Here is a 69682-nt window from a genome sequence, read left to right as displayed (position 1 = left end):
CCCAGGATTAGGCCTGCCTTAAAGCTGGGGTCAAAGCACTGCAGGACATGCCTGAGAGGAGTGTTGGGTGGGTTCTGGAGCAAAACTCTTGCTTTACAGGAGAAAAAAAATCCTGGGTATCTTCCTTGGAGGAGTCTGGGGTTGCAACCCAGGATTAGGCCTGCCTTAAAGCTGGGGTCAAAGCACTGCAGGACATGCCTGAGAGGAGTCTTGGGTGGGTTCTGGAGCAAACCTCTTGCTTTACAGGAGAAAAAAAATCCTGGGTATCTTCCTTGGAGGAGTCTGGGGTTGCAACCCAGGATTAGGCCTGCCTTAAAGCTGGGGTCAAAGCACTGCAGGACATGCCTGAGAGGAGTCTTGGGTGGGTTCTGGAGCAAACCTCTTGCTTTACAGGAGAAAAAAAATCCTGGGTATCTTCCTTGGAGGAGTCTGGGGTTGCAACCCAGGATTAGGCCTGCCTTAAAGCTGGGGTCAAAGCACTGCAGGACATGCCTGAGAGGAGTCTTGGGTGGGTTCTGGAGCAAAGCTCTTGCTTTACAGGAGAAAAAAAATCCTGGGTATCTTCCTTGGAGGAGTCTGGGGTTGCAACCCAGGATTAGGCCTGCCTTAAAGCTGGGGTCAAAGCACTGCAGGACATGCCTGAGAGGAGTCTTGGGTGGGTTCTGGAGCAAAGCTCTTGCTTTACAGGAGAAAAAAAATCCTGGGTATCTTCCTTGGAGGAGTCTGGGGTTGCAACCCAGGATTAGGCCTGCCTTAAAGCTGGGGTCAAAGCACTGCAGGACATGCCTGAGAGGAGTCTTGGGTGGGTTCTGGAGCAAACCTCTTGCTTTACAGGAGAAAAAAAATCCTGGGTATCTTCCTTGGAGGAGTCTGGGGTTGCAACCCAGGATTGGGCCTGCCTTAAAGCTGGGGTCAAAGCACTGCAGGACATGCCTGAGAGGAGTGTTGGGTGGGTTCTGGAGCAAACCTCTTGCTTTACAGGAGAAAAAAAATCCCGGGTATCTTCCTTGGAGGAGTGTGGGGTTGCAACCCAGGATTAGGCCTGCCTTAAAGCTGGGGTCAAAGCACTGCAGGACATGCCTGAGAGGAGTGTTGGGTGGGTTCTGGAGCAAACCTCTTGCTTTACAGGAGAAAAAAAATCCTGGGTATCTTCCTTGGAGGAGTCTGGGGTTGCAACCCAGGATTAGGCCTGCCTTAAAGCTGGGGTCAAAGCACTGCAGGACATGCCTGAGAGGAGTCTTGGGTGGGTTCTGGAGCAAACCTCTTGCTTTACAGGAGAAAAAAAATCCTGGGTATCTTCCTTGGAGGAGTCTGGGGTTGCAACCCAGGATTAGGCCTGCCTTAAAGCTGGGGTCAAAGCACTGCAGGACATGCCTGAGAGGAGTCTTGGGTGGGTTCTGGAGCAAACCTCTTGCTTTACAGGAGAAAAAAAATCCTGGGTATCTTCCTTGGAGGAGTCTGGGGTTGCAACCCAGGATTAGGCCTGCCTTAAAGCTGGGGTCAAAGCACTGCAGGACATGCCTGAGAGGAGTCTTGGGTGGGTTCTGGAGCAAAGCTCTTGCTTTACAGGAGAAAAAAAATCCTGGGTATCTTCCTTGGAGGAGTCTGGGGTTGCAACCCAGGATTAGGCCTGCCTTAAAGCTGGGGTCAAAGCACTGCAGGACATGCCTGAGAGGAGTCTTGGGTGGGTTCTGGAGCAAAGCTCTTGCTTTACAGGAGAAAAAAAATCCTGGGTATCTTCCTTGGAGGAGTCTGGGGTTGCAACCCAGGATTAGGCCTGCCTTAAAGCTGGGGTCAAAGCACTGCAGGACATGCCTGAGAGGAGTGTTGGGTGGGTTCTGGAGCAAACCTCTTGCTTTACAGGAGAAAAAAAATCCTGGGTATCTTCCTTGGAGGAGTCTGGGGTTGCAACCCAGGATTGGGCCTGCCTTAAAGCTGGGGTCAAAGCACTGCAGGACATGCCTGAGAGGAGTGTTGGGTGGGTTCTGGAGCAAACCTCTTGCTTTACAGGAGAAAAAAAATCCCGGGTATCTTCCTTGGAGGAGTGTGGGGTTGCAACCCAGGATTAGGCCTGCCTTAAAGCTGGGGTCAAAGCACTGCAGGACATGCCTGAGAGGAGTCTTGGGTGGGTTCTGGAGCAAAACTCTTGCTTTACAGGAGAAAAAAAATCCTGGGTATCTTCCTTGGAGGAGTCTGGGGTTGCAACCCAGGATTAGGCCTGCCTTAAAGCTGGGGTCAAAGCACTGCAGGACATGCCTGAGAGGAGTCTTGGGTGGGTTCTGGAGCAAACCTCTTGCTTTACAGGAGAAAAAAAATCCTGGGTATCTTCCTTGGAGGAGTCTGGGGTTGCAACCCAGGATTAGGCCTGCCTTAAAGCTGGGGTCAAAGCACTGCAGGACATGCCTGAGAGGAGTCTTGGGTGGGTTCTGGAGCAAACCTCTTGCTTTACAGGAGAAAAAAAATCCTGGGTATCTTCCTTGGAGGAGTCTGGGGTTGCAACCCAGGATTAGGCCTGCCTTAAAGCTGGGGTCAAAGCACTGCAGGACATGCCTGAGAGGTGTCTTGGGTGAGTCCTGGAGCAAACCTTTTCCTTTACAGGAGAAAAGACAACCCAGGAAGCTTCCTTGGGGGAGTCTAGTGCTGCTACCTGAGATCTCAGGTCCCTAAAGCAGAGTCGGAAGATACTGGGAGCTGCCTGGGAGGAGTGTGGTGTGGATCTTGGAGGTAAGAGCTTTCCCCAATACTAAAAAATATTCCATGTGTCTTCCTTGGAGGAGTCTAAGAGTTTTACCTGGGATCTCAGGTCCCTGAAGCAGGGCTCAAGACAGTGTGGGACATGTCTGTGAGGAATCTTGGGCAGATGCCAGAGAAGAGAGCGTCCTTTGAGGGAAAAAATCCTTTTGGGCATCTTCCTTGGAGGAGTCTGGGGTTGCAACCCAGGATTAGGCCTGCCTTAAAGCTGGGGTCAAAGCACTGCAGGACATGCCTGAGAGGAGTCTTGGGTGGGTTCTGGAGCAAAACTCTTGCTTTACAGGAGAAAAAAAATCCTGGGTATCTTCCTTGGAGGAGTCTGGGGTTGCAACCCAGGATTAGGCCTGCCTTAAAGATGGGGTCAAAGCACTGCAGGACATGCCTGAGAGGAGTCTTGGGTGGGTTCTGGAGCAAAACTCTTGCTTTACAGGAGAAAAAAAATCCTGGGTATCTTCCTTGGAGGAGTCTGGGGTTGCAACCCAGGATTAGGCCTGCCTTAAAGCTGGGGTCAAAGCACTGCAGGACATGCCTGAGAGGAGTCTTGGGTGGGTTCTGGAGCAAACCTCTTGCTTTACAGGAGAAAAAAAATCCTGGGTATCTTCCTTGGAGGAGTCTGGGGTTGCAACCCAGGATTAGGCCTGCCTTAAAGCTGGGGTCAAAGCACTGCAGGACATGCCTGAGAGGAGTGTTGGGTGGGTTCTGGAGCAAACCTCTTGCTTTACAGGAGAAAAAAAATCCTGGGTATCTTCCTTGGAGGAGTCTGGGGTTGCAACCCAGGATTAGGCCTGCCTTAAAGCTGGGGTCAAAGCACTGCAGGACATGCCTGAGAGGAGTGTTGGGTGGGTTCTGGAGCAAACCTCTTGCTTTACAGGAGAAAAAAAATCCTGGGTATCTTCCTTGGAGGAGTCTGGGGTTGCAACCCAGGATTAGGCCTGCCTTAAAGCTGGGGTCAAAGCACTGCAGGACATGCCTGAGAGGAGTCTTGGGTGGGTTCTGGAGCAAACCTCTTGCTTTACAGGAGAAAAAAAATCCTGGGTATCTTCCTTGGAGGAGTCTGGGGTTGCAACCCAGGATTGGGCCTGCCTTAAAGCTGGGGTCAAAGCACTGCAGGACATGCCTGAGAGGAGTGTTGGGTGGGTTCTGGAGCAAACCTCTTGCTTTACAGGAGAAAAAAAATCCTGGGTATCTTCCTTGGAGGAGTCTGGGGTTGCAACCCAGGATTAGGCCTGCCTTAAAGCTGGGGTCAAAGCACTGCAGGACATGCCTGAGAGGAGTCTTGGGTGGGTTCTGGAGCAAAACTCTTGCTTTACAGGAGAAAAAAAATCCTGGGTATCTTCCTTGGAGGAGTCTGGGGTTGCAACCCAGGATTAGGCCTGCCTTAAAGCTGGGGTCAAAGCACTGCAGGACATGCCTGAGAGGAGTCTTGGGTGGGTTCTGGAGCAAAGCTCTTGCTTTACAGGAGAAAAAAAATCCTGGGTATCTTCCTTGGAGGAGTCTGGGGTTGCAACCCAGGATTAGGCCTGCCTTAAAGCTGGGGTCAAAGCACTGCAGGACATGCCTGAGAGGAGTCTTGGGTGGGTTCTGGAGCAAACCTCTTGCTTTACAGGAGAAAAAAAATCCTGGGTATCTTCCTTGGAGGAGTCTGGGGTTGCAACCCAGGATTAGGCCTGCCTTAAAGCTGGGGTCAAAGCACTGCAGGACATGCCTGAGAGGAGTCTTGGGTGGGTTCTGGAGCAAACCTCTTGCTTTACAGGAGAAAAAAAATCCTGGGTATCTTCCTTGGAGGAGTCTGGGGTTGCAACCCAGGATTAGGCCTGCCTTAAAGCTGGGGTCAAAGCACTGCAGGACATGCCTGAGAGGAGTCTTGGGTGGGTTCTGGAGCAAACCTCTTGCTTTACAGGAGAAAAAAAATCCTGGGTATCTTCCTTGGAGGAGTCTGGGGTTGCAACCCAGGATTAGGCCTGCCTTAAAGCTGGGGTCAAAGCACTGCAGGACATGCCTGAGAGGAGTCTTGGGTGGGTTCTGGAGCAAACCTCTTGCTTTACAGGAGAAAAAAAATCCTGGGTATCTTCCTTGGAGGAGTCTGGGGTTGCAACCCAGGATTAGGCCTGCCTTAAAGCTGGGGTCAAAGCACTGCAGGACATGCCTGAGAGGAGTCTTGGGTGGGTTCTGGAGCAAACCTCTTGCTTTACAGGAGAAAAAAAATCCTGGGTATCTTCCTTGGAGGAGTCTGGGGTTGCAACCCAGGATTAGGCCTGCCTTAAAGCTGGGGTCAAAGCACTGCAGGACATGCCTGAGAGGAGTGTTGGGTGGGTTCTGGAGCAAACCTCTTGCTTTACAGGAGAAAAAAAATCCTGGGTATCTTCCTTGGAGGAGTCTGGGGTTGCAACCCAGGATTAGGCCTGCCTTAAAGCTGGGGTCAAAGCACTGCAGGACATGCCTGAGAGGAGTCTTGGGTGGGTTCTGGAGCAAAGCTCTTGCTTTACAGGAGAAAAAAAATCCTGGGTATCTTCCTTGGAGGAGTCTGGGGTTGCAACCCAGGATTAGGCCTGCCTTAAAGCTGGGGTCAAAGCACTGCAGGACATGCCTGAGAGGAGTCTTGGGTGGGTTCTGGAGCAAACCTCTTGCTTTACAGGAGAAAAAAAATCCTGGGTATCTTCCTTGGAGGAGTCTGGGGTTGCAACCCAGGATTGGGCCTGCCTTAAAGCTGGGGTCAAAGCACTGCAGGACATGCCTGAGAGGAGTGTTGGGTGGGTTCTGGAGCAAACCTCTTGCTTTACAGGAGAAAAAAAATCCTGGGTATCTTCCTTGGAGGAGTCTGGGGTTGCAACCCAGGATTAGGCCTGCCTTAAAGCTGGGGTCAAAGCACTGCAGGACATGCCTGAGAGGAGTCTTGGGTGGGTTCTGGAGCAAACCTCTTGCTTTACAGGAGAAAAAAAATCCTGGGTATCTTCCTTGGAGGAGTCTGGGGTTGCAACCCAGGATTAGGCCTGCCTTAAAGCTGGGGTCAAAGCACTGCAGGACATGCCTGAGAGGAGTCTTGGGTGGGTTCTGGAGCAAACCTCTTGCTTTACAGGAGAAAAAAAATCCTGGGTATCTTCCTTGGAGGAGTCTGGGGTTGCAACCCAGGATTAGGCCTGCCTTAAAGCTGGGGTCAAAGCACTGCAGGACATGCCTGAGAGGAGTCTTGGGTGGGTTCTGGAGCAAAACTCTTGCTTTACAGGAGAAAAAAAATCCTGGGTATCTTCCTTGGAGGAGTCTGGGGTTGCAACCCAGGATTAGGCCTGCCTTAAAGCTGGGGTCAAAGCACTGCAGGACATGCCTGAGAGGAGTCTTGGGTGGGTTCTGGAGCAAACCTCTTGCTTTACAGGAGAAAAAAAATCCTGGGTATCTTCCTTGGAGGAGTCTGGGGTTGCAACCCAGGATTAGGCCTGCCTTAAAGCTGGGGTCAAAGCACTGCAGGACATGCCTGAGAGGAGTCTTGGGTGGGTTCTGGAGCAAAGCTCTTGCTTTACAGGAGAAAAAAAATCCTGGGTATCTTCCTTGGAGGAGTCTGGGGTTGCAACCCAGGATTAGGCCTGCCTTAAAGCTGGGGTCAAAGCACTGCAGGACATGCCTGAGAGGAGTGTTGGGTGGGTTCTGGAGCAAACCTCTTGCTTTACAGGAGAAAAAAAATCCTGGGTATCTTCCTTGGAGGAGTCTGGGGTTGCAACCCAGGATTAGGCCTGCCTTAAAGCTGGGGTCAAAGCACTGCAGGACATGCCTGAGAGGAGTCTTGGGTGGGTTCTGGAGCAAACCTCTTGCTTTACAGGAGAAAAAAAATCCTGGGTATCTTCCTTGGAGGAGTCTGGGGTTGCAACCCAGGATTAGGCCTGCCTTAAAGCTGGGGTCAAAGCACTGCAGGACATGCCTGAGAGGAGTCTTGGGTGGGTTCTGGAGCAAACCTCTTGCTTTACAGGAGAAAAAAAATCCTGGGTATCTTCCTTGGAGGAGTCTGGGGTTGCAACCCAGGATTAGGCCTGCCTTAAAGCTGGGGTCAAAGCACTGCAGGACATGCCTGAGAGGAGTGTTGGGTGGGTTCTGGAGCAAAACTCTTGCTTTACAGGAGAAAAAAAATCCTGGGTATCTTCCTTGGAGGAGTCTGGGGTTGCAACCCAGGATTAGGCCTGCCTTAAAGCTGGGGTCAAAGCACTGCAGGACATGCCTGAGAGGAGTCTTGGGTGGGTTCTGGAGCAAACCTCTTGCTTTACAGGAGAAAAAAAATCCTGGGTATCTTCCTTGGAGGAGTCTGGGGTTGCAACCCAGGATTAGGCCTGCCTTAAAGCTGGGGTCAAAGCACTGCAGGACATGCCTGAGAGGAGTCTTGGGTGGGTTCTGGAGCAAACCTCTTGCTTTACAGGAGAAAAAAAATCCTGGGTATCTTCCTTGGAGGAGTCTGGGGTTGCAACCCAGGATTAGGCCTGCCTTAAAGCTGGGGTCAAAGCACTGCAGGACATGCCTGAGAGGAGTGTTGGGTGGGTTCTGGAGCAAACCTCTTGCTTTACAGGAGAAAAAAAATCCTGGGTATCTTCCTTGGAGGAGTCTGGGGTTGCAACCCAGGATTAGGCCTGCCTTAAAGCTGGGGTCAAAGCACTGCAGGACATGCCTGAGAGGAGTCTTGGGTGGGTTCTGGAGCAAACCTCTTGCTTTACAGGAGAAAAAAAATCCTGGGTATCTTCCTTGGAGGAGTCTGGGGTTGCAACCCAGGATTAGGCCTGCCTTAAAGCTGGGGTCAAAGCACTGCAGGACATGCCTGAGAGGAGTCTTGGGTGGGTTCTGGAGCAAACCTCTTGCTTTACAGGAGAAAAAAAATCCTGGGTATCTTCCTTGGAGGAGTCTGGGCTTGCAACCCAGGATTAGGCCTGCCTTAAAGCTGGGGTCAAAGCACTGCAGGACATGCCTGAGAGGAGTCTTGGGTGGGTTCTGGAGCAAACCTCTTGCTTTACAGGAGAAAAAAAATCCTGGGTATCTTCCTTGGAGGAGTCTGGGGTTGCAACCCAGGATTAGGCCTGCCTTAAAGCTGGGGTCAAAGCACTGCAGGACATGCCTGAGAGGAGTCTTGGGTGGGTTCTGGAGCAAACCTCTTGCTTTACAGGAGAAAAAAAATCCTGGGTATCTTCCTTGGAGGAGTCTGGGCTTGCAACCCAGGATTAGGCCTGCGTTAAAGCTGGGGTCAAAGCACTGCAGGACATGCCTGAGAGGAGTCTTGGGTGGGTTCTGGAGCAAACCTCTTGCTTTACAGGAGAAAAAAAATCCTGGGTATCTTCCTTGGAGGAGTCTGGGGTTGCAACCCAGGATTAGGCCTGCCTTAAAGCTGGGGTCAAAGCACTGGAGGACATGCCTGAGAGGAGTCTTGGGTGGGTTCTGGAGCAAACCTCTTGCTTTACAGGAGAAAAAAAATCCTGGGTATCTTCCTTGGAGGAGTCTGGGGTTGCAACCCAGGATTAGGCCTGCCTTAAAGCTGGGGTCAAAGCACTGCAGGACATGCCTGAGAGGAGTCTTGGGTGGGTTCTGGAGCAAACCTCTTGCTTTACAGGAGAAAAAAAATCCTGGGTATCTTCCTTGGAGGAGTCTGGGGTTGCAACCCAGGATTAGGCCTGCCTTAAAGCTGGGGTCAAAGCACTGCAGGACATGCCTGAGAGGAGTCTTGGGTGGGTTCTGGAGCAAACCTCTTGCTTTACAGGAGAAAAAAAATCCTGGGTATCTTCCTTGGAGGAGTCTGGGGTTGCAACCCAGGATTAGGCCTGCCTTAAAGCTGGGGTCAAAGCACTGCAGGACATGCCTGAGAGGAGTCTTGGGTGGGTTCTGGAGCAAAGCTCTTGCTTTACAGGAGAAAAAAAATCCTGGGTATCTTCCTTGGAGGAGTCTGGGGTTGCAACCCAGGATTAGGCCTGCCTTAAAGCTGGGGTCAAAGCACTGCAGGACATGCCTGAGAGGAGTCTTGGGTGGGTTCTGGAGCAAAGCTCTTGCTTTACAGGAGAAAAAAAATCCTGGGTATCTTCCTTGGAGGAGTCTGGGGTTGCAACCCAGGATTAGGCCTGCCTTAAAGCTGGGGTCAAAGCACTGCAGGACATGCCTGAGAGGAGTCTTGGGTGGGTTCTGGAGCAAAGCTCTTGCTTTACAGGAGAAAAAAAATCCTGGGTATCTTCCTTGGAGGAGTCTGGGGTTGCAACCCAGGATTAGGCCTGCCTTAAAGCTGGGGTCAAAGCACTGCAGGACATGCCTGAGAGGAGTCTTGGGTGGGTTCTGGAGCAAACCTCTTGCTTTACAGGAGAAAAAAAATCCTGGGTATCTTCCTTGGAGGAGTCTGGGGTTGCAACCCAGGATTAGGCCTGCCTTAAAGCTGGGGTCAAAGCACTGCAGGACATGCCTGAGAGGAGTGTTGGGTGGGTTCTGGAGCAAAGCTCTTGCTTTACAGGAGAAAAAAAATCCTGGGTATCTTCCTTGGAGGAGTCTGGGGTTGCAACCCAGGATTAGGCCTGCCTTAAAGCTGGGGTCAAAGCACTGCAGGACATGCCTGAGAGGAGTGTTGGGTGGGTTCTGGAGCAAACCTCTTGCTTTACAGGAGAAAAAAAATCCTGGGTATCTTCCTTGGAGGAGTCTGGGGTTGCAACCCAGGATTAGGCCTGCCTTAAAGCTGGGGTCAAAGCACTGCAGGACATGCCTGAGAGGAGTCTTGGGTGGGTTCTGGAGCAAACCTCTTGCTTTACAGGAGAAAAAAAATCCTGGGTATCTTCCTTGGAGGAGTCTGGGGTTGCAACCCAGGATTAGGCCTGCCTTAAAGCTGGGGTCAAAGCACTGCAGGACATGCCTGAGAGGAGTCTTGGGTGGGTTCTGGAGCAAAGCTCTTGCTTTACAGGAGAAAAAAAATCCTGGGTATCTTCCTTGGAGGAGTCTGGGGTTGCAACCCAGGATTAGGCCTGCCTTAAAGCTGGGGTCAAAGCACTGCAGGACATGCCTGAGAGGAGTGTTGGGTGGGTTCTGGAGCAAACCTCTTGCTTTACAGGAGAAAAAAAATCCTGGGTATCTTCCTTGGAGGAGTCTGGGGTTGCAACCCAGGATTAGGCCTGCCTTAAAGCTGGGGTCAAAGCACTGCAGGACATGCCTGAGAGGAGTCTTGGGTGGGTTCTGGAGCAAACCTCTTGCTTTACAGGAGAAAAAAAATCCTGGGTATCTTCCTTGGAGGAGTCTGGGGTTGCAACCCAGGATTAGGCCTGCCTTAAAGCTGGGGTCAAAGCACTGCAGGACATGCCTGAGAGGAGTCTTGGGTGGGTTCTGGAGCAAACCTCTTGCTTTACAGGAGAAAAAAAATCCTGGGTATCTTCCTTGGAGGAGTCTGGGGTTGCAACCCAGGATTAGGCCTGCCTTAAAGCTGGGGTCAAAGCACTGCAGGACATGCCTGAGAGGAGTGTTGGGTGGGTTCTGGAGCAAACCTCTTGCTTTACAGGAGAAAAAAAATCCTGGGTATCTTCCTTGGAGGAGTCTGGGGTTGCAACCCAGGATTAGGCCTGCCTTAAAGCTGGGGTCAAAGCACTGCAGGACATGCCTGAGAGGAGTGTTGGGTGGGTTCTGGAGCAAACCTCTTGCTTTACAGGAGAAAAAAAATCCTGGGTATCTTCCTTGGAGGAGTCTGGGGTTGCAACCCAGGATTAGGCCTGCCTTAAAGCTGGGGTCAAAGCACTGCAGGACATGCCTGAGAGGAGTCTTGGGTGGGTTCTGGAGCAAACCTCTTGCTTTACAGGAGAAAAAAAATCCTGGGTATCTTCCTTGGAGGAGTCTGGGGTTGCAACCCAGGATTAGGCCTGCCTTAAAGCTGGGGTCAAAGCACTGCAGGACATGCCTGAGAGGAGTCTTGGGTGGGTTCTGGAGCAAACCTCTTGCTTTACAGGAGAAAAAAAATCCTGGGTATCTTCCTTGGAGGAGTCTGGGGTTGCAACCCAGGATTAGGCCTGCGTTAAAGCTGGGGTCAAAGCACTGCAGGACATGCCTGAGAGGAGTCTTGGGTGGGTTCTGGAGCAAACCTCTTGCTTTACAGGAGAAAAAAAATCCTGGGTATCTTCCTTGGAGGAGTCTGGGGTTGCAACCCAGGATTAGGCCTGCCTTAAAGCTGGGGTCAAAGCACTGCAGGACATGCCTGAGAGGAGTCTTGGGTGGGTTCTGGAGCAAAGCTCTTGCTTTACAGGAGAAAAAAAATCCTGGGTATCTTCCTTGGAGGAGTCTGGGGTTGCAACCCAGGATTAGGCCTGCCTTAAAGCTGGGGTCAAAGCACTGCAGGACATGCCTGAGAGGAGTCTTGGGTGGGTTCTGGAGCAAACCTCTTGCTTTACAGGAGAAAAAAAATCCTGGGTATCTTCCTTGGAGGAGTCTGGGGTTGCAACCCAGGATTAGGCCTGCCTTAAAGCTGGGGTCAAAGCACTGCAGGACATGCCTGAGAGGAGTCTTGGGTGGGTTCTGGAGCAAACCTCTTGCTTTACAGGAAAAAAAAAATCCTGGGTATCTTCCTTGGAGGAGTCTGGGGTTGCAACCCAGGATTAGGCCTGCCTTAAAGCTGGGGTCAAAGCACTGCAGGACATGCCTGAGAGGAGTCTTGGGTGGGTTCTGGAGCAAACCTCTTGCTTTACAGGAGAAAAAAAATCCTGGGTATCTTCCTTGGAGGAGTCTGGGGTTGCAACCCAGGATTAGGCCTGCCTTAAAGCTGGGGTCAAAGCACTGCAGGACATGCCTGAGAGGAGTCTTGGGTGGGTTCTGGAGCAAACCTCTTGCTTTACAGGAGAAAAAAAATCCTGGGTATCTTCCTTGGAGGAGTCTGGGGTTGCAACCCAGGATTAGGCCTGCCTTAAAGCTGGGGTCAAAGTACTCCAGGACATGCCTGAGAGGAGCCTTGGTTGCGTCCTGGAGCAAACCTTTTCCTTTACAGGAGAAAAGACAACCCAGGAAACTTCCTTGGGGGAGTCTAGTGCTGCTACCTGAGATCTCAGGTCCCTAAAGCAGAGTCGGAAGATACTGGGAGCTGCCTGGGAGGAGTGTGGTGTGGATCTTGGAGGTAAGAGCTTTCCCCAATACTAAAAAATATTCCATGTGTCTTCCTTGGAGGAGTCTAAGAGTTTTACCTGGGATCTCAGGTCCCTGAAGCAGGGCTCAAGACAGTTTGGGACATGTCTGTGAGGAATCTTGGGCAAATGCCAGAGAAGAGAGCGTCCTTTGAGGGAAAAAAACCTTTTGGGTATCTTCCTTGGAGGAGTCTGGGGTTGCAACCCAGGATTAGGCCTGCCTTAAAGCTGGGGTCAAAGCACTGCAGGACATGCCTGAGAGGAGTCTCGGGTGGGTTCTGGAGCAAAACTCTTGCTTTACAGGAGAAAAAAAATCCTGGGTATCTTCCTTGGAGGAGTCTGGGGTTGCAACCCAGGATTAGGCCTGCCTTAAAGCTGGGGTCAAAGCACTGCAGGACATGCCTGAGAGGAGTGTTGGGTGGGTTCTGGAGCAAACCTCTTGCTTTACAGGAGAAAAAAAATCCTGGGTATCTTCCTTGGAGGAGTCTGGGGTTGCAACCCAGGATTAGGCCTGCCTTAAAGCTGGGGTCAAAGCACTGCAGGACATGCCTGAGAGGAGTCTTGGGTGGGTTCTGGAGCAAACCTCTTGCTTTACAGGAGAAAAAAAATCCTGGGTATCTTCCTTGGAGGAGTCTGGGGTTGCAACCCAGGATTAGGCCTGCGTTAAAGCTGGGGTCAAAGCACTGCAGGACATGCCTGAGAGGAGTCTTGGGTGGGTTCTGGAGCAAACCTCTTGCTTTACAGGAGAAAAAAAATCCTGGGTATCTTCCTTGGAGGAGTCTGGGGTTGCAACCCAGGATTAGGCCTGCCTTAAAGCTGGGGTCAAAGCACTGGAGGACATGCCTGAGAGGAGTCTTGGGTGGGTTCTGGAGCAAAGCTCTTGCTTTACAGGAGAAAAAAAATCCTGGGTATCTTCCTTGGAGGAGTCTGGGGTTGCAACCCAGGATTAGGCCTGCCTTAAAGCTGGGGTCAAAGCACTGCAGGACATGCCTGAGAGGAGTCTTGGGTGGGTTCTGGAGCAAACCTCTTGCTTTACAGGAGAAAAAAAATCCTGGGTATCTTCCTTGGAGGAGTCTGGGGTTGCAACCCAGGATTAGGCCTGCCTTAAAGCTGGGGTCAAAGCACTGCAGGACATGCCTGAGAGGAGTCTTGGGTGGGTTCTGGAGCAAACCTCTTGCTTTACAGGAGAAAAAAAATCCTGGGTATCTTCCTTGGAGGAGTCTGGGGTTGCAACCCAGGATTAGGCCTGCCTTAAAGCTGGGGTCAAAGTACTCCAGGACATGCCTGAGAGGAGCCTTGGTTGCGTCCTGGAGCAAACCTTTTCCTTTACAGGAGAAAAGACAACCCAGGAAGCTTCCTTGGGGGAGTCTAGTGCTGCTACCTGAGATCTCAGGTCCCTAAAGCAGAGTCGGAAGATACTGGGAGCTGCCTGGGAGGAGTGTGGTGTGGATCTTGGAGGTAAGAGCTTTCCCCAATACTAAAAAATATTCCATGTGTCTTCCTTGGAGGAGTCTAAGAGTTTTACCTGGGATCTCAGGTCCCTGAAGCAGGGCTCAAGACAGTGTGGGACATGTCTGTGAGGAATCTTGGGCAAATGCCAGAGAAGAGAGCGTCCTTTGAGGGAAAAAAACCTTTTGGGTATCTTCCTTGGAGGAGTCTGGGGTTGCAACCCAGGATTAGGCCTGCCTTAAACCTGGGGTCAAAGCACTGCAGGACATGCCTGAGAGGAGTCTCGGGTGGGTTCTGGAGCAAAACTCTTGCTTTACAGGAGAAAAAAAATCCTGGGTATCTTCCTTGGAGGAGTCTGGGGTTGCAACCCAGGATTAGGCCTGCCTTAAAGCTGGGGTCAAAGCACTGCAGGACATGCCTGAGAGGAGTGTTAGGTGGGTTCTGGAGCAAACCTCTTGCTTTACAGGAGAAAAAAAATCCTGGGTATCTTCCTTGGAGGAGTCTGGGGTTGCAACCCAGGATTAGGCCTGCCTTAAAGCTGGGGTCAAAGCACTGCAGGACATGCCTGAGAGGAGTCTTGGGTGGGTTCTGGAGCAAACCTCTTGCTTTACAGGAGAAAAAAAATCCTGGGTATCTTCCTTGGAGGAGTCTGGGGTTGCAACCCAGGATTAGGCCTGCCTTAAAGCTGGGGTCAAAGCACTGCAGGACATGCCTGAGAGGAGTGTTGGGTGGGTTCTGGAGCAAACCTCTTGCTTTACAGGAGAAAAAAAATCCTGGGTATCTTCCTTGGAGGAGTCTGGGGTTGCAACCCAGGATTAGGCCTGCCTTAAAGCTGGGGTCAAAGCACTGCAGGACATGCCTGAGAGGAGTCTTGGGTGGGTTCTGGAGCAAACCTCTTGCTTTACAGGAGAAAAAAAATCCTGGGTATCTTCCTTGGAGGAGTCTGGGGTTGCAACCCAGGATTAGGCCTGCCTTAAAGCTGGGGTCAAAGCACTGCAGGACATGCCTGAGAGGAGTCTTGGGTGGGGTTCTGGAGCAAACCTCTTGCTTTACAGGAGAAAAAAAATCCTGGGTATCTTCCTTGGAGGAGTCTGGGGTTGCAACCCAGGATTAGGCCTGCCTTAAAGCTGGGGTCAAAGCACTGCAGGACATGCCTGAGAGGAGTCTTGGGTGGGTTCTGGAGCAAACCTCTTGCTTTACAGGAGAAAAAAAATCCTGGGTATCTTCCTTGGAGGAGTCTGGGGTTGCAACCCAGGATTAGGCCTGCCTTAAAGCTGGGGTCAAAGCACTGCAGGACATGCCTGAGAGGAGTGTTGGGTGGGTTCTGGAGCAAACCTCTTGCTTTACAGGAGAAAAAAAATCCTGGGTATCTTCCTTGGAGGAGTCTGGGGTTGCAACCCAGGATTAGGCCTGCCTTAAAGCTGGGGTCAAAGCACTGCAGGACATGCCTGAGAGGAGTCTTGGGTGGGTTCTGGAGCAAACCTCTTGCTTTACAGGAGAAAAAAAATCCTGGGTATCTTCCTTGGAGGAGTCTGGGGTTGCAACCCAGGATTAGGCCTGCCTTAAAGCTGGGGTCAAAGCACTGCAGGACATGCCTGAGAGGAGTCTTGGGTGGGTTCTGGAGCAAACCTCTTGCTTTACAGGAGAAAAAAAATCCTGGGTATCTTCCTTGGAGGAGTCTGGGGTTGCAACCCAGGATTAGGCCTGCCTTAAAGCTGGGGTCAAAGCACTGCAGGACATGCCTGAGAGGAGTCTTGGGTGGGTTCTGGAGCAAACCTCTTGCTTTACAGGAGAAAAAAAATCCTGGGTATCTTCCTTGGAGGAGTCTGGGGTTGCAACCCAGGATTGGGCCTGCCTTAAAGCTGGGGTCAAAGCACTGCAGGACATGCCTGAGAGGAGTGTTGGGTGGGTTCTGGAGCAAACCTCTTGCTTTACAGGAGAAAAAAATCCTGGGTATCTTCCTTGGAGGAGTCTGGGGTTGCAACCCAGGATTAGGCCTGCCTTAAAGCTGGGTCAAAGCACTGCAGGACATGCCTGAGAGGAGTGTTGGGTGGGTTCTGGAGCAAACCTCTTGCTTTACAGGAGAAAAAAAATCCTGGGTATCTTCCTTGGAGGAGTCTGGGGTTGCAACCCAGGATTAGGCCTGCCTTAAAGCTGGGGTCAAAGCACTGCAGGACATGCCTGAGAGGAGTCTTGGGTGGGTTCTGGAGCAAACCTCTTGCTTTACAGGAGAAAAAAAATCCTGGGTATCTTCCTTGGAGGAGTCTGGGGTTGCAACCCAGGATTAGGCCTGCCTTAAAGCTGGGGTCAAAGCACTGCAGGACATGCCTGAGAGGAGTCTTGGGTGGGTTCTGGAGCAAACCTCTTGCTTTACAGGAAAAAAACAATCCTGGGTATCTTCCTTGGAGGAGTCTGGGGTTGCAACCCAGGATTAGGCCTGCCTTAAAGCTGGGGTCAAAGCACTGCAGGACATGCCTGAGAGGAGTCTTGGGTGGGTTCTGGAGCAAACCTCTTGCTTTACAGGAGAAAAAAAATCCTGGGTATCTTCCTTGGAGGAGTCTGGGGTTGCAACCCAGGATTAGGCCTGCCTTAAAGCTGGGGTCAAAGCACTGCAGGACATGCCTGAGAGGAGTCTTGGGTGGGTTCTGGAGCAAAGCTCTTGCTTTACAGGAGAAAAAAAATCCTGGGTATCTTCCTTGGAGGAGTCTGGGGTTGCAACCCAGGATTAGGCCTGCCTTAAAGCTGGGGTCAAAGCACTGCAGGACATGCCTGAGAGGAGTGTTGGGTGGGTTCTGGAGCAAACCTCTTGCTTTACAGGAGAAAAAAATCCTGGGTATCTTCCTTGGAGGAGTCTGGGGTTGCAACCCAGGATTAGGCCTGCCTTAAAGCTGGGGTCAAAGCACTGCAGGACATGCCTGAGAGGAGTGTTGGGTGGGTTCTGGAGCAAACCTCTTGCTTTACAGGAGAAAAAAAAATCCTGGGTATCTTCCTTGGAGGAGTCTGGGGTTGCAACCCAGGATTAGGCCTGCCTTAAAGCTGGGGTCAAAGCACTGCAGGACATGCCTGAGAGGAGTCTTGGGTGGGTTCTGGAGCAAACCTCTTGCTTTACAGGAGAAAAAAAATCCTGGGTATCTTCCTTGGAGGAGTCTGGGGTTGCAACCCAGGATTAGGCCTGCCTTAAAGCTGGGGTCAAAGCACTGCAGGAGATGCCTGAGAGGAGTCTTGGGTGGGTTCTGGAGCAAACCTCTTGCTTTACAGGAGAAAAAAAATCCTGGGTATCTTCCTTGGAGGAGTCTGGGGTTGCAACCCAGGATTAGGCCTGCCTTAAAGCTGGGGTCAAAGCACTGCAGGACATGCCTGAGAGGAGTCTTGGGTGGGTTCTGGAGCAAACCTCTTGCTTTACAGGAGAAAAAAAATCCTGGGTATCTTCCTTGGAGGAGTCTGGGGTTGCAACCCAGGATTAGGCCTGCCTTAAAGCTGGGGTCAAAGCACTGCAGGACATGCCTGAGAGGAGTCTTGGGTGGGTTCTGGAGCAAACCTCTTGCTTTACAGGAGAAAAAAAATCCTGGGTATCTTCCTTGGAGGAGTCTGGGGTTGCAACCCAGGATTAGGCCTGCCTTAAAGCTGGGGTCAAAGCACTGCAGGACATGCCTGAGAGGAGTGTTGGGTGGGTTCTGGAGCAAAGCTCTTGCTTTACAGGAGAAAAAAAATCCTGGGTATCTTCCTTGGAGGAGTCTGGGGTTGCAACCCAGGATTAGGCCTGCCTTAAAGCTGGGGTCAAAGCACTGCAGGACATGCCTGAGAGGAGTCTTGGGTGGGTTCTGGAGCAAACCTCTTGCTTTACAGGAGAAAAAAAATCCTGGGTATCTTCCTTGGAGGAGTCTGGGGTTGCAACCCAGGATTAGGCCTGCCTTAAAGCTGGGGTCAAAGCACTGCAGGACATGCCTGAGAGGAGTCTTGGGTGGGTTCTGGAGCAAACCTCTTGCTTTACAGGAGAAAAAAAATCCTGGGTATCTTCCTTGGAGGAGTCTGGGGTTGCAACCCAGGATTAGGCCTGCGTTAAAGCTGGGGTCAAAGCACTGCAGGACATGCCTGAGAGGAGTCTTGGGTGGGTTCTGGAGCAAACCTCTTGCTTTACAGGAGAAAAAAAATCCTGGGTATCTTCCTTGGAGGAGTCTGGGGTTGCAACCCAGGATTAGGCCTGCCTTAAAGCTGGGGTCAAAGCACTGCAGGACATGCCTGAGAGGAGTCTTGGGTGGGTTCTGGAGCAAACCTCTTGCTTTACAGGAGAAAAAAAATCCTGGGTATCTTCCTTGGAGGAGTCTGGGGTTGCAACCCAGGATTAGGCCTGCGTTAAAGCTGGGGTCAAAGCACTGCAGGACATGCCTGAGAGGAGTCTTGGGTGGGTTCTGGAGCAAACCTCTTGCTTTACAGGAGAAAAAAATCCTGGGTATCTTCCTTGGAGGAGTCTGGGGTTGCAACCCAGGATTAGGCCTGCCTTAAAGCTGGGGTCAAAGCACTGCAGGACATGCCTGAGAGGAGTGTTGGGTGGGTTCTGGAGCAAACCTCTTGCTTTACAGGAGAAAAAAAATCCTGGGTATCTTCCTTGGAGGAGTCTGGGGTTGCAACCCAGGATTAGGCCTGCCTTAAAGCTGGGGTCAAAGCACTGCAGGACATGCCTGAGAGGAGTGTTGGGTGGGTTCTGGAGCAAACCTCTTGCTTTACAGGAGAAAAAAAATCCTGGGTATCTTCCTTGGAGGAGTCTGGGGTTGCAACCCAGGATTAGGCCTGCCTTAAAGCTGGGGTCAAAGCACTGCAGGACATGCCTGAGAGGAGTCTTGGGTGGGTTCTGGAGCAAACCTCTTGCTTTACAGGAGAAAAAAAATCCTGGGTATCTTCCTTGGAGGAGTCTGGGGTTGCAACCCAGGATTAGGCCTGCCTTAAAGCTGGGGTCAAAGCACTGCAGGACATGCCTGAGAGGAGTCTTGGGTGGGTTCTGGAGCAAACCTCTTGCTTTACAGGAAAAAAACAATCCTGGGTATCTTCCTTGGAGGAGTCTGGGGTTGCAACCCAGGATTAGGCCTGCCTTAAAGCTGGGGTCAAAGCACTGCAGGACATGCCTGAGAGGAGTCTTGGGTGGGTTCTGGAGCAAACCTCTTGCTTTACAGGAGAAAAAAAATCCTGGGTATCTTCCTTGGAGGAGTCTGGGGTTGCAACCCAGGATTAGGCCTGCCTTAAAGCTGGGGTCAAAGCACTGCAGGACATGCCTGAGAGGAGTCTTGGGTGGGTTCTGGAGCAAACCTCTTGCTTTACAGGAGAAAAAAAATCCTGGGTATCTTCCTTGGAGGAGTCTGGGGTTGCAACCCAGGATTAGGCCTGCCTTAAAGCTGGGGTCAAAGCACTGCAGGACATGCCTGAGAGGAGTCTTGGGTGGGTTCTGGAGCAAAACTCTTGCTTTACAGGAGAAAAAAAATCCTGGGTATCTTCCTTGGAGGAGTCTGGGGTTGCAACCCAGGATTAGGCCTGCGTTAAAGCTGGGGTCAAAGCACTGCAGGACATGCCTGAGAGGAGTGTTGGGTGGGTTCTGGAGCAAACCTCTTGCTTTACAGGAGAAAAAAAATCCTGGGTATCTTCCTTGGAGGAGTCTGGGGTTGCAACCCAGGATTAGGCCTGCCTTAAAGCTGGGGTCAAAGCACTGCAGGACATGCCTGAGAGGAGTCTTGGGTGGGTTCTGGAGCAAAACTCTTGCTTTACAGGAGAAAAAAAATCCTGGGTATCTTCCTTGGAGGAGTCTGGGGTTGCAACCCAGGATTAGGCCTGCCTTAAAGCTGGGGTCAAAGCACTGCAGGACATGCCTGAGAGGAGTGTTGGGTGGGTTCTGGAGCAAACCTCTTGCTTTACAGGAGAAAAAAAATCCTGGGTATCTTCCTTGGAGGAGTCTGGGGTTGCAACCCAGGATTAGGCCTGCCTTAAAGCTGGGGTCAAAGCACTGCAGGACATGCCTGAGAGGAGTCTTGGGTGGGTTCTGGAGCAAACCTCTTGCTTTACAGGAGAAAAAAAATCCTGGGTATCTTCCTTGGAGGAGTCTGGGGTTGCAACCCAGGATTAGGCCTGCCTTAAAGCTGGGGTCAAAGCACTGCAGGACATGCCTGAGAGGAGTCTTGGGTGGGTTCTGGAGCAAACCTCTTGCTTTACAGGAGAAAAAAAATCCTGGGTATCTTCCTTGGAGGAGTCTGGGGTTGCAACCCAGGATTAGGCCTGCCTTAAAGCTGGGGTCAAAGCACTGCAGGACATGCCTGAGAGGAGTCTTGGGTGGGTTCTGGAGCAAACCTCTTGCTTTACAGGAGAAAAAAAATCCTGGGTATCTTCCTTGGAGGAGTCTGGGGTTGCAACCCAGGATTGGGCCTGCCTTAAAGCTGGGGTCAAAGCACTGCAGGACATGCCTGAGAGGAGTCTTGGGTGGGTTCTGGAGCAAACCTCTTGCTTTACAGGAGAAAAAAAATCCTGGGTATCTTCCTTGGAGGAGTCTGGGGTTGCAACCCAGGATTAGGCCTGCCTTAAAGCTGGGGTCAAAGCACTGCAGGACATGCCTGAGAGGAGTCTTGGGTGGGTTCTGGAGCAAACCTCTTGCTTTACAGGAGAAAAAAAATCCTGGGTATCTTCCTTGGAGGAGTCTGGGGTTGCAACCCAGGATTAGGCCTGCCTTAAAGCTGGGGTCAAAGCACTGCAGGACATGCCTGAGAGGAGTCTTGGGTGGGTTCTGGAGCAAACCTCTTGCTTTACAGGAGAAAAAAAATCCTGGGTATCTTCCTTGGAGGAGTCTGGGGTTGCAACCCAGGATTAGGCCTGCCTTAAAGCTGGGGTCAAAGCACTGCAGGACATGCCTGAGAGGAGTCTTGGGTGGGTTCTGGAGCAAACCTCTTGCTTTACAGGAGAAAAAAAATCCTGGGTATCTTCCTTGGAGGAGTCTGGGGTTGCAACCCAGGATTAGGCCTGCGTTAAAGCTGGGGTCAAAGCACTGCAGGACATGCCTGAGAGGAGTCTTGGGTGGGTTCTGGAGCAAACCTCTTGCTTTACAGGAGAAAAAAAATCCTGGGTATCTTCCTTGGAGGAGTCTGGGGTTGCAACCCAGGATTAGGCCTGCCTTAAAGCTGGGGTCAAAGCACTGCAGGACATGCCTGAGAGGAGTCTTGGGTGGGTTCTGGAGCAAACCTCTTGCTTTACAGGAGAAAAAAAATCCTGGGTATCTTCCTTGGAGGAGTCTGGGGTTGCAACCCAGGATTGGGCCTGCCTTAAAGCTGGGGTCAAAGCACTGCAGGACATGCCTGAGAGGAGTCTTGGGTGGGTTCTGGAGCAAACCTCTTGCTTTACAGGAGAAAAAAAATCCTGGGTATCTTCCTTGGAGGAGTCTGGGGTTGCAACCCAGGATTAGGCCTGCCTTAAAGCTGGGGTCAAAGCACTGCAGGACATGCCTGAGAGGAGTCTTGGGTGGGTTCTGGAGCAAACCTCTTGCTTTACAGGAGAAAAAAAATCCTGGGTATCTTCCTTGGAGGAGTCTGGGGTTGCAACCCAGGATTAGGCCTGCCTTAAAGCTGGGGTCAAAGCACTGCAGGACATGCCTGAGAGGAGTCTTGGGTGGGTTCTGGAGCAAACCTCTTGCTTTACAGGAGAAAAAAAATCCTGGGTATCTTCCTTGGAGGAGTCTGGGGTTGCAACCCAGGATTAGGCCTGCCTTAAAGCTGGGGTCAAAGCACTGCAGGACATGCCTGAGAGGAGTCTTGGGTGGGTTCTGGAGCAAACCTCTTGCTTTACAGGAGAAAAAAAATCCTGGGTATCTTCCTTGGAGGAGTCTGGGGTTGCAACCCAGGATTAGGCCTGCCTTAAAGCTGGGGTCAAAGCACTGCAGGACATGCCTGAGAGGAGTCTTGGGTGGGTTCTGGAGCAAACCTCTTGCTTTACAGGAGAAAAAAAATCCTGGGTATCTTCCTTGGAGGAGTCTGGGGTTGCAACCCAGGATTAGGCCTGCCTTAAAGCTGGGGTCAAAGCACTGCAGGACATGCCTGAGAGGAGTCTTGGGTGGGTTCTGGAGCAAACCTCTTGCTTTACAGGAGAAAAAAAATCCTGGGTATCTTCCTTGGAGGAGTCTGGGGTTGCAACCCAGGATTAGGCCTGCCTTAAAGCTGGGGTCAAAGCACTGCAGGACATGCCTGAGAGGAGTCTTGGGTGGGTTCTGGAGCAAACCTCTTGCTTTACAGGAGAAAAAAAATCCTGGGTATCTTCCTTGGAGGAGTCTGGGGTTGCAACCCAGGATTAGGCCTGCCTTAAAGCTGGGGTCAAAGTACTCCAGGACATGCCTGAGAGGAGCCTTGGTTGCGTCCTGGAGCAAACCTTTTCCTTTACAGGAGAAAAGACAACCCAGGAAGCTTCCTTGGAGGAGTCTACTGCTGCTACCTGAGATCTCAGGTCCCTAAAGCAGAGTCGGAAGATACTGGGAGCTGCCTGGGAGGAGTGTGGTGTGGATCTTGGAGGTAAGAGCTTTCCCCAATACTAAAAAATATTCCATGTGTCTTCCTTGGAGGAGTCTAAGAGTTTTACCTGGGATCTCAGGTCCCTGAAGCAGGGCTCAAGACAGTGTGGGACATGTCTGTGAGGAATCTTGGGCAAATGCCAGAGAAGAGAGCGTCCTTTGAGGGAAAAAAACCTTTTGGGTATCTTCCTTGGAGGAGTCTGGGGTTGCAACCCAGGATTAGGCCTGCCTTAAAGCTGGGGTCAAAGCACTGCAGGACATGCCTGAGAGGAGTCTTGGGTGGGTTCTGGAGCAAACCTCTTGCTTTACAGGAGAAAAAAAATCCTGGGTATCTTCCTTGGAGGAGTCTGGGGTTGCAACCCAGGATTAGGCCTGCCTTAAAGCTGGGGTCAAAGCACTGCAGGACATGCCTGAGAGGAGTCTTGGGTGGGTTCTGGAGCAAAGCTCTTGCTTTACAGGAGAAAAAAAATCCTGGGTATCTTCCTTGGAGGAGTCTGGGGTTGCAACCCAGGATTGGGCCTGCCTTAAAGCTGGGGTCAAAGCACTGCAGGACATGCCTGAGAGGAGTCTTGGGTGGGTTCTGGAGCAAAGCTCTTGCTTTACAGGAGAAAAAAAATCCTGGGTATCTTCCTTGGAGGAGTCTGGGGTTGCAACCCAGGATTAGGCCTGCCTTAAAGCTGGGGTCAAAGCACTGCAGGACATGCCTGAGAGGAGTCTTGGGTGGGTTCTGGAGCAAAGCTCTTGCTTTACAGGAGAAAAAAAATCCTGGGTATCTTCCTTGGAGGAGTCTGGGGTTGCAACCCAGGATTAGGCCTGCCTTAAAGCTGGGGTCAAAGCACTGCAGGACATGCCTGAGAGGAGTCTTGGGTGGGTTCTGGAGCAAACCTCTTGCTTTACAGGAGAAAAAAAATCCTGGGTATCTTCCTTGGAGGAGTCTGGGGTTGCAACCCAGGATTAGGCCTGCCTTAAAGCTGGGGTCAAAGCACTGCAGGACATGCCTGAGAGGAGTCTTGGGTGGGTTCTGGAGCAAAACTCTTGCTTTACAGGAGAAAAGACAACCCAGGAAGCTTCCTTGGGGGAGTCTACTGCTGCTACCTGAGATCTCAGGTCCCTAAAGCAGAGTCGGAAGATACTGGGAGCTGCCTGGGAGGAGTGTGGTGTGGATCTTGGAGGTAAGAGCTTTCCCCAATACTAAAAAATATTCCATGTGTCTTCCTTGGAGGAGTCTAAGAGTTTTACCTGGGATCTCAGGTCCCTGAAGCAGGGCTCAAGACAGTGTGGGACATGTCTGTGAGGAATCTTGGGCAAATGCCAGAGAAGAGAGCGTCCTTTGAGGGAAAAAAACGTTTTGGGTATCTTCCTTGGAGGAGTCTGGGGTTGCAACCCAGGATTAGGCCTGCCTTAAAGCTGGGGTCAAAGCACTGCAGGACATGCCTGAGAGGAGTCTCGGGTGGGTTCTGGAGCAAACCTCTTGCTTTACAGGAGAAAAAAAATCCTGGGTATCTTCCTTGGAGGAGTCTGGGGTTGCAACCCAGGATTAGGCCTGCCTTAAAGCTGGGGTCAAAGCACTGCAGGACATGCCTGAGAGGAGTCTTGGGTGGGTTCTGGAGCAAAACTCTTGCTTTACAGGAGAAAAAAAATCCTGGGTATCTTCCTTGGAGGAGTCTGGGGTTGCAACCCAGGATTAGGCCTGCCTTAAAGCTGGGGTCAAAGCACTGCAGGACATGCCTGAGAGGAGTCTTGGGTGGGTTCTGGAGCAAACCTCTTGCTTTACAGGAGAAAAAAAATCCTGGGTATCTTCCTTGGAGGAGTCTGGGGTTGCAACCCAGGATTAGGCCTGCCTTAAAGCTGGGGTCAAAGCACTGCAGGACATGCCTGAGAGGAGTCTTGGGTGGGTTCTGGAGCAAACCTCTTGCTTTACAGGAGAAAAAAAATCCTGGGTATCTTCCTTGGAGGAGTCTGGGGTTGCAACCCAGGATTAGGCCTGCCTTAAAGCTGGGGTCAAAGCACTGCAGGACATGCCTGAGAGGAGTGTTGGGTGGGTTCTGGAGCAAAGCTCTTGCTTTACAGGAGAAAAAAAATCCTGGGTATCTTCCTTGGAGGAGTCTGGGGTTGCAACCCAGGATTAGGCCTGCCTTAAAGCTGGGGTCAAAGCACTGCAGGACATGCCTGAGAGGAGTGTTGGGTGGGTTCTGGAGCAAAGCTCTTGCTTTACAGGAGAAAAAAAATCCTGGGTATCTTCCTTGGAGGAGTCTGGGGTTGCAACCCAGGATTAGGCCTGCCTTAAAGCTGGGGTCAAAGCACTGCAGGACATGCCTGAGAGGAGTGTTGGGTGGGTTCTGGAGCAAACCTCTTGCTTTACAGGAGAAAAAAAATCCTGGGTATCTTCCTTGGAGGAGTCTGGGGTTGCAACCCAGGATTAGGCCTGCCTTAAAGCTGGGGTCAAAGCACTGCAGGACATGCCTGAGAGGAGTGTTGGGTGGGTTCTGGAGCAAACCTCTTGCTTTACAGGAGAAAAAAAATCCTGGGTATCTTCCTTGGAGGAGTCTGGGGTTGCAACCCAGGATTAGGCCTGCCTTAAAGCTGGGGTCAAAGCACTGCAGGACATGCCTGAGAGGAGTGTTGGGTGGGTTCTGGAGCAAACCTCTTGCTTTACAGGAGAAAAAAAATCCTGGGTATCTTCCTTGGAGGAGTCTGGGGTTGCAACCCAGGATTAGGCCTGCCTTAAAGCTGGGGTCAAAGCACTGCAGGACATGCCTGAGAGGAGTCTTGGGTGGGTTCTGGAGCAAACCTCTTGCTTTACAGGAGAAAAAAAATCCTGGGTATCTTCCTTGGAGGAGTCTGGGGTTGCAACCCAGGATTGGGCCTGCCTTAAAGCTGGGGTCAAAGCACTGCAGGACATGCCTGAGAGGAGTCTTGGGTGGGTTCTGGAGCAAAACTCTTGCTTTACAGGAGAAAAAAAATCCTGGGTATCTTCCTTGGAGGAGTCTGGGGTTGCAACCCAGGATTAGGCCTGCCTTAAAGCTGGGGTCAAAGCACTGCAGGACATGCCTGAGAGGAGTCTTGGGTGGGTTCTGGAGCAAACCTCTTGCTTTACAGGAGAAAAAAAATCCCGGGTATCTTCCTTGGAGGAGTCTGGGGTTGCAACCCAGGATTAGGCCTGCCTTAAAGCTGGGGTCAAAGCACTGCAGGACATGCCTGAGAGGAGTGTTGGGTGGGTTCTGGAGCAAACCTCTTGCTTTACAGGAGAAAAATATCCTGGGTATCTTCCTTGGAGGAGTCTGGGGTTGCAACCCAGGATTAGGCCTGCCTTAAAGCTGGGGTCAAAGCACTGCAGGACATGCCTGAGAGGAGTCTTGGGTGGGTTCTGGAGCAAACCTCTTGCTTTACAGGAGAAAAAAAATCCTGGGTATCTTCCTTGGAGGAGTCTGGGGTTGCAACCCAGGATTAGGCCTGCCTTAAAGCTGGGGTCAAAGCACTGCAGGACATGCCTGAGAGGAGTCTCGGGTGGGTTCTGGAGCAAAACTCTTGCTTTACAGGAGAAAAAAAATCCTGGGTATCTTCCTTGGAGGAGTCTGGGGTTGCAACCCAGGATTAGGCCTGCCTTAAAGCTGGGGTCAAAGTACTCCAGTACTCCCATTTTACTACATTTGAATTAAACTCTATTGTGGTTTAATTACATTCTGCTCCTTTTAGTATTTTCTGTCCTGTTTGGTTGTATTTTAATTACATTCCAATGCCTCTGAACAGTTTTTTTTCCTGTCTGATTTTACTTAAACTTTGTGCTAACAGCTGTGTTTGAAGCAGGGTAGCATGCTGGATTCTCCATGCTGGACCAGCAGCAGTGCGGTGTCAATCCACATGCCATCCTGTACCCACACCAGTGGGGTTGTGTTCTGTGTTCCCTTTTCTTAGTTGATGATAGACCTGTTGGATGAAGGGGGAGTTTTCTTCTTGAAAGCCAGGCCCGCCACACACTGCATCTACCAAGCTGCAGGCATGGAGGAGGACGCTCCTGGAGAAGGTAAATTCAATAACCATCAAGTGTGGTCAGTCATTGGGAAGATGTGTGCCCTGCTCTTGGCTTGGCCAAGCAGCAGCCAGATGTTAGACACAGTTTCTTTCCTGGGGCTCTCTGTACCCCTAGTTTTTCATGTGGATGCTTTGTAGGGTTTCCTCCTAACAAGTTGTAGGAAGTTTTTCTGTTCTTCTGGACATGGTGGGGTTGAGTTGTGGGGGACTATCACCACTTCAGTGAGGTCTTCGCTGCATTTGGGAAGTTACCAGCCTGAATGGAGGCAGCCCTTGAGCCCACAGCCAGCCAACAGAAATCAAAACCACCCTTTGACTCAGCTTTATGTATAGCAGGAGCTGGCTGGGTGCAGTTTGAGTGAGAGCTGGGTGTTACCCTGAGGTTAAGACACTTTAGCAGTGATATGCACAGTGGTGTCATAGTCTTGTGACCATAGGAGGAGGGTCTGGAACCATCGGTGGGAGAACCTGTGCTTAGAGACAGCTGGGTTTCAACCTCTTATTCCTCCTATACCCCATGGAAATATTTTTCTCTCTACAGCTGTATCACTTTTCTCTGATTTCCATTGTTGTGCAGAGAGGAGGCCTCACACCGCTTCCTTGGTCCTGCATCACGGGGAATCAGCAGAGTTTGATGTGCTTTTCAAACCCACCCTGGCCCAATGTGTGGAAGGGAGGATCCACCTATCAGTGGTGGACAACCCCTACGAAGAAACCAACATTCAGCTGGTGGGTGAAGGCTACGAGGATGACTTCATGCTAGATAACATCCATGAACTAATGGCAAACAGCGAGGAGAACACTGAGGGCAATATGGAGGAAGACATAATTGAGGGTAAGAGAGGAGAGACTGACAAGATGGAGCAAGGAATAGGAAAATCCACATTTCTGCTCACCTTGTGCTGGTGCAGGTGTGGTCCAACCTTAGGAGACAGATCCTGTTGCCTTTTGTAGCCTGGAGAGCAGCCACACTTGAGAACAAAGGGAAGATCCTCTGTCAAGGGAGAAGCTTACAGGCTAGTAGGGTGGGGTCAGAGATACCAGCATTCAGCTGAGTATCTCTAAAAGGAGGTCTGCTCGCCCGTGGGATACTGTGGAGATGAAGACCGTGTATGATAATCTGTGTCCTCTATATGAGCAGGCCTGTGCTGTCACCCAGCGGAGCTGGCGGTCTGTGAGCATGCCAGCCGTGTGCACAGAGGCAGTGCAGGCTGTACTGCATGTCTCTGCACAGCTGCAACCACATGTTTAGGGATGTGTCAGGGCGTTTCCCTGAAAGTGGTAGGATGGGGAGCAGCTGCATCTCCCAGGGGGAGGAAGGTTTGGAGCAAGGAAGAGTTGGACATAACGTGTCTGTAGATGGGGGGGGGCAGATGGACCTCACCACACACTGAGATCCCTTGCTCTCATTGTTAACAGCTGGCAGAGGTGGATCACATCCAGTTCGGGGACTGTCACATCTGGACACCCTACACCGTGAGCTTCACAATCACCAATCGCAGCAGGACGGAGGCGATGTGGTTTGAGTGGCTGGCAGGCGCCCTGTTTCACTTCTCCCCCCAGGTGAGCTTGGACAGCTCTGCCTTTCCCCGCTGCTCAAGCAGTGCCCGGCGGGTTCCCGGGACCTCGCAGGGAGTCCCCACAGACCGGTGAGAGCCCGGCTCAGAGCCATGTAGGAGCTGCGATCCCTGGCTTTGCTGGGGCAGGGCTGTCTGCCCCACAGAAAAGGCTCCATGTTACGGGAGGTGGCATCTTTTGTTTGTACTTTATCAAACTTCAGATAGATACACAGTAAGACGCAGATTCCTGGCACAGCTGCTCAGCACATCAGTCCCTTTGCTGTCAGTCCTGCCCTTGCCAAGGATTCCAGTTTGGTCTTCGGTCTCTGGTTCTGCCTAGGTGGGACACCTCCATGCTGGCTGTGCTAAGAACATCACAGTGACCCTGAGACCGGACATTGCAGTCGCCTTCAAAAAGCACCCTGTGAGGTGTAAGGTGGCTCGGATCGCTTTGCAGCTGCTGCCAGAGCAGGTTCCCGACTGGGACGACTGCCTGCACACCGTCAAGTGGGTGGATGCCATGAGGGGCCCAGCAGCCACATGGCCTGTCAAGAAGAAGGTAAGAAGCACAATAGCAAAAGCTAACTGAGCATCCACAAGAAGAACAGCCAACGGCAGCAGGCTGCCATCTCTGCTGGCTAAGCAGCTCCTGCCTCCTCCTGACATTTAATCCACCTGTGCGGTTAACCAGCAGTGCATTTCAGGAGAGGTGGATGCACGGTGGCCTGATACACCCCCACAAGATGGGGAAGTCTTTTTGACAAGAGACATTTTGCCACTTGCAAACTATTGGTCTCTGCCAAAAGCAGAAGTGTTGCAGCCTGTGTTGAATGCCACATTTTATGATAATACATTTTATGGTGTTAAAATCTCTTCACCTGATTCAGTACCTTTTCACCAACAAGGAGTTAAATCCACTGTGCTCTGTCTCTTGTTCTGAAGTGGAGAGCAACACTAGTGCTCTTCTGTGTGTGCTGGCTAGCCCACCAGCACGCTGTGGGCGAGCTCTGAGCTCTGCCTACACTGGTACCAGAGGTTCTGGTTGTGGTCTCTGTATGGTGTAGGATGTCTCATTATGGAGCAGCCCAGGTACTGTATGGCAGTCACGCAGGAGTCTGGAGAAGTGTCATCTCCAGAAACTCTTGCTTTTACTATTGTTGTTGCCAGACACATTTATCTTGGGTGATGGTTCTTCCCCAGTTTCTGAACCATTTTAAGACCTGTAAACCGAACTTCTTCCCCATCAGAGCATCAGCAGTCGGAGACTTTCCTAGTGAGTTCACTCCCATCCCAAAATGCCCATCCCCAGCCACCACCAGTGTGGCTGTTGCCCCGCACATGACATCTGGAAAGCACTTTCTCCTGAGACAAGAAGGAAAAGGTGCTTTCTAGGTTTGTTCAGTCTTGGGGTTCTCCATCCACAGAGCTCCAGCAGGGGAACTTAATCCTGATTTGGAAGCCTGCTGGACTTGTAGGAGGCCAGGAAAAAGGTCAGACACTACAGGGTTGAAACACAGAGGCTGATACCCGGTCATAGTCCCCATGGGTGTATTCACAGTCGTGGTGACTGCTGTGATCAGTAGGTAGAAACAAATACTATAGCGGAAGGGTCAAATTTGGTTATCTTTCGAGGGAAATAAATGGGAATGGTCCTTTCTAGCCCTTATATGTGGCTGATTTTAGAGGCCAAAAGATTCCCTGCTCAGCCTGGCTTTCTGGGCTCTGGTCAGTGATTCTTCCCTCTCCTGTTTGGAGGTGATCGAGACTGACCCAGAACCAGCTCACACTGTCCTGGAGAAGAGCATCCGTGAGGTGGAACTTCGCCTCAGTGCTGTCGTTGACTATGCCAAGTTCAAGCTGAAGACGGACATGATTGAGTTCAAGGAGACCTTGCTCTTCCAGATGAGGATGTTCACATGAGTGCCAGACAGGGACCTACAAGTGGGGACTGCCTTTGCCCAGGGCTGACCCATGTCTGCTTCCCCAGAGCTGCGCTGTGCTCTCCGGTGGCCACTGCTTTTCCTTCTACTCATGGTCCTGTGCCCGCTAAAGTTACACTGACATGTTTATTGCTCGGCCACTTAATAAACCTCTTCTGATATCTAACAGGCTGATCAGCCTTGGAGGGGGGTGCTCCTGCCTGCTGAGTCTGAGGTTTCAGCTTCCACACATAATCTGGCACATCCCAGGGCCTGGAGATCTCCCACATGTGGACCTGAGTCCCTTCTAGGGCTTTACATTCAGTCTCACCTGCTGTTCATCCTTTTAAACAAATCCTTTATTGTTTCATCCTTTCCAAGTCCTGGCTGGGTGCTGGGGCCCATATATATGCACAGAAAGCCAAGCAGGAGATGGTGGCTGCCATCGCACCAAGGCGTGCCAGCAGAGGTTCAATTCTGCTGTGCCTTTCTGCTGAGAACAGCCGTGGTTTTGCTTTCATTGCATGGTGCTTGTCCTTATCTGCTCAAGGACGGGTTTGCAGTCAAAATAATGTGAAACGGAGACGTAAGACCAGAATAAGTCTCCTGGGCACCATGTCTGCCCTTTCCTCTGTAACTTCCAAACTCGGAAATACTTCTGGGGCAGCCCAGGGCAGCAATCTAGATGTGGCAGAGTTGTCTGGGAAAGAAGATGCTACTCAGCATAAAGAAAGGGGTGTCAGGAGCCCACCACGCAGTGTTACTTCTCTACGCACTTTGTATTTATTAGGCTTTTTCTTTTTTTTCTTTTTTAAACTCCTCCTTGCTTTCCAGTTTCCAGCTGTCCAATACAGGGAATGTGGCCCTGGAATACACCTGGATGGCGGCCGTGGAGGATGAAAGTGCAGTGAGCCATGCTGGGGAGCCGCTCCCACCCAGTCTGGATGGTAAGGGACTGGCTCTGTGTGACAGCTCAGGGTGCCCAGGGCATTTTGGCTGGCAGCTGAGGGCTTGGGGAGATGACCATGCCGCTTCCCCCCAAAACATGAATTTCTTTTTTGTCCCTGTCTGGTTGTCCACTTTCATCAGCATCTTCCCAGCTGCAGCTGGAGACTTTTTCCCTGCCCCTTCTCTACCTTTCAGAGCCTCCTGTGAGTGCTCTGACACTTGTGCTCTGCACGGGAGCTGAGCCTGGCTCGGGGGAGAGCCACGTGGTGGGTCAGGTCTGGGAAGGGGGAGATTCGGGCACCTCTTTGGGAAGTCTCTGAGACTGGGGAAAATTGATGGTGTAATGACGAGTTAGCTGACCTGCAGTCACTGTCCGTGTGCAATTCCCTGATCCAGGGAAAATGCGACGTCACTGTCGAAAACTAACCCTCTTAACTCGGGCAGGGGAGTGTTTGCTGCAGGCAGAGCCCCTGCTCGCAGCAGCCATTGGAGCTCAATGGCGGGGCCGTGACTCACCAACCCGCAGTAACGCGGTTGTGTCTGAGCGCACAGTCTGCTTGGGAGCAGCGTGGTTCTACAGGGAAACAGGGCTGTGTGTCCAAGAGGTCTCATCAGAAACAGGAGTGAGGAGAGCTGGCAACCCATGTGTTTCCTAGCACAGGCAGCTTGCCTGATGGTCAAGATGGGACAACTCAGCCCAAGTCCTTGATGCCCTGAACATGCTTATCTCCCTCCTCTGTGCGTCCTGGCATTGGCTCTTCCCCGGCACAGGGCACACTTGTGCTGAAACCAGTCTGCTGGGCTGTGCCATCAGCTCTCTGGTCATTGGTTATGAAAGCCCGACAAAGAGGAAGGGAGGAAAGGGTGTGAAGGTCAGAGCAGCGCTGTTCCCCAAAGCCTTCTCTCCACCACATGTAACAAACAAAACTCAATTCTGCAGGCGACAGGGGAGCAGGACTTAATGCTGTCCTTAATGAACATATCCTTAATGCTAAGCACTGAGGCTTGTATCGGCAGTAGCGTGGCCAGCAGGGACAGGGAAGTGATCTTCCCCCTGTGCTCGGCACTTGTGAGGCCGCACCTCGATTACTGTGTTCAGTTTTGGGCCCCTCACTACAAAAAGGACATTGAATTACTCAAGCATTGTGGCATTGCTGGAGAACAACGGACATGTTGTGAGCGATCCAGACCAAGGGGCCTCACTGTAACAGCAAGCTGCAGCTGTGTTCAAGGACATAAACAAGGCCGAGATGGCCTGAGAAACTACATTCCTGGCCAAGAGATAAAGATGTTGGAATGTCGAAAACAGGGGGTCTACCTGGGGGGAGAGCAGCGCATGGACACCACACCGGGACCAATCATAGAGGGCAGAAGGGCGAGTGAACAAGTAGCTTTAGCCTATTAACAAGAAGATAGTGCTGCGTGAAGCTTCTGATAGTGTATAAATTGATGTGTATCCTGTAATAAAGTGGCATCAACTTGATCAAATTGGTCGTATAAGTTGTGTCCGGGACTTCCACGTCAGCAGAGTGTGTCCAGAGAAGGGCAACGAAGCTGGTGAAGGGTCTGGAGCACATGTCGTACGAGGAGCGGCTGAGGGAACTGGGGTTGTTTAGTCTGGAGAAGAGGAGGCTGAGGGGAGACCTCATCACCCTCTACAACTCCCTGAAAGAAGGTTGCAGAGAACTGGGGATGAGTCTCTTTAACCAAGTCATAGGCAATAGGACAAGAGGGAATGGCCTCAAGTTGCACCAGGGAAGGTTTAGACTAGATATTAGGAAGTATTTCTTTCCAGAAGGGGTTGTTGGGCGTTGGAATGGGCTGCCAGGGAGGTGGTGGAGTCCCCATCCCTGGAGGTGTTTAAGAGTAGAGTCGACATAGCGCTTAGGAATATGATGTAGTTGGGAACTGTCAGTGCTAGGTTAACGGTTGGACTGGATGATCTTCAAGGTCTTTTCCAATCTAGATGATTCTGTGATTCTGAGGCTGGCTGTACTGGGACATGAAATGATGCCCAGAAATTTATCCAGGTGCTGTAACACACACACATCTCTACTGTTAGTTCCTGGACATGATTTGGGAATGAAAGCTGGCCAGAAACCATTCTGCAGAAGTTTGCATTTAGGTCCCCAGTCCTGGAGATGGAGAGAGTTTAACAGACTGGAGTGAAGCAGTTGGCTTCAGTCCTGGGCCTGTTGAATTTGCTAACATACACATAGTCTCCTGTCCGTCATCTCAGTATCTTTATGGAGTGATGTTCAGTGGTGTGTTTTGATTCAGGCAGCTCTCTGGGTCTCTGCTGGGCCTTGTCATGGCATTTGCTGCCCTGCACCCTGTTCTCCACCTGTCCTCACTTTCCCACCTGTCCCCAGGACTTTCTGGGATTATGATTTAGCGAGCAGTTACACAGAAGCAAAAAGCAAACCGTGCACTTTCCCTTTGCTTCACTGGGAGTCCTGCTGAAAACCCTTGGCCAGAGGTGCTCCAAGTGCATCCCAGCTCCCTTCTGTCCACCTGCAGCAGGAGGCAGAGTTGCTGGGAACAAAGGATTTTCTCCTTGAAAGAAGATGTCATGCTATAACCTCTTCCTTTACTGCAGGGGGTTTCCTCGCCTCCACTTCTGGTGCCTCTGTGAAGCTCCAGTCTAGCCGCTGTTCGAGCCAGCTGGGCCGCACTCTGGAGCAGGTCTCTTCCTCCCTGAGCTCGTCTCTGAACACCGTCAGTGCCTCCTCACTGTTCTCTGTCAAGCCCCGCAGCAGCACCATCCCTGCAGGACAGGAGCAGCTCTTGTAGATGAAGTTCTCTCCGGTGTACGTGGGGGACTTTGAGAGCCGTATGCTCTGCAGGTAGGAAGCATCCAGGCACTTTTCAACTCGTGCTACTGCTGGGTAGTTGTGGTATTGCCTGTGATTGGGGTGGGTGGGAGTGCAGACCTGGGGACAGCCAGCCCCAGTGAGGCAGCAGAAACAACCAACATACAGGAGCAAAGGCAAATTATCATCCAGCCTTGGTAGAAGCAGGTATGGAGACACTGGGACAAGACACTATGAAATACTAAGCTTCCGGAGGGTTCCAAAATCTGGAACGAGAGATCCAGAAAGGCTGTCAAGGGGCCAGCTAGTCCCTAGCTATGCTTTCTTATCAGACAAGCATGGCCACCTTATCTACCTAGAAACCTGTGTGCTGCAGTCAGTCTCTGTGTTTCTGCCATTTCACCTCCACTGCCTCTGGTGGGGAGTGCAGTTCTGTTTGATTTGCTGATCGGTGCTTGCATGGAGAGAGGATGCAACACTGTGCTGCACAAGGAGATAAACAAGCAGCTGGCTGGCTGGAAATGTTAGTCTGGCTAATACTGGTCCCTTTCTTTCTAGTATTCCTAACCTGAGGCCAAATCAGAAGGGCCCAGAGGTGGCTGTGAAGGGGAGAAGCCTGATGTCACTTTGCCACTTTGAGCTGGAAGACTCTGACTACATCACTGCAAAAAGGCGTGTACCAGAGTTGCAGGGACCAAAGGGGGCAACGTTAGATCTCAACACAAGAGTGATTGAGTTTGAGGCAATTGGAGTGCGTGGCAGGCACAGCAGGTAAGTGTGTGGACATGGCTTCTCCTGATGACCGTCTCCTGGTCACCCTTCTTAACCAGAGACCTCTCCAGCTGCTCTTCCAAGCCTCAGGGCACATTTGTGCCTTGTCTCTGATCTGCTGACCCTTGGCCACGAGTCTGTTTTGGACCTGGCACAAGGTGGTCACTGAAGTCCAACTGGCCCATTTTTTGTTCTCTTTGTCCCTTTCTTCAATAAGGTATGGGTCAGTCTGGGACGACCACGTAACCCCAGCTTGTGCAATAGGGCCAGTACAACCTTCGTCCCTTTGAAGAGCATCCTTGGGACATTCTTGCTCTTTTGAGATACCAGTCAGACATGGTCAATGAAGGCTGCAACCACAACCAAGAGTACCATCTTCCAAAGGAGTCTGACTGGACTTGATTTTACCATTTTCGCTTGATCTTATCGTTTTAGCATGCAAGACTTTGGCTATATCCTTGCGAATTTCTTTGTCAATAGACGTTAATCTGTAGCCACCCGGGAAACAGACAGGGCCCTTATAAAGCAGATGAAATGTTTGTGCTCCCAATCTTGTTCCACTGTACCAAATAACTCCTTCCGGGTAGTGTCGAGGACGGGCAGTGCCTGATGTCTGCTGCAGGACAGAGTCACTAATGTCCCAGCACCACCTTAGTAGTCCTTTTTGCTTTGTGTTCCCAGGACCTTCATGGTTATGAACCCATCCAGTTCCACGTATTCCTTCCAGTGGACTTGCCAAGACCCTGAAGCCCCACCAGAACAGGTGGCCGCCTTCTGCCACACAGAGAGAGGTCGCATCCAGCCAGGGAAGCAAGCAGAGGTGGGTGCAGAAATTCAGGCTTTGGATCTTCTAGTTTTGGTGACAAAAGCATGTTTGGGGGTATTACCCCTGTGACCCCTGAGCCAGCAGCTCTAAGTGGGCAAGGTCTCCTCTCTTCCCTGTGTTCCTTTAGCAAGAAAGCCCACCATGCGTGGTCGGTGCAGGGCCAAAAGCAACAAAGCACAGAAGCAGCACTGCAGGCAGCATTTGAGCCCGTCATGGGGGACAGCAACAGGCTTAGGCGACTAGCTGTGTTTTGCAGGATCACCTGTCAGAAAGCAGATGCTCTTTTCTTGTAAACTGCAGCCATGATTTGTGCTCAGACGTGATCGTGAGTTCAAGCGGTATAAGCAGTCACCAACTCATTTGCTGATCCATCATGGATGTCCCTGTGCCCACTCCCAGCCTGCCAGGGTCTAAGGAGAACACATTAGCTCCAGGCAGCTTTGCTGTGTCTTAAAAGATGCTGAATTTTGGCTTGCCACAGAGTGCAAGAAAGCATCCTGCATCAGTTACTGTGGCTCACCTGAGAAGTGGTAATTCCTTAAATCTCTGTAGTTTGTTTGGTTTTGATCACATACCCAGAAATTACCCACAAAAATTACAAAGAGGCAGTTTGGTGGCACCCACGTTGTGCTGCTGTCACGGGAGCTGGACGACTCCTCTTGGCAAAGAGGATGTTACTTACCCTTGTCATATAGATCAGAGAGACTGGGGGTCTCCACGAGTGCCCTCCTTTGTGTCTGGGACAGAAGCGGGGTCTTGACCCGGTGGTGCCCTGTAGCACGTGGACAGGGCAGTAAGGTCAGCGTTAGCTCAGGGTTTGATGCCTTGTTGTTGTATCCTCTGGCATTTCATTGCATGGGATCATCGTACCCTAAGCAGGGCTGACCAGGGCTTGCTCCATAGTGGAAGGCCCTGGAAAGGCAGAGTGCTGCTCCTGCTTTCTCCCAGGCCTGGGGCCTCACCAGGGCCATTGCACAGCTGCTCTCCCATAGAGCAGGCAACGTGTGGCCAGGAAAGCCAAGAGATGGCAAATGGAGCAAAAAGGGTCTTCTCTCGCCAGGTTTCCCATTACAGTCTTCTTCACACCAACACTAGAAGGAGAGGCGGTCTTCAGCCTCAAGTGCGATGTCAAGAGGAAGACCCAGCCCCTCTCCTTGAATATCAAGGCCACCGGCTATAGCGTGCACACGTCTGTCAGGTGTGAGGACAGCGACGGCTGTGTCATGGAGCTCAGTGCACAGGAGATCAACGTCATTGATTTCAAGGAGGTGAGCAGCACTGCTTCCCTGAACCATTTGCCCCACAAAGGCCTGCAATGTTGGGCCTGAACCAGGAGCTTCACAGAGATGTTTGAACACAAGGGAATGTTTTTCTTCATTTATGGGTCTCTGGAGGGAGGGAGATTGATCTTTCATACAGGTCATTAGCTGAATATGAAAAATGCAGGAGCACATTAGGGAGGAGCACTTGCTGGGCCAGCTGACACTTTGCATGTGCTCTAACCCCCAGTCCTCACTGCTTTTCCCTGCAGGTACAGCTGAACAAGAATGTCCAGCATCTCTTTAGCATCCACAATAACAGCAAGTTCAGCTTCACCTTCTCGTGGGAACTGAGTGGCCCCGCAGCCTGTAAGCAGGTCCTTACTGTCACCCCTCAGACAGTCTTGCAGGCGAAGGGGAAAGCAGAGACCCAGCTGGCTTTTCACCCACAGAGGATGTGCTCTTTAAAAGACGTAGAGCTGACGCTTCAGGTGAGGCACCAGGGTTTAATACGGGACCTTCACCTCCTACGCAGCAGCTTGGCAGCAGGAGCCCAGAGCTAGGGGTGAGCTCTGTCACTGAAGAGCCTGAACGAGGCAAAGAGGCTCCTGTTGCAGAAATAAAGAGCCTGACAGCTTCTGAATGGAGTATTTTAATAAGTGCTTACCCAGGATGACTTTGGGAAGCACTTTTGTGGCAGGGCATATCCCCCAGGCCCCCTCTGCCCCTAATCTGGGGGGGTCCTAGATGTGTGTGGAGATGGAGCTGTTTCTCCTTGCCAGGCCTCTGCTGCACTGGTCCCACTGTGCAGAAAGGTCCTGCCAGCATGTGGCCGCACAGCTCAGCATGTGGCTGCACAAAGCAGGGCCACGACTCTCCAAAAACCCATTCCCTCTTGGACCAAGCCTTCTACCTTCTATTGCCATTCTGGAGTCTTTTGGCACTTGCTTTTCCTTATTGTCAGTGCAGCCAGCTGCCCCCCATCCTCTTCCTCGGTGTTTGCAGTTGTAGTTCCCATCTCTTCAGTGGGCTTATGCTGTCTTTCTCCTCGCCAGATCAACAAGGGTTTACCTGCGTGTTCCTGGCCACTGTGGTAGTGCCCACTGTCCACTTCTCCACTACCAGACTCAACTTTGGAACCTGCTTCATCTACTATGCTGGAATGGCACCTTCCCATCAGAGCCTCATCATCACGAACCAGCCAGATAAGGATGTGAGGTAGGCCTTCTCCACACACTCCTTCGGCCCTTGCTTAGCATGTGCCTGCTCCATGTCCTCATGAGCACTGTGGGTGACATCCTGAGGACGCAGGGAGAGGAGACAGGAGAGCCCTAAGTAGCCCTGATGTTGCACACACAGCCTTGTGACACCTCTGCTCCTCTCAGCTGTGCTTTCTGCCAGTCTGAGCTGCTTGTTCACCAGCACCTCACACCTCCATGTGGACTTCCCAGGGTACGTCCTACGCCCAGGAGGGACAGTGGCGGTGCCCATCACTTTCTATCCCAGAGAGATTGCGTCTTACCATGAGCTTATCCCTTTTGAAATCAACGGTCTTTGCCAGCAAACTATTGAGGTCCGAGGAAGGGGCACGGAAATGAAGGTGAGATGAAATCCAAATCTTAAAACCCCAGGTGGCACAGGCCGCGGGCACAGCTTTCTCGCTCATTTTCCTCGTCTCTTCCCCAGCCTACCATGTTTTAGTTTTCTGCCACAAGGGTGTCAGAAAACCTTTTCTCCTTCTTTCCTTTTGCTTTATATTAATTTCTCCTGCCTTAGGTTGACGTTGTGGTGTTTTGCTGATTAGGGATATCAATTAAACTCAGACACCAGAGTGAAAAGAGCAGGCATATTTTACTAGAAATAACTAAATAATATAACAGAATAATACAGAAAACATACAGTAAGAAAAGACAGAATAGTGCACTTAAACAAATAGGAAAATACAGGGTAATGCATGAAATCATTACTACCTGAGAGAGAGAATAGTGATTAAGAAAGATCCATCACCACTTGCACCCGTTCCCACCATCCAGACCTGCAGGCGCTGGGCAGCCCCGGGTGCAGCGAGGATTTGTTGAGCCTGTCCCAGCGAGTGGGAAATCCTACGCAGTGCGTCCACCCATAGGTGAGGGACCCAAAGTCACTGTGAGTGGGTCCAGCCTTATATACCTAAAAATCAGCAAGCCAGAATAGCTGGCACCTTTGTTTTAAGTGGAAATATCTGGTTTAAATTTCACATTAGGTTCCCCCCAGAGCCTGGCCAGGGCTCAAGGAAGAAACTAAGGGAATTTCTCTGCTTATCGGATCGGATTATGCACAAGGTCTCACATCAGGCCTCGAGGACAGGCATCTGCCTCCATGACTCTGTTATTCTATTCATATACAAAGGAAGGGAAAGATACATCCAAGATAGCTCCATCCTCCATGCATATTTCATTAATGATTACATACTGAGTTAACAGTTTTGGTTCAGGGCCTGTTGCTCAGGCTTCAACACTTCCACCCTTTATATCAGAATAGGTGGTTTGTTATAACTTAGTATAATACCTGTTAGCACAATGGTTATAAAATATACAGGATTCATCTATAGGTCAACTCTGGCTTGGGCCTATGGTCCAAGCCTTAGCACTTCATGTGGAACCACAAGGAAAGGTGGTGAAGCTGGGAGCCCTCTCCATCGGACAGACGGTGAAGAAGATTGTCACCATAGCCAACAACAGTGCTGCTCCTCTCACTTTTAAGCTCAGTCTCAAGTCAACCATGCCAGAGCTGCAGGAAGGCCCCTTCCTTCACTGGAGAGCGCTTTGCTGTGCCTCCAGGGATGCCTGCAGGTAGCTGTGAGCTGCTCTGGGGGGAGCTAGTAGCTAATTACAGTTGTGTGCTGTCCTGTCCTCCCTGCTGGGCAGTGTGAGTGCCTCATCTGAGCCAGGTGTCAGGACTCCCCTCATAGCCAGAAGTGAGAAGAAGGTACCATTCCTCACCTGTTTCAGACACATATGTTAGGATGTATTAGGTATGGAAATGTAATCTTTAAAGACCAAGAGTTATGGCTCTCCTGGAGCTCAAGTGAAATTACTTTGGAAGACGTAGTCCAGCTCACCGTGGCTGGATGCACACATCACAGGAAAATTCCTTTGGTAGCTGAGGATGTGTACCTGGGAATGAGTAGGACTGGGGCAATGTTGATGGGAACAGAACAGGAATGGGAAGACTCTATGGAGGATTCACAGCTCGGTTGCCCGATGAAGTAGTCTCCACTCATTTCTTTGGGCAGGTTCTCTGCTTGAAGCCCACCAATGAACTAAGCCTGAAGCCCAAAGGAGAGACCTGTAAAGTGGAAGTGATCTTCTCCCCAAAGTGCTGCATCCAGCCGTTCACCGAAGAAGTGATGTTGGAGTGCAGTGGCCTGGTGCGTTCCCTCTTCATGGTGCGGGGCTCCTGCCAGGGCACCCACGTGAGCTTGGACCAGGAACACCTCAGCTTCGGAGTGGTGGTGCAGCAGAGCTACACATCCTGGCACCTCACCATGCAGAACACGGGCGACATAGGAGTCAAGTAATGCAAAACCCTGTCCTCTCTGGTGGCCGAGAGCTTGGGTGAGGGTTGGATGGAGCTGTAGCTTGCCCAGAGAGTTGTCATCTGCTTTTCCATTCCAGTGGGGAGTTGTGCAGCCAAAGCTGTGCAGTCAGGCCCTGGAACTTAGCAAGGGGTACAACCAAAAGCTTGTTTACGGATGGGTGCAGCTGAGTCCTGCCCAACCTGAAGCCTTAGTGCCAGGTGGCTCAGCACCCTGCCTGAGATGCTGTGGAAAAGCCCACAAGAGAATTAGAAATGGCACGTTGTGTTCGCAGCCTCCCGGTTGTTAATCGTTCCTTTCTGTCCTTGTGCTTTCCTTGGCAAGGTTTAAGTGGGACATCAAGAGCTTCAAGCCAGATTTCTGCATCAGCGCCACAAAGGGTTACATCTTCCCAGGAATGGACGTTCCCTTCGTTGTGACCTTCTGCCCCTCTAAGCTGAGCTGTGCTATCCAGTGCGAGGGCCTGCAGTGCTTCATCGAGGGCAGTGAGCCGCTCCAGCTTACGCTGGCAGGATGCTGCATGGAGACCCCTGTGTCCAAAGAGGTAACTGGAACAGAGACAGGACAGGTGCCCCCTTACCCCACCATTTGCACCACATCTCTCCCAGGGCAGGAACTAGAGGAATCTTACAGGCATAGAGTCACTCCTGCCTGTCATCCTGCCTGGGTGTCCCAGAGAGCTGAGAAAACCCCTGGGCAGGGTTCCCAAAATCTGTGAGCCCTGTAGTTGCCTTCCTCCCCTATTAAAGGTGCTGTTCCTCCAGCGAGTACCTCAGCTGTCCTGGCTCTGCCCTGCAGCACCTTTGCCGTGGGGACACCCTGCAGGGCTTTTCTGAGACCCCCCCCACGTCCCCCAGAGCCACCCATCTATAGCCACAATATGGCACCGGCACCCACATTTTTCCTCCCTGTCGGGGCGGGGGAGGGCATTCAGCACTAGGAGCGGACAAGGCATCTGCATCCAGCTCCTGGGGAACAGGGATGCCACGTGAAGGACTCCTGGCCCTTACAGGCCTTGCAGGAGCATGCAGCTGGGAGGTGTTGGCTCTTGCTCCCAAGAGAGAATCAGGAACTGCTCGTCAGCCTGCCCACGAAGGGACTGCGCGGCTGCAGGACTTGTCCTTGCACAGGAGAGAGATCCTTCCAGGGCTTTCAGTTTTCTTTCTCCCCTCCTAGGGAGGCAGCAGCCCCCTTCACCCAGCATGCAAAAGACTCATTCCTCTTCCTTCTCTAAGAACCAACAATTTGATTTACGCCAAGATCTATGCTCAAATGGAAATTTGGTATACGACAAGGAAAAGCCTCTCCCTGTGCATAAAGCTAGTCAGAGTGGAAAGGGTTCCTCGCTGTGACCAAGCAGCCTCTGTGCTCCTCTGTTGCAGACGCTGACTTTCACGTGTGCCGTGCGCGAGAAGCACAGTCAGACCATCCTCCTGTCCAACCCGAACAATAAGGACTTGCACTGTGCAAGGCGTCATTGAGGGGCAACACTGGAAGGGGCCTGAATTTTTCCACAAGCCCTACACGATCACTTACAAACCCCTAACCATGAGCTCTGAGAACAAGAAGCATCAGGTATGTGAGCTGTGCCACCACGCTGACCCTCAGAGCATGACCCTCATTGCTTTGGGCAGGAGGTTGGACGAGATGACCTTCAGAGGTCCCCTATGAACAGAAATTATCCTGCGATCCTATGTTGGAAACTGGGTTTCTTGGTGGCTAGAGGCCAGGTGTAAGGGAAGTTCAGGTGGGAGGTCTGGACTGACCACTAAACGTACTGGAGCAGCTAACCTAAAAAGCCAGGCTGTCTGATGGTCCAGGAAATGAAGTTTGTTTTGTGCAGCTCCTGGTCGTTGCCTGTGCAGCCCAGGGGGGCTCAGAGACCCCTGTGCTCAGCCCTATGGGCTGCACAGGCTCCCCACGCCCTGGGCGTGACCACTTCTGCCTGCACTGCCCTGCTGGGGCCCTTTTGCAGCACACAGGGAACTAGAGGGGAGAAGCTGCCTTGCCATTTCTCAGTGCCCCCCCCGGCCATGAGCAGCCAGGTGGGAAATGACACTGAGATCTCTCTTGACATCTCCTTCAGGAGCTTTGGAAAGAGCCCTTCCTGCAGGTCTGGGACTGGGCAGATGGGGGTGACTGGCCCCTCTGGTCGCATGGGCAGACCAGGGGCAAGCTCTTAAATCAAGGGGGTCAGTGCAGAAGGGCTCTGGGGTGCTGGAGCTGCTGGGGTCCTTGTCCCACTCCAGCTGACCTTCTCCCACACCAGAATTTAGGCCTGAGTGGAGGCTGGAGACTTGTGGGCACAATCTCCAGGGTGCTCAGCAGATCCGTGCCCTGTGGGGTTGGACATGCTCAGCATCTCTTTAACATACAGCCCTGCATGAAGAGTCCCGCAGTTTTCAGCTGCTCTGGAGGCAGAGGAGATGCCCCAGGGTAGGTGGCTGTGATCCACTGGCACCCCAGATGAGGACTGGATATGAACTTTCCATGGCTCACCCTGGCTGGTGGGACCCTGCCGTGCCAGCTGACAGGCAGTAATGCTGGGGCAGTTGAGCTTAGCAGGGACTGCCACCCCCTTAGCACAGCTGTCCCTGCACGAGCACAGGGCTGGCAGCTGATGTGCCCAGGGAAAGGGGTGTTAGGATGGTCAGAGCAGCTCTGCTGCAGGGCCGCTGTGAGCTTGCTCTGCCCAGACATGCTGCCCGTGTCCTGTCACTGCGCCAGCCCCAGTGGGTACGACGATGCCATCTCCACCGGCGCAAGACACGGGGCTGCGGTCACAGCTCTGCCAGCTGGACCTGCCCAAAGCTGCTCAGGTGGCAGCCTGAGACATGGGACTGTCCAGGTGTGCTGAAGAGCCAGTAACTGGTCCAGGCAGAGAGCAGGCGAGCTCACTTACCCTATTTCTTGTCTCTAGGGCTCCCTCTATTTCCCATTGCCAGATGGGACAGGCTTGTACTATCTCCTTCAAGGGACTGCTGAGACCCCAAAGTGTTCAGAGACCATTTCCAGCAGGTGCCATGTAGGACTTCCTACACTGAGCTCATCCCTGTCTCCAACTGGCCGAACAGGCCACACAGTGGTGACTCTAGCCCAGGAAGTCTCATCCCATCAGCAATCCCTGCAGCGGTGCAAGGAAGAGCTTCCCACTGCCTGGAAGCTCCTTCCTGCAAGCTTTTCACTCTCCTTGGCTATTTCTGCCTGTAGGTGTCTGGGATCACACTGGCCATGTTCTGCCTACGCAGACCCGTCCCGGAGGGCTTTCCTCCCAGGCGGATGAGAGCTGGCTCCCTCGGGGGCATTGAGGAAGAGAGGGGCTGGGTTGTACCCCACCATGAGGGGTGTCCTGTGGGAGTCCTTCCTGTTGACCTTCACTGCATTCTTCTCACCCACAGGTTCCTCGTGGTGGTAGACATGCTCAAACCAGAAAACCTGGAAAGCAGTTCTGTGCTGCAGGGGCTGGAATACATTGATGTGCCAGGCTCTGCCAAGAAGGACTACAAGCTCACCTTCCTCTCCTACAAGGAAGCAGTCTTTAACGCAATGGTAAGTGTGGACATGGGGCTGTGGGGCCTTCCAAGGAGCTGTTGACTTCCTGAGAAGCTACACGCCTGCTCTCATACCTCCCCGTGCCCACTGGTGGGACTGTAGGTGTCCTGGGTGGGTACTGAACAGCAGGCATCTCTCCACACCCCCCACTCACCTGTCAGTCTCTGTGAGGGTCCCACCGGGGGCTGCTAAGCACAGGTGGACCAGGACACTGGTGAGCTGGAATCAATGGGCAGTCGGGAGAGTATCAAGTAGAAATACCTCACACGCTTTCCCCAGCCTCGCACTCTTCCTCGGTGGCTGCTTACAGCCGTTCTTGGAAGCAGGGTGCTGAGCTTGGTGCTCTTGAGGCTGGCTTCAGCACAGCTGGTATATTTTTATGTGCAGAATGACCAGCGCTGCCCTTTTTCTCCGATTCAGGTGACCTTCCTCAACAAGGTGACCAAGGAGTACTTGTTCTACATGGTGACTTTCAAGGCCACTGCTTCAGGACCCATCAGCACTCTTGAAGTGACCGGTGCTGTTGGGCAGAGAGTGTCTGCCACCGTCAAGGTGGACAACCCTCTGCCTGTCCCGGTGACGTTTGCTGTACGTTGCAAAGTGCCCGACATCAGTGTTCCCCCACATTTCACTGTTCCTGCGCAGTCGGAGGTAGGAGCAAAGCTCATGCAGTGTGCTCTCCTCTCCTGCAGCCTTTCTGGGAGTGGGTGGTCCTGAGGGGTGACGCCCTGCATGAACCATCTGGGGCTTCTTCCCAAGGGTGACAGCTCCCACCTACTAATAATCTGGAGGGGAAGCAGAGTGTAAGAAGATGCCTAGTGGGAATCGCCCTGCGCTGGTGGAGTCTGCCATGCTACCCCTTCTGAGATGTTTCCATCAGGCCTCACAGGGCGGGTCCTTGTGCCACAGGCTCTGTATTTAGTGTGGGTATTTTCAGTTTAGAGTGGCTGCAGGGCATGCCTCACCCCACTGGCAGGGAGTTTGCAGCCTCAATCGATAGGTGTTTTGTGCCCTGGGGGAGTAGAGGGGCATTTTAGGGTGGGAAGCTTCTGGGATAGTGCTGGAGGGCTCTGAGCTGTTGGGGACGGTCCCCCGAGTGAACTGTCCCCCAGATGTAGCAAGGCTCTGCCCCAGAGAGAGGGACCTGGAGCAAGGGAGGGTGCTGGGCTGCCTTCCAGCACTGCTGGAGCACACCAGGGACCGATTTCCCCTGTTGCAGGCCCTGCTTTCCCCATCTCTGCCTGACTCAGTGGCTTTTCCTTTGGTTCCTCCCAGGATGATCTTGTCTTTGAGTATCAGCCTGTGAAAGTGGGCGAGAGCACCGGGTGCCTGGTGCTCCGGAGCAGCAGCTTGGGCTCTTTCTATTACAATCTGCACCTGAAAGCCACCATGAGTGGGCCGGAGAAGCCCCTCTACTTCTGCACCACACTGGGCTCTAGTCAGACCATGACCACCAAAATGATGAATTACGCCCAGCAGAAGACCAACTACCACTCCAGGTGACCCCAGCCTGCCCTGGGCCCTTGCTGGGAGGCAGCTTGTCTGGCCAGCATCAGCCCTCTCTGTCAAGGGATCCTACCCCTCTAGCTTGGCCTGGCTGAGCTGGGGTGGCCACATGAGCCTGCGGGTCTCCCCACCAATGCTGGGCTTGTCCCCAGCCGGCCTGTCTTCACTTGCAGATGTTCTCTGCTGCCCTTTCTGGAGCTGCTCTTGCAGGTTCCGTGGCCCATGCAAGACTTCCCCGTTACTGCCAGGGCTGGGGTTTAAGGTCCTCCAGAACTTGGGTGCAGGGTTGTCCCTGCTGGGCACGTTTGGACACTCCTGATGGCCATTCCTCACTGGCAAGTGGTGGGGGGGACAGGCGCAGTGACAGGCAAGGGACAGGGACCCTAGACAATGTGACGGTGGGGACCTTCTGTTTCTTCCTGAGGTGCTGGATCTGCTTTTGTGACCCGCCCCCTCCATGGTCTCTTCTCTCCCCTGTGCAGACCAACTGCGCCGGCTTCCTGACGGAGAAAACCATCGGCGTGTCCCCTGCCAACCCGGGAGGCTCGGAGGTGAGCATGGATGTGACCTTTGAGCCCTGCCAGCTGGGTGAAGCCAGGGCCACACTGCAGCTCTCCTCCCTGCTTGGTGGGGAATACAGCATCCCCCTCTTGGGCCTGGCCCTCCCCCCAAGTCCCAGGGCCCCTCCCCCATCCAGGCTGATGACAGCACCTCCATCCCCTTCAAGAACATCTTCCTGCAGCCCATGGCCTTCCAGTACCGGGTGGAGCACCTGGCCTTCACCCTCAGGGCCCCCGAGAGCTTGCGCTCCAAGCAGACCACCTCCCTCTCCATCTCCTTCGAGGGTGGCCTGACCCCTGGCACAGCCCCCGTCACCCGCAAGATGGTGGTGTCCTGCACTGGGGCGGGGGGTGTCTCCTGGGTCTACTACCTCCGGGGCCTTCCCCCTCACAGGTGAGCTGTGCCCCCCCAGGAGCCCCTTGGGCTCAAGGCCGCAGCCGTTGGGGCGTGACCTGAGGGCGCAGTTACTGCTACAGCGGTTGCTCTGGACTAACCCCCTTCCCTTTGCAATAACCACGCTAGTTTTGGACTAAACCGTTGGTTTTGGACTAAACCTGCTTGCTTTGGAGTAAACCCAGAGCAGACCAGGGTGCGGGGCCGGTGGCGCCGGGGCTGGGGCAAGTGCAGGAGTCCTCCACACTGCGCAGGGGTGCTCTGCAGCATGGCGGAGGGGTCCAGTGGTGGCTGAGCGGGAGGCAGCGGTCGGGTGCTGAAATATGAGCTCTGCAGGGGGTGGAAGGCGGTGGCCTACAAGGCTGAGGAGATGGATGGGGGTGGCGGGAGCCGGCCCGTGCTGCTCGGCTCACACTGCTGGCTCACACTGAGCCTGCTGTCAGCCAGCGCCCCTGCATCCCTTTCTGCAGGGATGCTCTCCAGCCACTCCTCTCCCCATTATGCTTGTGCCTGCCATAGTGCCCTCCCAAGTGCAGAAGCCGGTATTTTCATTTCTTAAATTTCATCCCATTAATGATTGCCCAGTGCTCCAATCTATCTAGATCCCTCTGCAAGGCCTCCTGTCCTTCAAGAGAGTCATCAGCACCTCCCAGTTTGGTATCACTGGCAAACTTGCCAGTGGTACATTCAACTCCTCCAGTGAGATCATTGATAAAATACTGAACAGAGCTGGCCCTAGGACTGAATCCTGAGGAACGCCAATGGTGGCTTGTCTCCAACCAGATGTAGCCTCAGTCACTACAAGGCTTTGAGCTCTGCCCTTCAGCCAGTTCTTCACCCAGTGCACCATCAACCTGCTCATCCCACAGTCGGACAACTTGTCCAGAAGGATGCTATGAGGGACACTATCAAAAACCTTTACTAGAATCCAGAAGAACTACATCCACTGCCATCCCTTCACCACTAGGTGGGTGAAATGTCAAAACTTAGAAACTTTCTCAAGTCTCAAAAACATCTAAGAAGGAAATACAAAAAAAATTCTGAGATAAGAATCCACATTAGTATATTTGTGATAAGCTTTCTTCCCAGTCCTCCTGAGTTCAGTGTAACACAGTGAAGCCGATAATATAGAAGGGGTTTTTTAACATGATGGCTAAGGATTTCAAAGTAAAACATATTTTTAACACATACAGTTAAATTAGAGAACATTTGCCAAATGACTTGTATGTGATCCTTTAAAGCGACTCGAGTTGCTGGATGATGCTGGCATCACCCCTGTGAAATCAGAGTTTCTGCTGTCACAAGCGTGATTTAACATTACCATGTCACCAATCCCTTCTTCAAAAACACTGATAATATTGTGCATGCTGACATCATTCACTGAACGAAACCCATTAATTCTCCTTACTAGAAATTAGGTTTGACCCTGTAAAACATTTCAATAAATAAAGTTATTAAAACGTAGATTTAACTAGGATGGTCTGATGCAGTTTTAAATGGTGACGCATAAATACATTCTTTCGAGTGAAGGAAGGCCTGGAACAACTGCAAAATTCATTTTGAAAAACTCATGGCTAAATGCTTCTGCAAGAATTTGAGAAAATGAGAATGCATCACATCTAGAAAACCACATTCTAGCCCCAAAAGAACGCTTAATGCGTCTAAACTAAGAGTTTAGTAATTCACAGTTTTCAGCATAATTAAAAAGGTCAAATATGTCTTTCTCTAAGTACCAAGTCAGAGAGAGAGAGAGACGGGGCTTTGCGAACAAGGCAGCCTGGCTCCCCGCAGGAGCGTCTGACCTTGTGTCTGCCGAGACGACCTCGTGTGACAGCGGGGAGGGAGTCAGACCTGTGTCACTGCAGGTGGCTTCTGGTTGCGTGGCTTGATCAGCGTCAATCCTAGCGGGGGGGGGGGGGGGGGGGGGCGGGCGGCGCGTGGTGTGATCACCGTCAATCGTATGGGCATCCTCTCTATTCCAAAGACTGACAACTCATTGACACCAACACGCCTCCCGTCAACCAACTCAAGCCCCTGCTGGTAATCACGGCTCACCTCTCAGGAGGGGCAGAAGAAACCTTTCCCACCAGGAAAGCTGCTACTGCGCCAGTGCTCAAAATGCTCTTGCCAGAAATCATTCCCACATACGCAACGCCTGGACCCAGAGGAGCCGGCCAGGATTCTCATTCCGCAGCAGCAATACTAAGCAACATTTGTCAAAGTGGAAGAATACAGCGACAGCTACATCCTCCACATCATCTGCAGTTCTCAGGACAGATGGAAAGAAGGAATAAATGACAAGTGCTAAAAAGATTAAAATAAAAGGTCTTAAAACATGGAGTAAGGTAGGTCTGAAGTTTTATCTGAATTGGAGTTTGAATCTGAAATTTTAGGGATAGCGCTTTGGGATATTCCAAGTACCCCTAGCCAACCTCTGGGCTTCTCACCAGCAGAAAGAGCGTTTGGCAGGCACTGAGCTCCACCTGGGACCTTCGTCCCTGCTAGGACCAGCCTCCTCGATGGAGATGAACGGTTGAGCCAAGACGTCCTGTTATTAGGAAGCATTTGTTTGCCAAGAGGGAGGTCAAACACTGGAACAAAATTCCTGGAGAGGTGGTTGATGCCCCAAGCTTGTCAGTGTTTAAGAGGCATCTGGACAACGCCCTTAACAACAGGTTTTAACTTTTGGTCAGCCCTGAATTGATCAAGCAGTTGGACTGGATGGTCGCTGTACGTCCCTTCCACATGAAACAGTCTATTCTAGTCTGTTCTAAACGATACGACCTGTGTTTTTGGATGTGGCAGTCAGTGCAGTGATCGATTGATACTGAGCACTGTCTGGGAATGCAGTTAGTACTGCCAGAGTTAAATTCTTTCAGGATGTGCTATTTCAGCACCTCCTGGCCTTGCAGGGCCCTTGCAAAGAGGAAAGCATGCTCTTAAGATGCACTGCCTTGGAAACTGGTTCGTTTCCAAGTGTGACTCAAAGTGCAGGTTTTAGCTGATAAAGTAGATGTGGTTTGAAGTCCTGGCTCCTGACAGGCTGTCTTCTTCCTAACAGCCCTCTGCAGAGGGGGCACTCCTGGCAAGGGAACTCATCTCTAGCCTCACTCTGCCTGCTGCTCCATCAGAGCCATGTCTGGACAGGGGCGAGGGCCTGTCTCTTCACACCTGGCTGGCATCAAAATGTTGTGATTCTTTAACTGAGTCAACATAGCCTGGCAGCTTTCCGCCCTCATTTCACTAGTTTTGCAGACTGATTCATTACCAGGCATGTGCTAGAGGATTGGTTTATATCGTTGCTTTTATTAATTTAAAAGAAAACCAAAAAAAGCAGCTCCTTTGCATCTGAATAACCTCATCAGTAACTTCATCCCCCCACCAATCCAGGCAGTTTCAGCTGTGCCCAGCGCATGGCCACCAAGGGCAGGGACAGCCCCTGGGCCTCCTGGGCACAGCGACTGCCTCGAGGTCAGCACCCCAAAGGCTTCCTCTGAAGGGTGCTGGGTGGAGGGGGCGGGCGGGGCTGCGCGTGGGGGGCGCTGTCAGTCACCCCCACGTCACAATGCCGCCCCCACGTCACAATGTCACCCCCGGCAACGCAGCAGTCGCAGTGCCCCAGGGCAGTATAAAAGGGGGCACCTGCCAGTGTCCAGCTGTGCCAGAGCTGCCCCAGGGGCAGCCCAAAGACATCTGAGAGGAAGCCCTTGAGGAGAGGGTGGGATTACTGGGAGGGGGCTGAGGGAGGAAGGCTGGAACCTGCTCGAGGATGCTGGAGGTTCTCTGCTGCAAGGCCAGCTCCTGGCAGGGCCACCTTCAAATCTCATCTGATGGATGGAAATCCTGCTTCAAGCCTTCCGGGAACAGATGCAAACCCCTCAGGAGATGAGAAGAGCCACCAAGCGCTGGATGTGCCCTAGGCTATCAGGCCGTTTCTGCTGGAGAGCCGTGGCCAGCCGAAGGGAATGAATGCCTTCTTGAGGAGCACTGCAGAACTCGCCGTCCTCACCCCTGCGGAGCCAGGGGCAGCAGCCGTAAGAAATGGGATGCAGGGATGTTGTCAGGGGTCCCAGTGCTTTGAAGCACCCGCTAGACAGGCACAGGAAAGATTCTTGCCCCCAAGGTCAATCTGACCAGGGGCATTTGGCCACTCTCGGAAGCCCCTGAGATGGCTCCAAGGTGAGGGAGAACAGGGCTTGGGCATCTCCTGGGAGGCATGACCAGCCTGTGGGATGAGGAGGCAGGTCTTGCTCACCTGCTCAGGGAATAGCCGATCGCCAGCACTCTGGGGTCAGGAAGGAATTTTCCCCCAGGGCACATTGGCACTGGTCCCCGGGGGTTTTTTGCCTTCCTCTGCAGCACTGAGCAGGACCACTTGCCAGGGCTCCTCCGGTCCCTTTTGGCTGGCTTACTGCCTGCTGCTCGTGCACCACGAAGATGGCCTCTCATGACCTTCAGCTGGGGGGAGGAAGGCTTTTTTTCCCCCACGGTGCGCTAGCAGGTGTCCCCTGGGGTTTTTTGCCTTCCTCTGCAGCGCTGAGCACGGCCCCTGGCCAGGGGTCCTTTGGGCCATGCTGGCCAGTTGCCTGCTGCTCTTGCTCCATGAAGGTGGCCCTCGTGCCCCGCATCCGGGGGGAGGAAGCTTTCTAGACTCCCAGGGTGCGCCCCAAGGGTGGCCCCCGGGGGTTGCTGCTTGTCCTCTGTAGCACTGAGCACAGCCCCTTGTCAGGGCTCCTCTGAGTCCTTTTGGCTCCGTCCTTGCCTGCGGCTCTGGCACCACCAAGCCAGAAACACCCCTCGTGCCCTGGCTCTCCTTCCCATGCCTGGCCCAGAAGCACAGCAGAGCAGGTTTTGGAGGGCCGAAAGTACGACTGGCGTTGGCAAGTGTAATACTTTGGAAAATACCACGTACCTCCTTCTCGCTCCTCCTCTTTTCAAAGTGTGTCATTGGTCCTGGTCCTCATTCTGCAGATTCTCGCTCTTGAGGAAACAGGGAATACCTGGCCTGCTTTCTTGCTGCCACTTTATCATCCTAAGTCAAATGTGGCATTGATGATAGCCCTTTCTTACAGTCTGAAACAAAGGATTTAGAAACACGAGAGCAAAACAAAGGATAAAAATAGTAAAAAAAGCCCAATTAAAAGAATAAAAAGAGCAAAATTAATAATAAAAATAGCCATTGAAATAGTTATAAAATAGTTATAGGAATAGCTATAAAAACAAATATAAAAAGCTATAAAATCGAATTATCAAAATGAAACAAAGAATTCAGAAACACGAGAGCAAAACTACGGATAAAAATAATTTAAAAAGACCAATTAAAAGAATAAAAGTAAAGAGCAAAATTAATAAAAAAATAGCCACTCAAATAGTTATAAAATAGTTATAGGAATAGCTATAAAAACAAATCTAAAAAGCTATAAAATCGAAATATCAAAATAGAATTCTAGAAATTATATAAATCAAAGGTAGCATTGATGATAGTCCTTTCTTACAGACTGAAACAAAGAATTTAGAAACACGAGAGCAAAACTAAGGATAAAAATAATAAAAAAAAGCCCAATTAAAGAATAAAAAGTAAAGAGCAAAAATAATAAAAATAGCCATTCAAATAGTTATAAAATAGTTATAGGTATAGCTATAAAAACAAATATAAAAATCTATAAAATCGAATTATCAAAATAGAATTCTAGAAATTATTTAAGTCAAACGTGGCATTGATGATCATCCTTTCTTACAGTCTGAAACAAAGGATTTAGAAACACGAGAGCAAAACTAAGGATAAAAATAATTTTAAAAGCCCAATTAAAAGAATAAAAATTAAAGAGGAAAATTAATAATAAAAATAGCCATTCAAATAGTTATAAAATAGTTATAGGAATAGCTATAAAAACAAATGTAAAAAGCTATAAAATCGAAATATCAAAATAGAATTCTAAAAATTATATAAATCAAACGTGGCATTGATGATCGTCCTTTCTTAAAGTCTGAAACAAAGAATTTAGAAACACGAGAGCAAAACTAAGGATAAAAATAATTAAAAAAAGCCCAATTAAAGAATAAAAAGTAAAGAGCAAAATTAATAATAAAAATAGCCATTCAAATAGTTATAAAATAATTATAGGAATAGCTATAGAAACAAATATAAAAAGATATAAAATCGAATTATCAAAATAGAATTCTAGAAATTATTTAAGTCAAACGTGGCATTGATGATCGTCCTTTCTTACAGTCTGAAACAAAGAATTTAGAAACACGAGAGCAAAACTAAGGATAAAAATAATTAAAAAAGCCCAATTAAAAAAAAATAAAGAGCAAAATTAATAATAAAAATAGCCATTCAAATAGTTATAAAATCGTTATAGGAATACCTATAAAAACAAATATAAACAGTTATGAAATCGAATTATAAATATAGAATTCTAAAAATTATATAAATCAAAGTGGCATTGATGATAGTCCTTTCTTACAGTCTGAAACAAAGGATTTAGAAACACGAGAGCAAAACTAAGGATAAAAATAATTTTAAAAGCCCAATTGAAAGAATAAAAGTAAAGAGGAAAATTAATAATAAAAATAGCCATTCAAATAGTTATAAAATAGTTATAGGAATAGCTATAAAAACAAATATAAAAAGCTATAAAATCGAAATATCAAAATAGAATTCTAGAAATTATTTAAGTCAAACGTGGCATTGATGATTGTCCTTTCTTACAGTCTGAAACAAAGGATTTAGAAACACGAGAGCAAAACTAAGGATAAAAATAATTTTTAAAAGCCCAATTAAAAGAATAAAAAGTAAAGAGCAAAATTAATAATAAAAATAGTCATTCAAATAGTGATAAAATAGTTATGGGAATAGCTATAAAAACAAATATAAACAGTTATGAATTCTAATTATCAGAATTCTAAAAATTATATAAATCATACGTGGCATTGATGATAGACCTTTCTTAGAGTCTGCAACAAAGGATTTAGAAACATGAGAGCAAAACTAAGGATAAAAATAATTTTAAAAGCCCAATTACAAGAATAAAAGTAAAGAGCAAAATTAACAATAAAAATAGCCAGCCAAATAGTTATAAAATAGTTATAGGAAAAGCTATAAAAACAAATGTAAAAAGCTATAAAATCGAAATATCAAAATTATATAAATCAAACGTGGCATTGATGATCGTCCTTTCTTAGAGTCTGAAACAAAGAATTTAGAAACACGAGAGCAAAACTAAGGAAAAAATAATAAAAAAAGCCCAATTAAAAGAATATAAAGTAAAGAGTAAATATAATATTAAAAATAACCATTCAAATAGTTATAAAAATAGTTATAGGGATAGCTATAAAGCAAATATAAAAAGATATAAAATTGAATTTTCAAAATAGAATTCTAGAAATTATTTAAGTCAAAGATGGCATTGATGATAGTCCTTTCTTAGAGTGTGAAACAAAGATTTAGAAACATGAGAGCAAAACTAAGGCTAAAAATTTTAAATGCCCGATTAAAAGAATAAAAGTAAAGAGGAAAATTAATAATAAAAATAGCCATTCAAATAGTTATAAAATAGTTATAGGAATAGCTATAAAAGCAAATCTAAAAAGCTATAAAATCGAATTATCAAAATAGAATTCTAAACATTACATAAATCAAACGTGGCATTGATGATCGTCCTTTCTTACTGACTGAAACAAAGAATTTAGAAACACGAGAGCAAAACTAAGGCTAAAAATAATAAAAAAAAGCCCAATTAAAGAATAAAAGTAAAGAGCAAAATTAATAATAAAAATAGCCATTCAAATAGTTATAAAATAGTTATAGGAAAAGCTATAAAAACAAATGTAAAAAGCTATAAAATCGAATTATCAAAATAGAATTCTAGAAATTATTTAAGTCAAAGATGTCGATGATAGTCCTTTCTTAGAGTGTGAAACAAAGGATTTAGAAACACGAGAGCAAAACTAAGGATAAAAATAATAAAAATAGCCCAATTAAAAGAATATAAAGTAAAGAGTAATAATATTAAAAATAACCATTCAAAGAGTTATAAAAATAGTTATAGGAATAGCTATAGAAACAAATATAAGAAGATATAAAATCGAATTACCTTAATAGAATTCTAAAAAATTATATAAATCAAACGTGGCATTGATGATAGTCCTTTCTTACAGTCTAAAACAAAGAATTTAGAAACATGAGAGCAAAACCAAGCATAAAAATAATTTAAAAAGCCCAATTAAAAGAATAAAAAGTATAGACCAAAATTAATAATAAAAATAGCCATTCAAATAGTTATAAAAATAATTATAGGAATAGCTATAAAAACAAATATAAACAGTTATGAATTCGAATTATCAGAATTCTAAAAATTATATAAATCATACGTGGCATTGATGATAGTCCTTTCTTAGATTCTGAAACAAAGAATTTAGAAACACGAGAGCCAAACTAAGGATAAAAATAATTTTAAAAGCCCAATTAAAAGAATAAAAGTAAAGAGCAAAATTAACAATACAAACAGCCAAATAGTTATAAAATAGTTATAGGAAAAGCTATAAAAACAAATCTAAAAAGCTATAAAATAGAATTACCTTAATAGAATTCTAAAAAATTATGTAAATCAAACGTGGCATTGATGATCATCCTTTCTTAGAGTCTGAAACAGAATTTAGAAACACGAGAGCAAAACAAAGGCTAAAAATAATTTAAAAAGCCCAAATAAAAGAATAAAAAGTAAAGAGCAAAAATGATAATAAAAATAGCCATTCAAATAGTTATAAAATAGTTATAGGAAAAGCTATAAAAACAAATGTAAAAAGCTATAAAATCGAATTACCTTAATAGAATTCTAAAAAATTATGTAAATCAAACGTGGCATTGATGATCAACCTTTCTTAGAGTCTGAAACAAAGAATTTAGAAACACGAGAGCAAAACTAAGGATAAAAATAATTTTAAAAGCCCAATTGAAAGAATAAAAGTAAAGAGGAAAATTAATAATAAAAATAGTCATTCAAATAGTTATAAAATAGTTATAGGAATACCTATAAAAACAAATATAAAAAGCTATAAAATCGAATTATCAAAATAGAATTCTAAAAATTATATAAATCAAACGTGGCATTGATGATCGTCCTTTCTTACAGTCTGAAACAAAGAATTTAGAAACACAAGAGCAAAACTAAGGATAAAAATAATTTTAAAAGCCCAATTAAAAGAATAAAAGTAAAGAGCAAAATTAATAATAAAAATAGCCATTCAAATAGTTATAAACACAATTATAGGAATAGCTATAAAAACAAATATAAACAGTTATAAAATCAAATTATCACAATAGAATTCTAGAAATTATTTAAGTCAAACGTGGCATTGATGATAGTCCTTTCTTACTGACTGAAACAAAGGATTTAGAAACATGAGAGCAAAACTAAGGATAAACATAATTTTAAAAGCCCAATTAAAAGAATAAAAGTAAAGAGCAAAATTAATAATAAAATTAGCCATTCAAATAGTTATAAAATAATTATAGGAATGGCTATAAAAACAAATATAAAAAGCTATAAAAGCAAATTATCACAATAGAATTCTAGAAATTATTTAAGTCAAAGGTGGCATTGATGATCGTCCTTTCTTACAGTCTGAAACAAAGGATTTAGAAACATGAGAGCAAAACTAAGGATAAAAATAATTTTAAAAGCCCAATTAAAAGAATAAAAGTAAAGAGGAAAATTAATAATAAAAATAGCCATTCAAATAGTTATAAAATCGTTATAGGAATACCTATAAAAACAAATATAAACAGTTATGAAATCGAATTATAAAAATAGAATTCTAAAAATTATATAAATCAAACGTGGCATTGATGATCGTCCTTTCTTACAGTCTGAAACAAAGGATTTAGAAACACGAGAGCAAAACTAAGGATAAAAATAATTTAAAAAGCCCAATTAAAAGAATAAAAAGTAAAGAGCAAAAATGATAATAAAAATAGCCATTCAAATAGTTATAAAAATAGTTATAGGAATAGCTATAAAAACAAATATAAAAAGCTATAAAATCGAAATATCAAAATAGAATTCTAGAAATTATTTAAGTCAAATGTGGCATTGATGATCGTCCTTTCTTAGAGTCTGCAACAAAGGATTTAGAAACACGAGAGCAAAACTAAGGATAAAAATAATTTTTAAAAGCCCAATTAAAAGAATAAAAAGTAAAGAGCAAAATTAATAATAAAAATAGCCATTCAAATAGTTATAAAATAGTTTTAGGAATAGCTTTTAAAACAAATATAAACAGTTAAAACATCGAATTATACAAATATAATTCTAAAAATTATATAAATCAAACGTGGCATTGATGATAGTCCTTTCTTAGAGTCTGCAACAAAGGATTTAGAAACATGAGAGCAAAACTAAGGATAAAAATAATTTTAAAAGCCCAATTACAAGAATAAAATTAAAGAGCAAAATTAACAATACAAATAGCCAAATAGTTATAAAATAGTTATAGGAAAAGCTATAAAAACAAATGTAAAAAGCTATAAAATCGAATTACCTTAATAGAATTCTAAAAAATTATATAAATCAAACGTGGCATTGATGATAGTCCTTTCTTAGAGTCTGAAACAAAGAATTTAGAAACATGAGAGCAAAACTAAGGATAAAAATAATTTAAAAAGCCCAATTAAAAGAATAAAAGGTAAAGAGGAAAATTAATAATAAAAATAGCCATTCAAATAGTTATAAAATAGTTATAGGAATAGCTTTTAAAACAAATATAAACAGTTAAAACATCGAATTATACAAATATAATTCTAAAAATTATATAAATCAAATGTGGCATTGATGATCTTACAGATCTTACAGTCTGAAAGAAAGGATGTAGAAACGCGAGAGCAAAACTAAGGATAAAAATAATTTTAAAAGCCCAATCAAAAGAATAAAAAGTAAAGAGCAAAAAAATATAATAATAAAAAATAAAATTATAAAAATATAAATATTATTAAAATGTAATTAAAAAAATATAAAAATAATTATAAACTAGGTGCAGGAATGTTTAGGTGGTTTTTGGATGCCAGGATGGAAATTCATGTGAAAATAGTTCATTCCCAAAAAAAGGGAGAAAGGTCACATTCTTAAAACTTTTCAGTTTGCTCTCAAGAGCACCTTCTCTGTGCATCAGTCAGTTATCTGCTTTCCTTTTTCCGGCAAAGATTAATATTTTCTTAACCATAATATCCACGCATCTGTCCCTCCACACGACGCAGGACATTTGTGACTTTCTGTGGCTCTCACTTGCCTTTGCCAGGCTTCAAGTGATGTTTTTTTCAAGCTAAACCGAGGATTGCATCAGCCTGCTCCTGGCTACGCATCTGCACCATGTTAATGCTTGTGAACATCTGCTCTGAAACAGCTTGAGAAAAAGACAATAAAATCCTGTTAGCCCTTGTAACCTTTGTGATGCGTGTCCTTGAAAGTGGTTTTGGAGCTCAAAAAGCCCTGACATTTCAGGCAAGCGACAGTCTCCTTGCTGTTCGTCTCACTGGGAGGGAAGTGGAAGTGGGGAAGGGAAATGGGAAATGGGGAAGGGAATGTATAGTTCAGCTGGAAGAAACCTACTAGGATTGTCCAGTCCCACTGCGTGACCACTTCAGTGCTGACCAAAAGTTAAAGCCTGTTGTTAAGGGCATTGTCCAGAGCCCTCTTAAACACTGACAGGCTTGGGGCATCAACCACCTCTGCAGGAATTTTGTTCCAGTGTTTGACCTCCCTCTTGGCAAACAAATGCTTCCTAATGTCCGCCCTAAACCTCCCCTGGCGCAGCTTTGAACCTTTCCCACACACCCTCGCCCTGGATACCAGGGAGAAGAGATCAGCACCTCCCCCTCCCCTTCCCCCTCCTCAGGAAGCTCTAGAGAACAATGAGGTCACCCCTCAGCCTCCTTCTCACCAAGCCAGACAAACCCAAAGTCCCCCACTGCTCCTCACAGGATAGTCCTTCCAGCCCTTTCACCAGCTTGCTTGCCCTCCTCGGGACACATTCCAGGACCTTCACAGCCTTCTCAAACGGTGGGGCCCAGAACTACCACAGCACTCAAGGTGAGGCCGCAACAACGCTGAACACAGCAGGATAATCCCCTCTTTTGCCCGGCTGCTTATGCTGTGGTTGATGCACCCCAGGGTGCGGTTTGCGCTCTTGACTGCCAGGGCGCACGCAGCTGGCTCACACTGAGCCTGCTGTCAGCCAGTGCCCCTGCATCCCTTTCTGCAGGGATGCTCTCCAGCCACTCCTCTCCCTATTACGCTTGTGCCTGCCGTAGCGCCCTCCCAAGTGCAGAAGCCGGTATTTTCATTTCTTAAATTTCATCCCATTAACGATTGCCCAGTGCTCCAATCTATCTAGACCCCTCTGCAATGCCTCCTGTCCTTCAAGAGAGTCATCAGCACCTCCCAGTTTGGTATCACTTGCACAAAAGCGATTCTCCAAAGCAATGGGAACACTTCTCCTTCGCAGGCACAGAGAAGGTGCTAGCAGGGAATTCTCTGCCTGCCTTTCCCCAGTGCTCTGCAAGCTCTCCAGGACAACATAAAATCTGGGGCTCTGTGCTTTCTTTCGTTCTGAACAAGTGTTACTGTTTTCTGCACAAAAGCGATTCTGCCAAGCAATGTGAACAGGCACAGAGAAGGTGCTAGCAGGGAATTCTCTGCCTGCCTTTCCCCAGTGCTCTGCAAGCTCTCCAGGACAACAGAAAATCTGGGGCTCTGTGCTTCCTTTCGTTCTGAACAAGTGTTACTGTTTTCAGCACAAAAGCGATTCTGCGAAGCAATGTGAACACATCTGCTTCCCAGGCACAGAGAAGGTGCTAGCAGGGAATTCTCTGCCTGCCTTCCCCCAGTGCTCTGCAAGCTCTCCAGGACAACATAAAATCTGGGGCTCTGTCCTTCTTTCGTTCTGAACAAGTGTTACTGTTTTCTGCACAAAAGCGATTCTGCGAAGCAATGTGAACACTTCTGCTTCCCAGGCACAGAGAAGGTGCTAGCAGGGAATTCTCTGCCTGCCTTTCCCCAGTGCTCTGCAAGCTCTCCAGGACAAAAGCAATTCTGGGGCTCTGTGCTTTCTTTCGTTCTGAACAAGTGTTACTGTTTTCTGCACAAAAGCGATTCTGCGAAGCAATGTGAACACTTCTGCTTCCCAGGCACAGAGAAGGTGCTAGCAGGGAATTCTCTGCCTGCCTTTCCCCAGTGCTCTGCAAGCTCTCCAGGACAACATAAAATCTGGGGCTCTGTGCTTTCTTTCGTTCTGAACAAGTGTTACTGTTTTCTGCACAAAAGCGATTCTGCGAAGCAATGTGAACACTTCTGCTTCCCAGGCACAGAGAAGGTGCTAGCAGGGAATTCTCTGCCTGCCATTCCCCAGTGCTCTGCAAGCTCTCCAGGACAACATAAAATCTGGGGCTCTGTGCTTTCTTTCGTTCTGAACAAGTGTTAATGTTTTCTGCACAAAAGCGATTCTGCCAAGCAATGTGAACAGGCACAGAGAAGGTGCTAGCAGGGAATTCTCTGCCTGCCTTTCCCCAGTGCTCTGCAAGCTCTCCAGGACAACAGAAAATCTGGGGCTCTGTGCTTCCTTTCGTTCTGAACAAGTGTTACTGTTTTCAGCACAAAAGCGATTCTGCGAAGCAATGTGAACACTTCTGCTTCCCAGGCACAGAGAAGGTGCTAGCAGGGAATTCTCTGCCTGCCTTCCCCCAGTGCTCTGCAAGCTCTCCAGGACAACATAAAATCTGGGGCTCTGTCCTTCTTTCGTTCTGAACAAGTGTTACTGTTTTCTGCACAAAAGCGATTCTGCGAAGCAATGTGAACACTTGTGCTTCCCAGGCACAGAGAAGGTGCTAGCAGGGAATTCTCTGCCTGCCTTTCCCCAGTGCTCTGCAAGCTCTCCAGGACAACAGCAATTCTGGGGCTCTGTGCTTTCTTTCGTTCTGAACAAGTGTTACTGTTTTCTGCACAAAAGCGATTCTGCGAAGCAATGTGAACACTTCTGGTTCCCAGGCACAGAGAAGGTGCTAGCAGGGAATTCTCTGCCTGCCTTTCCCCAGTGCTCTGCAAGCTCTCCAGGACAACATAAAATCTGGGGCTCTGTGCTTTCTTTCGTTCTGAACAAGTGTTACTGTTTTCTGCACAAAAGCGATTCTGCGAAGCAATGTGAACACTTCTGCTTCCCAGGCACAGAGAAGGTGCTAGCAGGGAATTCTCTGCCTGCCATTCCCCAGTGCTCTGCAAGCTCTCCAGGACAACATAAAATCTGGGGCTCTGTGCTTTCTTTCGTTCTGAACAAGTGTTAATGTTTTCTGCACAAAAGCGATTCTGCCAAGCAATGTGAACACTTGTGCTTCCCAGGCACAGAGAAGGTGCTAGCAGGGAATTCTCTGCCTGCCTTTCCCCAGTGCTCTGCAAGCTCTCCCGGACAACAGCAAATCTGGGGCTCTGTGCTTTCTTTCGTTCTGAACAAGTGTTACTATTTTCTGCACAAAAGCGATTCTGCGAAGCAATGTGAACACTTCTGCTTCCCAAGCACAGAGAAGGTGCTAGCAGGGAATTCTCTGCCTGCCTTTCCCCAGTGCTCTGCAAGCTCTCCAGGACAACATAAAATCTGGGGCTCTGTGCTTCCTTTCGTTCTGAACAAGTGTTAGTGTTTTCTGCACAAAAGCGATTCTGCGAATCAATGTGAACACTTGTGCTTCCCAGGCACAGAGAAGGTGCTAGCAGGGAATTCTCTGCCTGCCTTTCCCCAGTGCTCTGCAAGCTCTCCAGGACAACATAAAATCTGGGGCTCTGTGCTTTCTTTCGTTCTGAACAAGTGTTAGTGTTTTCTGCACAAAAGCGATTCTGCAAAGCAATGTGAACAGGCACAGAGAAGGTGCTAGCAGGGAATTCTCTGCCTGCCTTTCCCCAGTGCTCTGCAAGCTCTCCAGGACAACAGCAAATCTGGGGCTCTGTGCTTTCTCTCGTTCTGAACAAGTGTTACTGTTTTCTGCACAAAAGCGATTCTGCGAAGCAATGTGAACACTTCTGCTTCCCAGGCACAGAGAAGGTGCTAGCAGGGAATTCTCTGCCTGCCTTTCCCCAGTGCTCTGCAAGCTCTCCAGGACAACATAAAATCTGGGGCTCTGTGCTTCCTTTCGTTCTGAACAAGTGTTAGTGTTTTCTGCACAAAAGCGATTCTGCGAAGCAATGTGAACAGGCACAGAGAAGGTGCTAGCAGGGAATTCTCTGCCTGCCTTTCCCCAGCGCTCTGCAAGCTCTCCAGGACAACATAAAATCTGGGGCTCATGCTTTCTTTCGTTCTGAACAAGTGTTACTGTTTTCTGCACAAAAGCGATTCTGCGAAGCAATGTGAACAGGCACAGAGAAGGTGCTAGCAGGGAATTCTCTGCCTGCCTTTCCCCAGTGCTCTGCAAGCTCTCCAGGACAACATAAAATCTGGGGCTCTGTGCTTTCTTTCGTTCTGAACAAGTGTTACTGTTTTCTGCACAAAAGCGATTCTGCGAAGCAATGTGAACAGGCACAGAGAAGGTGCTAGCAGGGAATTCTCTGCCTGCCTTTCCCCAGTGCTCTGCAAGCTCTCCAGGACAACAGAAAATCTGGGGCTCTGTGCTTTCTTTCGTTCTGAACAAGTGTTACTGTTTTCTGCACAAAAGCGATTCTGCGAAGCAATGTGAACACTTCTGCTTCCCAGGCACAGAGAAGGTGCTAGCAGGGAATTCTCTGCCTGCCTTTCCCCAGTGCTCTGCAAGCTCTCCAGGACAACATAAAATCTGGGACTCATGCTTTCTTTCGTTCTGAACAAGTGTTAGTGATTTCTGCACAAAAGCGATTCTGCGAAGCAATGTGAACAGGCACAGAGAAGGTGCTAGCAGGGAATTCTCTGCCTGCCTTTCCCCAGTGCTCTGCAAGCTCTCCAGGACAACATAAAATCTGGGGCTCTGTGCTTTCTTTCGTTCTGAACAAGTGTTACTGTTTTCTGCACAAAAGCGATTCTGCGAAGCAATGTGAACACTTGTGCTTCCCAGGCACAGAGAAGGTGCTAGCAGGGAATTCTCTGCCTGCCTTTCCCCAGTGCTCTGCAAGCTCTCCAGGACAACATAAAATCTGGGGCTCTGTGCTTTCTTTCGTTCTGAACAAGTGTTACTGTTTTCTGCACAAAAGCGATTCTGCGAAGCAATGTGAACACTTGTGCTTCCCAGGCACAGAGAAGGTGCTAGCAGGGAATTCTCTGCCTGCCTTTCCCCAGTGCTCTGCAAGCTCTCCAGGACAACATAAAATCTGGGGCTCTGTGCTTTCTTTCGTTCTGAACAAGTGTTGCTGTTTTCTGCACAAAAGCGATTCTGCGAAGCAATGTGAACACTTGTGCTTCCCAGGCACAGAGAAGGTGCTAGCAGGGAATTCTCTGCCTGCCTTTCCCCAGTGCTCTGCAAGCTCTCCAGGACAACAGCAAATCTGGGGCTCTGTGCTTTCTTTCATTCTGAACAAGTGTTACTGGATTTCTGCACAAAAGCTATTCTGCGAAGCAATGTGAACAGGCACAGAGAAGGTGCTAGCAGGGAATTCTCTGCCTGCCTTTCCCCAGTGCTCTGCAAGCTCTCCAGGACAACATAAAATCTGGGGTTCTGTGCTTTCTTTCGTTCTGAACAAGTGTTACTGTTTTCTGCACAAAAGCGATTCTGCAAAGCAATGTGAACACTTGTGCTTCCCAGGCACAGAGAAGGTGCTAGCAGGGAATTCTCTGCCTGCCTTTCCCCAGTGCTCTGCAAGCTCTCCAGGACAACATAAAATCTGGGGCTCTGTGCTTTCTTTCGTTCTGAACAAGTGTTACTGTTTTCTGCACAAAAGCGATTCTGCAAAGCAATGTGAACACTTGTGCTTCCCAGGCACAGAGAAGGTGCTAGCAGGGAATTCTCTGCCTGCCTTTCCCCAGTGCTCTGCAAGCTCTCCAGGACAACATAAAATCTGGGGCTCTGTGCTTTCTTTCGTTCTGAACAAGTGTTACTGTTTTCTGCACAAAAGCGATTCTGCAAAGCAATGTGAACACTTGTGCTTCCCAGGCACAGAGAAGGTGCTAGCAGGGAATTCTCTGCCTGCCTTTCCCCAGTGCTCTGCAAGCTCTCCAGGACAACATAAAATCTGGGGCTCTGTGCTTTCTTTCGTTCTGAACAAGTGTTACTGTTTTCTGCACAAAAGCGATTCTGCGAAGCAATGTGAACACTTGTGCTTCCCAGGCACAGAGAAGGTGCTAGCAGGGAATTCTCTGCCTGCCTTTCCCCAGTGCTCTGCAAGCTCTCCAGGACAACATAAAATCTGGGGCTCTGTGCTTTCTTTCGTTCTGAACAAGTGTTACTGTTTTCTGCACAAAAGCGATTCTGCCAAGCAATGTGAACACTTGTGCTTCCCAGGCACAGAGAAGGTGCTAGCAGGGAATTCTCTGCCTGCCTTTCCCCAGTGCTCTGCAAGCTCTCCAGGACAACATAAAATCTGGTGCTCTGTGCTTTCTTTCGTTCTGAACAAGTGCTACTGTTTTCTGCACAAAAGTGATTCTGCGAAGCAATGTGAACACTTGTGCTTCCCAGGCACAGAGAAGGTGCTAGCAGGGAATTCTCTGCCTGCCTTTCCCCAGTGCTCTGCAAGCTCTCCAGGACAACATAAAATCTGGGGCTCTGTGCTTTCTTTCGTTCTGAACAAGTGTTAGTGTTTTCTGCACAAAAGCGATTCTGCAAAGCAATGTGAACAGGCACAGAGAAGGTGCTAGCAGGGAATTCTCTGCCTGCCTTTCCCCAGTGCTCTGCAAGCTCTCCAGGACAACAGCAAATCTGGGGCTCTGTGCTTTCTCTCGTTCTGAACAAGTGTTACTGTTTTCTGCACAAAAGCGATTCTGCGAAGCAATGTGAACACTTCTGCTTCCCAGGCACAGAGAAGGTGCTAGCAGGGAATTCTCTGCCTGCCTTTCCCCAGTGCTCTGCAAGCTCTCCAGGACAACATAAAATCTGGGGCTCTCTGCTTCCTTTCGTTCTGAACAAGTGTTAGTGTTTTCTGCACAAAAGCGATTCTGCGAAGCAATGTGAACAGGCACAGAGAAGGTGCTAGCAGGGAATTCTCTGCCTGCCTTTCCCCAGCGCTCTGCAAGCTCTCCAGGACAACATAAAATCTGGGGCTCATGCTTTCTTTCGTTCTGAACAAGTGTTACTGTTTTCTGCACAAAAGCGATTCTGCGAAGCAATGTGAACAGGCACAGAGAAGGTGCTAGCAGGGAATTCTCTGCCTGCCTTTCCCCAGTGCTCTGCAAGCTCTCCAGGACAACATAAAATCTGGGGCTCTGTGCTTTCTTTCGTTCTGAACAAGTGTTAGTGTTTTCTGCACAAAAGCGATTTTGCAAAGCAATGTGAACAGGCACAGAGAAGGTGCTAGCAGGGAATTCTCTGCCTGCCTTTCCCCAGTGCTCTGCAAGCTCTCCAGGACAACAGAAAATCTGGGGCTCTGTGCTTTCTTTCGTTCTGAACAAGTGTTACTGTTTTCTGCACAAAAGCGATTCTGCGAAGCAATGTGAACACTTCTGCTTCCCAGGCACAGAGAAGGTGCTAGCAGGGAATTCTCTGCCTGCCTTTCCCCAGTGCTCTGCAAGCTCTCCAGGACAACATAAAATCTGGGACTCATGCTTTCTTTCGTTCTGAACAAGTGTTAGTGATTTCTGCACAAAAGCGATTCTGCGAAGCAATGTGAACAGGCACAGAGAAGGTGCTAGCAGGGAATTCTCTGCCTGCCTTTCCCCAGTGCTCTGCAAGCTCTCCAGGACAACATAAAATCTGGGGCTCTGTGCTTTCTTTCGTTCTGAACAAGTGTTACTGTTTTCTGCACAAAAGCGATTCTGCGAAGCAATGTGAACACTTGTGCTTCCCAGGCACAGAGAAGGTGCTAGCAGGGAATTCTCTGCCTGCCTTTCCCCAGTGCTCTGCAAGCTCTCCAGGACAACATAAAATCTGGGGCTCTGTGCTTTCTTTCGTTCTGAACAAGTGTTACTGTTTTCTGCACAAAAGCGATTCTGCGAAGCAATGTGAACACTTGTGCTTCCCAGGCACAGAGAAGGTGCTAGCAGGGAATTCTCTGCCTGCCTTTCCCCAGTGCTCTGCAAGCTCTCCAGGACAACAGCAAATCTGGGGCTCTGTGCTTTCTTTCATTCTGAACAAGTGTTACTGTTTTCTGCACAAAAGCTATTCTGCGAAGCAATGTGAACAGGCACAGAGAAGGTGCTAGCAGGGAATTCTCTGCCTGCCTTTCCCCAGTGCTCTGCAAGCTCTCCAGGACAACATAAAATCTGGGGCTCTGTGCTTTCTTTCGTTCTGAACAAGTGTTACTGTTTTCTGCACAAAAGCGATTCTGCGAAGCAATGTGAACACTTGTGCTTCCCAGGCACAGAGAAGGTGCTAGCAGGGAATTCTCTGCCTGCCTTTCCCCAGTGCTCTGCAAGCTCTCCAGGACAACAGCAAATCTGGGGCTCTGTGCTTTCTTTCGTTCTGAACAAGTGTTACTGTTTTCTGCACAAAAGCGATTCTGCGAAGCAATGTGAACACTTGTGCTTCCCAGGCACAGAGAAGGTGCTAGCAGGGAATTCTCTGCCTGCCTTTCCCCAGTGCTCTGCAAGCTCTCCAGGACAACATAAAATCTGGGGCTCTGTGCTTTCTTTCGTTCTGAACAAGTGTTACTGTTTTCTGCACAAAAGTGATTCTGCGAAGCAATGTGAACACTTCTGCTTCCCAGGCACAGAGAAGGTGCTAGCAGGGAATTCTCTGCCTGCCTTTCCCCAGTGCTCTGCAAGCTCTCCAGGACAACATAAAATCTGGGGCTCTGTGCTTTCTTTCGTTCTGAACAAGTGTTACTGTTTTCTGCACAAAAGCGATTCTGCGAAGTAATGTGAACACTTGTGCTTCCCAGGCACAGAGAAGGTGCTAGCAGGGAATTCTCTGCCTGCCTTTCCCCAGTGCTCTGCAAGCTCTCCAGGACAACATAAAATCTGGGGCTCTGTGCTTTCTTTCGTTCTGAACAAGTGTTACTGTTTTCTGCACAAAAGCGATTCTGCGAAGCAATGTGAACAGGCACAGAGAAGGTGCTAGCAGGGAATTCTCTGCCTGCCTTTCCCCAGTGCTCTGCAAGCTCTCCAGGACAACATAAAATCTGGGGCTCTGTGCTTTCTTTCGTTCTGAACAAGTGTTACTGTTTTCTGCACAAAAGCGATTCTGCAAAGCAATGTGAACACTTGTGCTTCCCAGGCACAGAGAAGGTGCTAGCAGGGAATTCTCTGCCTGCCTTTCCCCAGTGCTCTGCAAGCTCTCCAGGACAACATAAAATCTGGGGCTCTGTGCTTTCTTTCGTTCTGAACAAGTGTTACTGTTTTCTGCACAAAAGCGATTCTGCGAAGCAATGTGAACACTTGTGCTTCCCAGGCACAGAGAAGGTGCTAGCAGGGAATTCTCTGCCTGCCTTTCCCCAGTGCTCTGCAAGCTCTCCAGGACAACATAAAATCTGGGGCTCTGTGCTTTCTTTCGTTCTGAACAAGTGTTACTGTTTTCTGCACAAAAGCGATTCTGCGAAGCAATGTGAACACTTGTGCTTCCCAGGCACAGAGAAGGTGCTAGCAGGGAATTCTCTGCCTGCCTTTCCCCAGTGCTCTGCAAGCTCTCCAGGACAACAGCAAATCTGGGGCTCTGTGCTTTCTTTCATTCTGAACAAGTGTTACTGTTTTCTGCACAAAAGCTATTCTGCGAAGCAATGTGAACAGGCACAGAGAAGGTGCTAGCAGGGAATTCTCTGCCTGCCTTTCCCCAGTGCTCTGCAAGCTCTCCAGGACAACATAAAATCTGGGGCTCTGTGCTTTCTTTCGTTCTGAACAAGTGTTACTGTTTTCTGCACAAAAGCGATTCTGCAAAGCAATGTGAACACTTGTGCTTCCCAGGCACAGAGAAGGTGCTAGCAGGGAATTCTCTGCCTGCCTTTCCCCAGTGCTCTGCAAGCTCTCCAGGACAACATAAAATCTGGGGCTCTGTGCTTTCTTTCGTTCTGAACAAGTGTTACTGTTTTCTGCACAAAAGCGATTCTGCAAAGCAATGTGAACACTTGTGCTTCCCAGGCACAGAGAAGGTGCTAGCAGGGAATTCTCTGCCTGCCTTTCCCCAGTGCTCTGCAAGCTCTCCAGGACAACAGCAAATCTGGGGCTCTGTGCTTTCTCTCGTTCTGAACAAGTGTTACTGTTTTCTGCACAAAAGCGATTCTGCGAAGCAATGTGAACACTTCTGCTTCCCAGGCACAGAGAAGGTGCTAGCAGGGAATTCTCTGCCTGCCTTTCCCCAGTGCTCTGCAAGCTCTCCAGGACAACATAAAATCTGGGGCTCTCTGCTTCCTTTCGTTCTGAACAAGTGTTAGTGTTTTCTGCACAAAAGCGATTCTGCGAAGCAATGTGAACAGGCACAGAGAAGGTGCTAGCAGGGAATTCTCTGCCTGCCTTTCCCCAGCGCTCTGCAAGCTCTCCAGGACAACATAAAATCTGGGGCTCATGCTTTCTTTCGTTCTGAACAAGTGTTACTGTTTTCTGCACAAAAGCGATTCTGCGAAGCAATGTGAACAGGCACAGAGAAGGTGCTAGCAGGGAATTCTCTGCCTGCCTTTCCCCAGTGCTCTGCAAGCTCTCCAGGACAACATAAAATCTGGGGCTCTGTGCTTTCTTTCGTTCTGAACAAGTGTTAGAGTTTTCTGCACAAAAGCGATTCTGCAAAGCAATGTGAACAGGCACAGAGAAGGTGCTAGCAGGGAATTCTCTGCCTGCCTTTCCCCAGTGCTCTGCAAGCTCTCCAGGACAACAGAAAATCTGGGGCTCTGTGCTTTCTTTCGTTCTGAACAAGTGTTACTGTTTTCTGCACAAAAGCGATTCTGCGAAGCAATGTGAACACTTCTGCTTCCCAGGCACAGAGAAGGTGCTAGCAGGGAATTCTCTGCCTGCCTTTCCCCAGTGCTCTGCAAGCTCTCCAGGACAACATAAAATCTGGGACTCATGCTTTCTTTCGTTCTGAACAAGTGTTAGTGATTTCTGCACAAAAGCGATTCTGCGAAGCAATGTGAACAGGCACAGAGAAGGTGCTAGCAGGGAATTCTCTGCCTGCCTTTCCCCAGTGCTCTGCAAGCTCTCCAGGACAACATAAAATCTGGGGCTCTGTGCTTTCTTTCGTTCTGAACAAGTGTTACTGTATTCTGCACAAAAGCGATTCTGCGAAGCAATGTGAACACTTGTGCTTCCCAGGCACAGAGAAGGTGCTAGCAGGGAATTCTCTGCCTGCCTTTCCCCAGTGCTCTGCAAGCTCTCCAGGACAACATAAAATCTGGGGCTCTGTGCTTTCTTTCGTTCTGAACAAGTGTTACTGTTTTCTGCACAAAAGCGATTCTGCGAAGCAATGTGAACACTTGTGCTTCCCAGGCACAGAGAAGGTGCTAGCAGGGAATTCTCTGCCTGCCTTTCCCCAGTGCTCTGCAAGCTCTCCAGGACAACAGCAAATCTGGGGCTCTGTGCTTTCTTTCATTCTGAACAAGTGTTACTGTTTTCTGCACAAAAGCTATTCTGCGAAGCAATGTGAACAGGCACAGAGAAGGTGCTAGCAGGGAATTCTCTGCCTGCCTTTCCCCAGTGCTCTGCAAGCTCTCCAGGACAACATAAAATCTGGGGCTCTGTGCTTTCTTTCGTTCTGAACAAGTGTTACTGTTTTCTGCACAAAAGCGATTCTGCGAAGCAATGTGAACACTTGTGCTTCCCAGGCACAGAGAAGGTGCTAGCAGGGAATTCTCTGCCTGCCTTTCCCCAGTGCTCTGCAAGCTCTCCAGGACAACAGCAAATCTGGGGCTCTGTGCTTTCTTTCGTTCTGAACAAGTGTTACTGTTTTCTGCACAAAAGCGATTCTGCGAAGCAATGTGAACACTTGTGCTTCCCAGGCACAGAGAAGGTGCTAGCAGGGAATTCTCTGCCTGCCTTTCCCCAGTGCTCTGCAAGCTCTCCAGGACAACATAAAATCTGGGGCTCTGTGCTTTCTTTCGTTCTGAACAACTGTTACTGTTTTCTGCACAAAAGTGATTCTGCGAAGCAATGTGAACACTTCTGCTTCCCAGGCACAGAGAAGGTGCTAGCAGGGAATTCTCTGCCTGCCTTTCCCCAGTGCTCTGCAAGCTCTCCAGGACAACATAAAATCTGGGGCTCTGTGCTTTCTTTCGTTCTGAACAAGTGTTACTGTTTTCTGCACAAAAGCGATTCTGCGAAGTAATGTGAACACTTGTGCTTCCCAGGCACAGAGAAGGTGCTAGCAGGGAATTCTCTGCCTGCCTTTCCCCAGTGCTCTGCAAGCTCTCCAGGACAACATAAAATCTGGGGCTCTGTGCTTTCTTTCGTTCTGAACAAGTGTTACTGTTTTCTGCACAAAAGCGATTCTGCGAAGCAATGTGAACAGGCACAGAGAAGGTGCTAGCAGGGAATTCTCTGCCTGCCTTTCCCCAGTGCTCTGCAAGCTCTCCAGGACAACATAAAATCTGGGGCTCTGTGCTTTCTTTCGTTCTGAACAAGTGTTACTGTTTTCTGCACAAAAGCGATTCTGCAAAGCAATGTGAACACTTGTGCTTCCCAGGCACAGAGAAGGTGCTAGCAGGGAATTCTCTGCCTGCCTTTCCCCAGTGCTCTGCAAGCTCTCCAGGACAACATAAAATCTGGGGCTCTGTGCTTTCTTTCGTTCTGAACAAGTGTTACTGTTTTCTGCACAAAAGCGATTCTGCGAAGCAATGTGAACACTTGTGCTTCCCAGGCACAGAGAAGGTGCTAGCAGGGAATTCTCTGCCTGCCTTTCCCCAGTGCTCTGCAAGCTCTCCAGGACAACATAAAATCTGGGGCTCTGTGCTTTCTTTCGTTCTGAACAAGTGTTACTGTTTTCTGCACAAAAGCGATTCTGCGAAGCAATGTGAACACTTGTGCTTCCCAGGCACAGAGAAGGTGCTAGCAGGGAATTCTCTGCCTGCCTTTCCCCAGTGCTCTGCAAGCTCTCCAGGACAACAGCAAATCTGGGGCTCTGTGCTTTCTTTCATTCTG

At 49.2% G+C, this 69682-nt stretch overlaps 1 protein-coding gene and 2 pseudogenes across 1 annotated transcript; all 3 read left to right on the top strand.

Moving 5' to 3' along the window:
• Nucleotides 1-33025: 33025 nt before the first annotated feature.
• LOC141938494 (hydrocephalus-inducing protein homolog) lies at nucleotides 33026-34591 on the top strand (the record flags this gene model as incomplete). The annotated part of the gene is made up of 3 exons (XM_074857349.1): nucleotides 33026-33120; nucleotides 33646-33858; nucleotides 34540-34591. Coding segments are annotated over exons 1-3 (318 nt in total), but the record flags the coding sequence as incomplete, so codon positions are not given.
• Nucleotide 34592: 1 nt separating this feature from the next.
• LOC141938496 (hydrocephalus-inducing protein-like) lies at nucleotides 34593-44575 on the top strand (annotated as a pseudogene).
• Nucleotides 44576-44896: 321 nt separating this feature from the next.
• Nucleotides 44897-46551, top strand: LOC141938495 (hydrocephalus-inducing protein-like; annotated as a pseudogene).
• Nucleotides 46552-69682: the final 23131 nt, after the last annotated feature.

The sequence above is a fragment of the Strix uralensis genome, unplaced genomic scaffold, assembly GCF_047716275.1.
Source record: "Strix uralensis isolate ZFMK-TIS-50842 unplaced genomic scaffold, bStrUra1 scaffold_102, whole genome shotgun sequence".
Taxonomy (NCBI): Eukaryota; Metazoa; Chordata; class Aves; order Strigiformes; family Strigidae; genus Strix; species Strix uralensis.
The sequence above is the reverse complement of the archived record's forward strand: the minus strand, read 5'-3'. Positions and strand labels throughout refer to the sequence as shown.